We start from the raw sequence: 72,089 nt of genomic DNA on the forward strand, positions 1-72,089 counted from the left end.
CTGCCCTTTGCATGATGGAAGTGGCCCAATGTAATCAACCGCCACCAGGTAGCTGGCTGATCCCCCTAGCTACCTGGAGGAATGGTACCGTATCAGGGGCTTAGGGTAGGTTTCTTCTGCTGGAATATTGAACATTCATTGGTGGCCATACCCATGTTAGCCTTGGTCAGTGGAGGTCCATGTTGCTGAGCCCATGCAAATCCTCCATCCTTGTCACCATGGCCACTTTGTTCAAGAGTCCATAGGGTGATAACAAGGATGACTGAGGAAAGAGACTGATATCCATAGAACAGATCATCTTATTCACTTAATTATTAAAACCCTTCTCTGCTGAGGTCAACCTTTAGCAAACATCCACCTGTGACACAAATACTTTCATGCTTTTTATCTACTCACGGAGGTCTATCCACATACTTCTTTCCCAAATTTCTTTGTCACCGATTTCCCAATCATGTTTCTTGGGAGTCTGATTATTCAACCAAACCATTGGCTTGTTTTGGTATGTAATTGCATATCTGGCCATTTCTTCTTCTAAATGAAGTACGAAACCAGGTGCACCGCCTGAAGTTCTGCCCACTGAAAGGAGTTCCCTTTACCAATGTCCTTTATGGGTATCCCAGAGAGGGGCTGTAGTGCTGCAGCTGTCCACTTTTGAGTGGTGCCTGCATACCATGCAGAACCATCTGAAATCAAGAACCAAGTCTCCTATTCCTATGCCGAGTGATTGTAGGGAACTTTTCATGAGGTCGTATGTGCAGGGTTGTAGAGAGAGGGCAGCATAGCCGGAGTGGGGACCGTGGGCATTGGAGCCACTTCTTCATGTAACTTACTTGTGCCTCAGAGTCTGCTCAAGCCATGTCACATGTATACCACTTTCATTTAAGGATAGTGTTTCTGTGCACATTCAACCTTAGGGCTTTGTGGGTCAGATAACACCCAATTCATGATGAACACCTCAGGCTGCTGTATGAGAACTTGGTGACCCATGTGTCAAGCATTCAGGTTGTACTAAGGCCCAGTAGCAAGCCCAGATAATGGCGGGGCTTTTCTTCAACATCCTAAAAGCTTGAACTGTGATTCACCTACAGGAGCCTGACATAGGCTTCATATAGCATTCCTATCTGCTACTGACACCTCAGGCACCATTGGATCTACTGGCTCACATAGCCCAAGTGGCAGAGCATCTTGCACAATGGCTTGGAGCTGTTACAGACCTTTCTGTTACTTTGGACTCCACTGAAAACTAGCAGCTTTTCAGGTCATTTGATTAATGGGCTGGAGTAACACACCAAAATTAGAATATATGGTGACTCCAAAATGCAAATAAAACTACTAGATGGGCATCTTTCTTGGTTTTTGGAGGGGGCCAGATGCAACACATTATTTTTCACTTTTTTTGTTTTTGTTTTTGTTTTGGAGACAGAGTCTCGCTCTGTCACCCAGGCTGGAGTGCAGTGGCACGAACTCGGCTCACTGCAACCTCCACCTCCTAGGTTCAAGCAATTCTCCTGCTTCAGCCTCCCGAGTAGCTGGGATTACAGGTGCATGCCACCATGCCTGGCTAATTTTCGTATTTTAGTAAAGACGGAAATGGTTTCACCATGTTGGCTGGGCTGGTTTCAAACTCCTGACCTCAGGTGATCCGCCCCCCTTGGCCTCCCAAAGTTCTGGGATAACAGGCGTGAGCCACCATGCCTGGTCTCTTTTTCATTTTAAAGGGATATCTGGACATGCACCACTGAACCCCTAGAAATTTCACTGAGATATAGGCTCCTGGATTATAGTCAAATGTATTTCCCTCCCTCTGACATGCAAACGTCTTACCAATAAGTCTACAATAGTCGTTACTTTTTGTTCAGTAGGTTCAGTTAACGTAAGGTCATCAATGTAATGGACTAGTGTGATATTTATGTATGTGTATATATATACATTTATACATATACATATATGTATATATATGTGTCACATTTTCTTTATCCACTCATTGATGGGCATTTAGGCTGGTTCCATATTTTTGCAATTGCAAATTGTGCTGCTATAAACATTTGTGTGAAGGTATCTTTTTTTTGTATAATGACTTCTTTTCCTCTGGATATGCACATAATAGTGGGATTGCTGGATCAAGCAGTAGATCTACTTTTAGTTCTTTAAGGACTGTCCCTACTGTTTTCCATAGTGGTTGTACTAGTTTATATTCCCAACAACAGTGTAAAAGTTCCCTTTTCATTGTATTCCTGCCAACATTAATTATTTTTTTATTTTTTTGATTACGGCCATTCTAGTAGAAATAAGATGGTATTGCAATGTGGTTTTGATTTTTATCTCCTTGATGATTAGTGATACTGAGCATTTTTCCATATGCTTGTTGGCCATTTGTCTACCTTCTTTTGAGAATTGTCTATTTATGTTCTTAGTCCACTTTTTGATGGAATTGTTTGTTTTTTTCTTGCTGATTTCAGTTCCTTGTAGATTCTCGATATTAGTCCTTTGTTGGATATATAGATTGTGAATATTTTCTACCACTCTGTGGGTTGTTTATTAGCTCTGCTATTTCTTCTGCTGTACAGAAGCTTTTCAGTTTAACTAAGTCCCATCTATTTATCTTTGTTTTTGTTGCATTTGCTTTTGGGTTCTCGGTCATGAAGTTTTTTCCGAAGCCAATGTCTAGGAGGGATTTTCCAATGTTATCTTCTAGAATCTTTATGGTTTCAGGTCTCAGATTTAAGTTTTTGAGTTTATTTTTGTATAAGGTGAGAGATGATGATCTAATTTCATTCTTCTACATGTGGCTAGCCAAGTAGCCCAGCACCATTTGTTGAAAAGGGTGTCCTTTCCCCACTTTATGTTTTGGTTTGCTTTGTTGAAGATCAGTTGACTGTGAGAATTCAGCTTTATTTCTGGGTTCTCTATTCTGTTTTACTGGTCTGTGTGCCTATTTTCATACCAGTACCATGGTGTTTTGGTGACTATGGCCTTATAGTTTGAAGTCAGGTAATGTGATGTCTCCAGATTAGTTCTTTTTGCTGAGTCTTGTGTTGGCTATGTGGGCTCCTTTTTGGTTCCATATGAATTTTAGGATTTTTTTTCTGGTTCTGTGAAGAACGATGGTGGTAATTTGATAGGAATTGCGCTGAATTTGCAGATTGCTTTTGGCAGTATGGTCATTTTCACAATTGTAATAATCACTTGTTTCTCACAGTATGATAGTCTTTTATTATCCTGGTAGATTCAGTATGCTAATATTTAGCTTATGTTACAGAGTTTGGTCTGTCGTTTTATTATTTTTAATTGCTCCCCTGTACAATGTAAATGATAGATTTAAAGAAAATAAATAGGATAATATCAAATTGTTCTGTTGTTAAAATTTATACATCAAGAAAAATCTCAGTTGTTTACATGTATATTTTTGGGAGAGAGAACTTTGCAAGTCAGTTTTTTTCAGTTTTTCACTGCTGCTTAAGTAAATTTTCCTATATATATATGTTTGTTGTTGTGATGTACAAACTATTTAGTTTAGAGGGGTATAGTTTTGTCCTAATTGAAAGTTTCACAATTTTTCTACAAACAGATGTTTTCTGTTTGTATATCTCATTTGTTAATGTATACTCTTTGTATTAAAATTATTCATATTTATGTGAATAACTCATAGATTAAATAATCTTGGTTATTTAAAAGGTATTAGTTCTTCATTTCCTTCTTTATTTATTTTTCTTCCTTTTAAATTAACTCAGGCTGCAGAGAATATTGACTAAGAGCAGGTCTTGAAGAATTAGCTTTGACATTAAAAAAAAACCTTAACCATTATCATCTTTAAACTCTGTGTTATAATACCACCGTTTGGTAGTGTTGTGGTAAGAAATAAATGAGATTTATAATCAAAGCACTTAGTTTACTGCTTTGCAAATTCAGTTCTAAATGTTGGCTATAAATACATGAATAGTAAGTGCATTTGCCATGTTCACCCAGTCTATTTTTTTTTCTGGATTTCATGGATGTCACTATATTTTATTGCACATGTGTAATTTCATCTTTTATAGAAGTCCTCATTATTAATTTTGATGTTTTATTTGAATCAGTGTTTTAATATTTTGGAAATGAATTCCCCAATTCTGTTTGCTTCTGTTGTTCTTATTCTTCACACATTACTAATAATTCCTTTATTTTCATTTTTGCCTGAAAACTTGACCTAATTTTTATTCTGGATATTTAAAAGCTAGAATTTCATTTTTTGCCTTGTAAATGTACATTTATGAATATATAATGGAAACTTGGAAAATATATACAATCATCCCTTGGTATCCTGGAGGACTGGTTGTAGGACCCCCTGTGGATGTCAAAATTTGTGATGCTCAAGTCGTTTATATGAAATGGTGTAGCATTTGCACAGCCCCTTGTATACTTTAAATCATCCCTAGATTAACTACGGAATACCTAATATGATGTGAATGTTATGTAAATAGTTGTTATACTGCTTTAATAGAATAAGTAAAGAAGTCTGTACATTTTCAGAATCTTTAAAATATTTTTGATCTGCAGTTGGTTGAATCTACAGATATGGAACTGTGTATACCAAGGGCTGAATGTATATCTTTCCTAAGACATACCGTACTATTAACAAATATTAATAATTATACCATTTACATCTTACCAGTTACTAATTTTCCCAACTTTATTTTTATCTTCTTTTCAATGACAATGAGTACTATCAACATATGTATATTTATTTTATTTTACTCAGATATTTAATGAACTTATGAAAAATATTTCCGCACTAAGTAACACAGTGAATAAAACTCATGGCTGAAGTCCTCACTTCTCTATTCATTCATTTACTTACTAACCCAAGAAATTATATCTATTGTAAATGAGGCATTATACTGGGTGTTAGGAAAATAAGCAAGAACTAATTAGGGGTATAGTTAGTCTATTTGAGTGTAGAGTCAATCTTCACTCACAATGTAATGTTAAGATAACTATTCTCAATTAAACAAATATCTGTTTGATAGAAGTTGAACAATAGACCTCATCAGTAGTAAATATTGTGTATTCATAGGGAGTTTGGGACATGTGAAGCAAATAGCAAAATACTAATTTTAGAAGCTTTCTTTACTGCTGCTGCTTCAAAATATTAGCCTTAATGCTTAAATCATATAAAATTATTGAATTACAGTGCCCAGAGAATCACTAAATTATATCAAAGTAATTAATAACTGTGGAAGGATGGTCACAAATTATTTCAGAGATTAAAATATACTCTGAATTTTTACATCTCTAAATAAAATTATTTATATATCACAATTTTTGTTAGTCAATCATACAAATACTTAGTAATATTTATCAGCAGAAAATTTTTCTCTAGGTCTAATTTAACATCTTTACATTAAAATGCATATTTATATACAATGCTTCAGAATAGAAACAACATGAGCTATTGAAGATTGGGTAATTCACTAGAGATTTTGGTAATAGTAATCATATTTAAAATGGTGACTATAGAAAACTTCTTACATTTATCAGTTTATCAGTAAATATAAGGCACACTACAAGCATTTTACATATACAAGAAGTCTTTCATAAATTTTCATTAAAAATTTATGTTTTGAAAAAAAACTATGCATAAATTTAAATTTTTTTCTGCACCAAAACAAGCTCATGCTAAGTTGTTACATATGTCTGAACAAGATCTAGTTTAAGCCATTAAGAAGGATAAGAAATCACTTTGAAAAGAATTCCTAACAGAACAACATGAATTATGCTAAAATTGAAGCAAGAACAAATATCAAATTTATAGTGAAGCTTGGATGGAAGAATGGTTAAATCATTGTCGCTTAAAAAAATAGCTTATGAGGACAATGCCCCAAAGAAATCAGTGGTTTTCAAATGGATAATTCGTTTTCAGAAGATAAGAGATGACGTGGAAGATGAAGCCCACAGTGGCAGACCATCCACATCAGTTTGCAAGGAAAGAAAAGTAATCTTGTGTGTGCTCTAATTAAAGGAGACAGACAATTAACCGCAGAAACAACAGCTAACATCGTGGACTTCTCAGCTGGCTCAGCTTAGACAATTCTAACTGAAAAATTAAAGACAGGCAAACGTCCCACTTGAGGGGTGCCAAAACTACTGCACCCACGCCAGCTGCAGACAAGAGCAGAGCTTTCAATGGAAATTTTTTAAAGGGAGATCAAGATCCTGAAGCATTTATTTGAAAAATTATAACAGGAAATAGAACATGGCTTTGCCAGCACAATCTTGAGGATAAAGCATCATCAATACAATGGCTACCAAGAGGTAGAAGTGGTCTAGTCAAAGCAAAAGCAGACTGGTCAAGAGGAAAAATCATGGCAACAGTGTTTGGGGAGGCTTAAGGCATTTTTCTTGTTGACTCTGTGGGAGGCCAAAGAATGGTAACATCTGCTTATTATGAAAGTGTTTGGGGTAAGGCGTGGTGGCTTACACCTGTAATCCCAGCACTTTGGGATGCTGGGGTGGGTGGATCACCTGAGGTCAGGAGTTCGAGGCCAGCCTGGCCAACATGGTGAAACCCCATTTCTACTAAAAATACAAAAAATTATCCAGGCGTGGTGGCACGTGGCTGTAATCCCAGCTACTCGGGAGGCTGAAGCAGGAGAATCACTTGAACCAGGAAGGTGCAGGTTGCAGTGAGCCGAGGTCATGCCACTGCACTCCAGCCTTGGGGAGAGAGTGAAATTCCGTCTCAAAACCAAAACAAAACAAATAAAAAAAAGTGTTTGGAGAATGTTAAGGCAAAACTTTAGCAGAAAAACATCCAGGAAAGTTTTACAAAAGAGTCCTTCTCCAACACAACATGCTCTCTCATTCCTCTCATCAAACGAGCAATTTGTTGAGAATTTTGATAGGAAATCTTTAGGCCTCCACCTTGTAGTCCTGACTTGGTGCCTTCTGACTTCTTCTTGTTTCCTAATCTTAAAAATATGTGTCAGGGGCACCCATTTTTCTTCAGGTAATTTCTTTTAAATCTTTGTCAAACATCAATTGATGATGTTTGTTTGGGCTTTCTGTTTTGTTCCATTGTAAGAAATATTCCAGATAAAAAACCTACTTACTCTATGATTCCATTTATTTGAAATCCTGTAAAAGGCAAAACTGTAATGATGGGAATACAGTGCAGTGGTCACCAGGGGGTTGAAGCAAGGAGCATATTTGACTAGAGGAAGAACAGGGGACATTTTAGGTCAGTGGAGCTGATGTGGCACTGGAGTATATGGCACTGTGGTGGTGGAAAGCCCAGGAAATCTATGTCTGAAAGCTCAGAAAATCTATGACTTTGTCACAATCCACTGAACTTCGCAGCATTGATAAAGACAGCTTTAATATTTGCAAATTTAAATTAGCAACTGAGAAGTCAGGGAGTACCAGGATAAAATACAGTCCATAACAACAGAGCTAATTATCTTGCAACTGTGTGGCAGAGTCCTACCAAAGCAGTCCGAGCAAAAAGGGACTGGAAAAACTAACTTTGGAAAATAGTTTTCTAATCAAAACTTTAAGGTGGAAACAAAAGGCACAGTCCATAAACACCACAGTCTAGTTGGCAAAGTCGTTTCTCACAGGGGCACAGGTAAACACGTTAATGTATAAATTCTGTGTGTATACCAGGGCTCAACAAAGGAGTAGATACACAGCATATGGACCTTCCCTACTCTCTGAAAGCAGAACAGTGGAGCCGTTGTAGAGCTTGCTTCCTTTATTTCCTGTCATTTATGAATCATTGTCTTTTACTGGGTAATGTCCAACATCTTGAAAAAATAGAGAATTGGAAAATAATAGAGAGATCAATGAAATCGAGTTGGTTTTTCAAAAAAGATCAGCAAATTGCCAAGCCATTAGCAAGACTGACTAAGAAAAAGAGAAGACTCAAATAAATAAAATCAGAAATGAAAGTGTGGAAATTATACCCATCATATAGATAGGTTAAATATTTTAATTTCTATCTCTTTCTTGTAATTTAAATGTCTTTTACCATTAATGACTTAACGCATTTTACAGTATATAATATATTATATATTTATATATTATATGTATTTCATATTTTATATGTATAAAATATGCCTTGACCCTCTTTTTTTCAATTGCCTGTGTAATAATATGTAAGGTCTTTTGTACATTAAAGAAATTTATCTCATAAATGCGTTTATGTTGCAAATCCTCCAGTTCATCATTTGATGATAATTTTGTCTTTATGGTGAATTTTTGTGAAGTCACATCTGTCACTTCTATGTCTTCTGCTTTTGGTAGAAAACTTTTTCTGCATAGAAAGACCTTCTCTATTGTAACTTTATGAAAAATAAGCTTTTAAATTTTCTTAGTGCTCATATATTTAATCAATCTGAAATAGATATTGTGCATTTCAATCTGAAATGTATATTGTTTATTTTGAGCTAGGTATGCTATTTGCATATTTCATTCTCAATGAGTAGTCAACAATCTCATTCATTTAATAAATACATCCCATCCTTATTGCTAAAACAAATTTCACTTACCATATGTGTTTGATGACTCTGTTCTTTTTCTGCAAGGCTATCTTTCTTATATTGGTGTTTTATTTATTTTTGTTTTCTGTGTATTCTTTTAGACCACACTTTATTTTTTAAAAATTACCCTCATAATCTAGAGAAAGGGGGTAAATAAGACAATCAGTTTTGGCAATACATATATCTTTTTGTACTTAAGCGCAGCAAATGAACTGTGGAATCATGGAATAGATTCAGCAACCAGCATGCTATGTGTAAAAGGTACTTATGGTTTGATCAGGTAAATTAAAAAGTTAAAGTTGACTTAGCTGAAAACAAGTTAACATATAAAATTATATCAATAGAAATACAATAGGCAGGATCGTGGAGATTGGTCTGCTAACTTTATGCAGTTTATATCAAAAGTTTAAATTTATATCCATGCTGAGTGCTCACATTTATGAGGGCTACTGTGTAGTCATTTGACAAACTGTCAAATGTTAAATTCATGTTATTAATATAATATAATTAATTATAATATAATATATTAATATGTTATATATTATATTGTTAATATGTAATATAATATAGCACATTATATTAATATGTAATGTAATATATAATATCAGCAATATTAATATATTATAATATAATACTAATAATATTAATATAATATAGCAATGACTATACAATAATATATAATATAATTATTACCATATTAATTATTACTATATTATTAATATAATTATTAATACATCATTATTACTATATTATTAATATAATTATTTTATAATATGATATAATTATTTCACTATTATTATGTTATAATATTAATATAATAGTATATAATATTAATATATTGTATATTATATTCTAACTTATATTACTATATAATGTAATTATCATATAATTCATATTACTAAAACTGGACAATGTGTCATATGGATAATTCTAAAAAATCAGTTGAGATTTGTGGTTTGTATGGGTGGTGGGAAAATGGCTTTGTATGCTAATGGAAAAGAAAATTTGTATTCATTCCGTGTGAATTACTTTGGTCCACTGCTCATTTGAAAAATATTTCCATGCAAGGAGGCACTGCCTTCCCTTAGCTCCTGTTTGGTTGCCAAGAGATTAAGTTTGTGTTCTAGTTTCTGATTTATTTCCACTCTGTGGAATGGCTCACATTAACAGCCAGGGAGATAAAGAGTGAAAAACTAAAATTTCATTTATAAGAGTTTATTTAATTTATTTTTACTATCAGATTGAATGGAAACTCTATAATACTAGAAATTAAGCCTGAGGGTTGGCTCTAGGTTAATAACGTCCTTTGTTTTCGTTCCCTTAGATTTCTCTTTTGCTACAATTATTTCATCACCACAGTTAATCCCAGCAAGTCTCCATTAATTGGATGCCGAACAGAACAGTATTCTAAACCAGCAACTCTGTACTTTCTATGGCTCAACTTTCAGAGTTTTTGTGAAGAATGGGATTTAGAAGCTTATTATTGACCAAAATATGTAAAATAGCAGACTTGGAAGTTGTTTTCTGGGATATGGCTGCACTCTCAAATCAGTCACAAATCAAGAAAGAATAACTGAGGACAAAAGAGGCAATGGTAGAATGCAGGTATTTTACTCTGACCGTTCTATATTAGAAGCAAAGAGAAGAGGTAGAAGAAATATATGAGGAACAGTTATAGATGCTATCGAAACTGGAATGAAAGTGTTAATCATTAATCCCACGACTTACTTGGAAGTTTGGATTCTGTATGTCTTTGTGATTTCAGGTCTTGAGCCATTTTTTTGTGAAACAGACTTCAGCTTATTTATCACAATAAATGACTGTTTTTTTCCCCTCTGTTGTCATATAGAAATTAACTTAAAATTTCCTGAACTAACATGACTCCAACAAGAGAAATTAGAGATAGGGGGTAGAAATTATTTTTAAAAGCAAGAGAGTTTTAACAATAAGATTTGTCATTACAAAGTAATAATAATTGATTTCCATGCCTTCGTTTATTCTCTAGGGTCATTTATAAAGGGATATTAAATTTCAAATACGAGCCAGACTATAAATAGCACTGAGAAAGATAACGCATTTAATTAAATGTGTTTAGTGAATGACTGATTACAGTTAATTTGTAAGAATATGATTTGACAATGTGACTGTTTTCATAGTTTACAGTATTCAAAAAGAAAAGGAAAACTGCATATTATGAGCGAAGAAACTAGAGTTTTATATTAACATTTTTTTAGGATTGAATTAAACCAAATTAGCACTTTTAATTAATTTTGTATGTTAAAAGTTGTAGATCACTATTCTAACATATCAACCAAAAAAATAATATGCTTGGGAAAGTTTCCTGAAGTGGAATGAGGTATTATGCAAAATGAAGATGAATGAGATTTGGTTATCAAAATGCTAACCATCAACACCTACCTGCCCATCAAAATGTATTGGTAAGTTATTTTAAATTTCGGATAAAAAATTATATATATTCTAAAGAATCCAAAATAAATATAAAAAGATAAATAGTATATCCAGAGAAATTAATTATATAAAAGAATTTTCTATCTCAGATTATACATCAAAGATATGGTCATGGCTGTTTTACTTGCTTTGTATAATATTATGTCACATATGTAAATTGATAGCTCTATTAAAACTGTAAAAAAATTAGTGAAATGTATTTCCGAATTCATACTTTGTGTGCAACATTTTTTTGCATCTATTGGACAATTCATTTAATCTGACAGCTCTAATTTTATGGAATTTTTCTTTCAAGACATATACTTGAGGTTGCTCTTTGTATCAATCTTGTACGACCTTCTTTATATTTTTCTCAACACAATCTAGACATAACCCTCATAAAATAATACACATATTTTATTGTTAGTATTGCTGCTGTCATTGCCAATATGCAGAAAAAGTTAGGATGTCATCTGTGGAGGCATTCTTTCCTTAAGCAAACATTTCAAGGGTAAATTTTGTATCTTAAATGAACACAGTCCCAGAACATTGACAAATGCCCTAAATAAGCACTTATCATTTCATATTTTCTTTTCTTTTTTTTTTTTTTTTTTTTTTTTTGAGACGGAGTCTCGCTCTGTCGCCCAGGCTGGAGTGCAGTGGCGCAATCTCGGCTCACTGCAAGCTCCGCCTCCCGGGTTCACGCCATTGTCTTGCCTCAGCCTCCCGAGTAGCTGGGACTACAGGCACCTGCCACCCTGTCCGGCTAATTTTTTGTATTTGTAGTAGAGACGGGGTTTCACCGTGTTAGCCAGGATGGTCTTGATCTCCTGACCTCGTGATCCGCCCGCCTCGGCCTCCCAAAGTGCTGAGATTACAGGCGTGAGCCACTGCGCCCGACCTCATGTCTTCTTATTCTATGACGTTCCTTATATGAACATATATGTGTATTTAAAAAAAGTAGATTTTTCTGTATAAGGAGGAATGCAGAATAATTATGTTAGTCTTGTGGTTAATATAATATGACCAACTGCTTTTTCAACAAAATTAGAAAACTGCTTCTTGGCAATCAAATAATATAGCAAAAAATGCCATTTCTCACTTTATACATGCTCTGTCAAGTTTGTGTACTCAGATCAATCTGGGATTATAGTTTTCAGTTTTTCTTTTTGTATTTTATCTAGGGTTCCCTCCTTTGTGTGTTCAGTTTGTGTAAAATTCTAAACAGTTCTTTTAAGTCTCATATTCTCCCTGAAATTGGGGTCTTTAGACAATATTAATTTTCCTTTGTTTCTGAGTCACTCTTATATTCCGCTGCATGCACTTTTTGTTGGATATTTTGTGTCTGTTCTTCATTTTCACAAATGTTGACCACAAAGAAACAAGATCATTCAAATATAGAACTAAAATGATAATTAATTTTATTTTCTAGTAAGTTTTACATCAAAGCAGGAGATATATTTATAAGGGACCCAACAAATCAATGTATTTTTCTCATATATGTGTGTGTGTATATATATATATGTATATATGTATATATATATATTTTTTAACACTGCTTTTCCTCTTGGGCCAATCATGTTGAAGTCATCCTAGAATATAGCCTACTGTTTTGCCCTTTTAAAACAATTTCCCGCAAGTATTTTCCCGGCTGATGTAGTTTTAAGACTCTGTACTATTGTTTTAAATTTTATTTATAGTCAAGAATAGGTTTTATTATCACGAAAGTGTCCTTTGTATTCTCTCAAAAAATGCAATGTGTATCTGAGGAGGTGGATGGGTATTAAAATAGGAGATGGAAATTATAATATGGTGAAGGAAGAACAGCAACATAATATAGTAGATTCTAATCTAGATGAAGTAAAAACAAAAAATAAAGTAAAATAGATACAGTAGGACAAAATTGCTTGTAGCACAGAATAATTAGATAAAATATACAAATTGTCTGTATAATGCATCAGCAAGGTGCTGATGCAATGGAGAACTAATGGGGTTTATATTGGAAAAAGGTAGGCCCTCCAAGAGGTGGGCTAACTTCTGGAACCACTTTTCCTTAGGGTGCTTACTGACTGCAAAAAGCAGGAGACTGGAGAATGCGGACTCTGCCTAGAGGACTGCTGCTGGGGCATTGGATGACCTCATGTGGCTGCAGAGACACATCTCAAGACTTGAAGCAATCCAATCATATGTAGTTGGTTTTGTCTTTAAGACATTTGCCAAATTCTGAAATTACATAGGGCTTAAGTATAAAATATAAAAGCTAGACATCTCTTTACAACCAGAGCTGAGGTCAGGAAACGATTAGTTAAGAGCTGATTGGAGGTATTAATACATGCTGCTAGAATAGTAGTGAAGGACTGAGCTTTATTAAACTTGTGATTAGCCACTACTCTACTTACCTAGCAAAGGGGGGTAAAGCACACTCTGCTGAAATAAAACTTAATCTGTAGCTTTGCATATTATACGCAATGTTCAATATGCAATAAAAAATCAGTAGGTATTCCAAGACAGAGGACCACAGACAACAGAAGCAACGCTGCATGTGGTCAGATAATGGAATTAGCAGACAAGAATTATAATTAAGGATGATTAAGGAAACACAGGGCAAAAGGGGGAAAACGAGTAGAAAGATGTCAAATTTAACTAGAGAATTGTAATCCATGAAAATTAATTAAATGGAAATTCTAGAACTGAAAAGGATGACATCTAAAAAGAAAACAAAAAAAGAAAACGGAGATGTTCTGGAAAAATCTCTGACAATTTTCCATAAAAAAGTGCCAGTTTTATTAAACAGACATACTAGATTTGATTTCATCCTCTTCTTTTACTAGCTAGATAAACTTAATTTCACCTGCTTGGGCATTAGATTCTTCATCTTTACCATTTGCACAATAATACTTATCCCTTAGAGTGGTTTTACTCAAATGAAATAATATATAACAAGAACCTAGAGTAAAACCTGCCACAAATAAACCTAAAAGATGAAAGTTTTTATTCTAATATTAACCTAAAATAATATTAGTTTAAAATAACATTTGCGATTTTTACAGGAAATAAGTGCATCAAGATTTTTTACAAAAAGAAAAGGAAGGATTATATGAAGGCTGAGAGTGTCACACGATGTTTGTAGAACTGAAAAATGAATTAAAGATAGATGAAATAGCAAGTCAAAAGGGTAACCCTAGAAGAAAAGTGCAGAGAGGTAGACAGTGAAAGCAGAAGACAAATTTGAAGCAATGTCTGCTTTGTAGATCTTGTTTTCTGGAAACTTCATTCTCACTTAAGCAATGATGGTTTCTCTCTCATCCTCATTAGAGCAAGAATAATTCATGAGATTCTGCAATTTAAGCTGGATACACACACACATACACACACACACACACACACACACACACACACAGGCTTGCTAGCCTTACGCATATTCTACTAGCTGCTGAAGATAGATATTTCTAAGTGAAAAATGCTTCATAAATAGTAAGATGTAACTGTGCTAATGGCCATGTGACAGGGTATAAATCTACAGCTAGGATCTATTCACAGATGTTCACTTAAGGTTGATTAGTTCTGGCTAGTGTTTCTTTCACTTGTCAGCAAGAGGAAATTTTATTTCAGACAGTAGGGAAAATTCAGAGACACATGTAAATAAATCATCTTAGGGAGCTTTTATATATACGTTTTTTGATAAATTACCATCTCCCTAAAACCAAAGGGAATCCAACTGCCTCAGATCCCTTACTGTTGCTCTACCTTGATAAAAGCCCTAGAATTTAAGATTGGAAACTTGTGTTTTTATTTTTATTTTAAAGTGATACATCCTCAACTGGTAAGTCAATTTTTACTTACTTTGTATGGAAATGTTATTTTCTACTTAGTCAACATAGTTTCTAGTTTCAAGAAACTAGAAAACATTATATTTTTATTTTTTTAATCTATGACAGCATAGATACTGCAAAATGTATTTTTCAGAGATGGCTGCACCAATACATATTCCAACCCCATTTCTCCATTGAGAGGGAGGATCTATGTTTCTTCCCAATGAAACTGAATGAATCTGTGTAACTGCTTTGACCAATAGAATCCAGAGAAGAGGACAGTGCATGACTTCTGAGGCGAGATCATGAAAGGCAACAAGCCAACTGGCTAGAATCTTTCTCTTGGTTCATGTGCCTTTTGGAGCCATGAGTCATCAGGTTAGAAACTCAGCTATTCTGAAGCTGCCATACTGAGAAGACCATACAGGGAAAACACATACAGATGGAGCAGCCTGAGGAATCCCGGCTATTTGAGTCTTTTCAGCCCATGCATTCAAATAGGAGTGAAAAATCCTTTGAAATGAGAGTTCATGAGAGTTCCTCAACCTGAATGGTCCTTCTGAGCCATGCCGTGTTCCTAACCCTTAGAAAGTCTGAGAGATAATACGTGATTGTTTTAAGCTATTAACACAGAAAAAGTAACTAGGATCTACGTCTTAATAGTTCAAACTTTTAATACACCTAATTGGTGTTAAATAGGATCACACTGCTAAAGTTGTAGGGTCACCATAACTATGGTGTGAAGTTGGAGTGTAAATTATTTGGTTAGTCATTTTATAAACCTTCTTTGTTTTCATTTTGTCACTGTCTCCACAGTGCTTTGAAGTTAGGTAGTTTCAAATTGAGTCTTGATTTTACCACTTATTAGTATTCTAATTTTCAGTGTTAACTCCCCTCTTGCTATTTCCTCATTTATAATAATAAAGTTGATATGACCATTGCTAAATGAGATCACATATTTGAAAGCTTCTTATACAATGTTTCAAATGGAGAAGGCACATATTCACATATATGTTGCTCTTTATGGAGCATGTATAAGGGTCATTTGGAAGTGAGGATAACCTGGATTTGAAAATTCAATTCCTCATGTATCTATTTAAAATTCTGAGCGTTACTTAAGCTTCTTGATACCATGGAATTGCTAATGACAAACTAAAATTCCTGCTGAGAATAACTGAAAAAGTTACATAAAACCACAAATTATGTGTATGAAGTTATCAGAGAACTGCTGGGAAATGGCAAATTAAAATGCTGGAGAAGGCATTTCCGTGGAGAGAGGCTAGCCAGCATTCTGCAGCCACTTTTATTTATTTTTTTAACCAAAACACAGGTAAGGGGCTGAGATGCCCATGATTTGGACAAACATGTGAAACTGAAGGTGAAAAAAGAAGCAGGGCTTTTGGTCGTTACATAAAACTAGAAAGAAAACAATAATTATAACAACGACACATTAAGAGACCAGAATTCTACTACGAAGAGTCATTAATTGAAGTTCTGGCCTGTCAGGTTGCCCCTCAAAATATTTGTCAAATTCACAAATTATTTGGGACATGAAGCTAAGAGACAAAACAAAAGTTATCTGAATAACAGCACTGAAGGCTTAGGGTCCAGGTCCCTGCAGTGGGTAACACCCTACTGATTGCACCAGCCTCCCAGTTGGACCACTTTTCCTGTTAGCTAAGTCCTAGGACTGGGGATTAATTAGAGCTAGACTAAAGCTTAGCAGACATGCAACCTTACCTCAGGTTGGGTCAATACATGATTAAATGAAAGCAATCTGTCTCTTACTCTATCTGCCTAGGAAAGGAAAGTGAAAGTAACAAAACAAAAAAAGAGAAGTAAATACATTCACAAATAAAAATGGTAGATTTTAATATAATTTTTCAGTAAATCATAGAATAAGCAAACCAAAAAATAAAAAATAATTTGAATATTTGAATTTAACATTAAGAGATTCAGCTTAATAAGAATACCCAGTAACTGCAATTATACGTGGAAACAATTTCAAAACATATGCATGAAAAGAATGTGAAAACATATTCTATAAGAGCCAGAAAGCAAACTTCAACCAATTTCAAATAATTGGACTCACACAGAGTATATTCTCTCGCCACAGATGAATTTTTGAATTCAATAACACACACACACACAAAAAAATAGAAAATGTCCAAATGTTAATTAAAGGAAACGCTTCAAAATAACTCACAGTTAAAAGTAATTTTTATAAGTTTTAAAAAATATTTAACTGAATTTAATAAAAAAGACATGCAAAATGCAGCTAGAACAGTGCTTAGGTGAAAATTATGGCCTTGAATGCAGATAGATAGGTAAATAACTAGATACATAGATGTCTAAAGGTCACTGACTTAAGCACCCACCTCCAGAAGCCATAATCAATGATTCTATTACAGCCAGAATAAAGTGAAAGAACGAAAGAATGAATAGCAGAAATCAATGAAATAGAAAGCAGATACAAAACAGAAAAAAACATAATAGACAAAATTTTCCTCTTTTATAAAATGAATAAAATTTATAATCTAAAAAATTTAATAAGGGAAAGAGAGCAAGAGAACAGGAGAAACTAAATACCAATAACAATACCAGAAAAGAAAAAGGGGCATCACTACGGTTCCCATAGTTATTAAGAAGGAAAGAAGATAATATAAGCAATTTTTTTCAATTAGACTTGAAATCTTAGGTGCAATAAGCATATTCCTTGGAAATAAAAAACGTAAAACTGACAGGAAATCTGGATACCCTTTATCTAGTCAAGAAATTAAATTTATGTCAGACTCTTTCATGAAATAAATGAATAAATGATCTCTGCCTACATGCTTCATCAATGACTTCTGAAAATTTAGAAAATATTTAATACTAATCTTATAAAATTTTCTCCAGGGAATTATAAGATGGAATACACTTTATAATTTCTTTCATGAGGCCCACAGGATTATGATACTGATACCTGTTGATAGTGATACCTGACAAGGCTTTGATGGAATAAATGTCAAGGAAATCTCTCCCATAAACATATATGTAAAACTTAAAAAGAATTAGTAAATGGAATCCAGCAATATGTAAATAGGAAAATCTAAAATGTGGAAATCTGACCAACTGTGACTGATTTCAGGACTGCAAGAAGTTCTTTAATTAACGGAATAAAGAGAAAAATGTATGTTATCCTCTCAATAAAACCAGCAAATGCACCTGAAAACAACACAACATGTCACAATTTATAGCTATTTTCAAAATACGTTTAAGTAGAAATGGATATTCTTAATCTGATAAATATTAGCTAAAAACAAGCTACAAAGCAACTTATACTTACTGATAAAATATTGAATGCTTTCCACCTGAAAAGAAGAATGAGAGAAAAAAATCCACTATTACAATTTCTATTCAAATTGGGCCAAAGCTCTACACATAACAGAAAGACAGGATTTAAAAAATAAAAGTATTAAAAGGGAAAAATTATAATATTGTTATTTCCTGTTTTAATACAGAATATTCAAAAATCTGGAAATAAATATATTAAATTGAATACATAAGTTTAATAGGTCCACTGAAAAAATGGACAAAATAAGGTCATATTAGTAAAAAGTAATTAAATATTGCAATTTAAAAAGAAACCACTGAAAATAACATCAGAAAACATCAAATACCAAGAAATACATTTACTAAAATTGTTTAAGTGACTCCGAAAAGTACCTCACAGTTCCAAGACAAATTGTTGATGATATCAATAAATGGAAGGTATAACATGTTCAAGGTTTAAATTACTCAACTTGTAAATATATCTTCATAAATCTATCTATAGAGTTAATATATTCCCAATAAATATTCCAATAAGCAGTTTTGTTGAAATTGAAAACTGATTCTACAATATTTAAACAGATAAAATTTGGAAAGCATATACTACCCGATATCAAGACTTGCTATAATGCCATAACAAGTAAAACAACTTGATGTGGGCGAAAGTAAAGATGAATCAATCAGTGGAAGAAAAATGGGTTCCTGAAACACTTAAACACATATAGTTATTTGATTTACCTAAATGTCACTGAAATACAGGGAATGAAACAATAGTCTTCCAGTAAAAGATGTTAGGTTTATTTGATACCTATAGAGAAAAACACATTAAAAACTACCTCACAAAGACAGCAGCTCCAGACAGTTTTGTCCTAAATGTGAATGGTAAACTATAAAACTGCTTAGTGATAACATGATAGATTATCTTCATGATCTTGGGGCAAAGATTTGTTGAAGGAAATGAAAGCCCACTAAGCAGACATGATGGTTTTTATAACTTCGGCTTCCTTACAATTAAGAACTTTTGTTTTCAAATAATTTTCATATATCAAACAATAGACTTGTATTCAAAATGTATGAAGAATTCCTTCAGATCCATAAGAAAAGAGGGAAAACCCTCTCAAAGAAATGGAAAATAATTGGCCAGGCATGGTGGCTCACGCCTGTAATCCCAGCACTTTGGGAGGCTGAGGCAGGTGCATGGCCTGAGGTCAGGAGTTCGAGACCAGCCTGGCCAACATGAGGAAACCCGTCTCTAGTAAAAATACAAAAACTAGCTGGGCATGGTGGTGCATGCCTGTAATCCCAGCTACTCGGGAGGCTAAGGCAGGAGAATCCCTTGAACCCAGGAGGCAGAGGTTGCAGTGAGCTGAGATTGTGCCACAGCACTCCAGCCTGGGCGATAGAGTGAGACTCTGTCTCAAAAAAAAAAAAAAAAAGAAAAAAAGGAGAAAAATGGAAAATAGTCTTGAATAGGCAGTTGACTAAAGATGATGAGAAAATACTCAAGAATCCTATGAGAAAACGCCCAATAATCCTATGAGAAAACACTCAATAACCCTATGAGAAAATTCTTGCATCATTTGTCATCAATAATTTTCAAATGAAAACCAAAATGAGATACCCATTCATACCTAATGGAATAGACTAAAAATAAATACAAAATAAATTGACACTAAATAAAAGCATCTAACTCTCAAATATTCTGAAGTACAAATTTGGGCAAAAAAAAAAAAATCACACTATTCACTCAACTGAATAAAAGCATATTCTGTGACTCGACAGTTTCACTTACTGGAATCTACCCAACAGACATGTGGCCATAAGTCATCAAAAGCCATGTACATGAATGTTTGTATCATCAAAAGCCATGTACATGAATGTTTGTATTGGCTTCCTTATTTACAACGAAGATCTGGAATTGATTAAAATGTGTATCAACACTAAAATGGAAAAATACTTTTAATATATTCATAAAATGGAATCCCATACATCAATGAAGAAGAAAACTGATACTACTGCTATTTCATCATAATACTGAGCATGTGCTTTATCTAAAGTATGTGAAGTTTAAACCGGCAAAACTATTCTATTATATATATATATACTATTCTATATAATATGAGGGCTCAGAATATTATTTACTTTTGTGTGTAAGTTAATAACTGATATCCATAAGAGAAGCTTCTGGGGTATTGATTATGTCCTATATGGTTACATGGCTTTATTTACCTTGTAAAATTTCACGAAACTCTAGATTTTTTTTTTTTTTTTTTTTGAGACGGAGTCTCACTCTGTCGCCCAGGCTGGAGTGCAGTGGCACAATCTCGGCTCACTGCAAGCTCTGCCTCCCGGGTTCACGCCATTCTCCTGCCTCAGCCTCTCCGGGTAGCTGGGACTACAGGCGCCCGCCACCACGCCCGGCTAATTTTTTGTAGTTTTAGTAGAGACGGGGTTTCACCGTGGTCTCGATCTCCTGACCTTGTGATCCGCCCGCCTCGGCCTCCCAAAGTGCTAGGATTACAAGCGTGAGCCACCGCGCCCAGCCGAAACTCTAGATTTATGATATATGCAATTTATCGTATGCATGTTATGCATCAATTTAAACAATTGAAAAATCTTCCCAGCTTGCACATATTAGCCATAATTTTGGTAGGAATACCTACGAGGGCCAGTGATGTAACATGGACCATCTAAATTAGAAATGAGGCAACCTATATGTAGCTCCAACTAAGTGCTGTCATTCAGAATTGCAAATCTAGTGTTGTCATATTAAGAAAGCTAGACATTTTAGATTTTTTGTGAAATTTTCTCATTTTAAGTGTTTCTATTTTATCCCCACTCCCAAACAGTATGTCAACATAAAAAACACAAAACGTGTTTCATCTAGGAGCAAACGTTTTGTGCTCTTTGAAATCTTGGTATGATTATTATAATCTTGATAACAGATTTATTTCCTCTGCAATTTTCTTAAACAGAGAAATGTAGACCTGTCCTTCGGTTATTGTTAGGGCAACCTCAGTGCTGGGTTAGAATTGTTTTCTATTGTGGTATCTTTCTTTTCTGCTACCTCAGCTTTCACAAGTCATTTTTATTCTTTTTTTCCAGCTCAGCTGACCATCGTGATTGTTATTCTGTACTGAATCATCAATATAGAATGGTTGCAATTCAATTAGCTGTCAGGGTATATAACCTCAAATCTACTCCCGGTCAATATTTATGAAATGCTCAGCTGAGAGGCACAATATTTATGGAAAAGTTTCTGAAAGGTAAGCAGTGCACTCATTCTCTGAATGCTCTTAATAGCTACCCATAAGTTAATCCAAGGTACAAGTGTACCGCCCACCTAGACCACAGAATTTTGCCACCTCCTAATACAACAACATTTACAGAATTGCCTTTTGGCAATATGCCATAAGCATACAATGAGAGATAGAGTAAGAAACCTCCCTAACACACTTGTTGCATTTACGCTACATACTGTTTTTCCAGTGATGAATCACCATAGAAATATCTCTTGAACCCAAGCATTAAAAAAAAAGCTACTCATAGCAATCGGATTACTTTTGTTTCATGGGCCTTCTGACCCACGTGCCTCCCTGCTTCTTGAAAGAAGGGTACCTGGAATTACATTCATATGCAGGAAACTAGAAAATCAATATGGAATATGGAGATTTTCCCTGAGAAATTAATTTCACTCAAATATTTAGAGAAACATTTTGAATTTTTATACTCTCCAAACACTTTGCCATACATGCATATAAAAAACTAATCATAAGCCATTTTCTCCATTTTGATTGATAAATAATTTTATTTTTAGTTTGTTTTGTAGATATCTTAAAAGTATAAGTTTGAAGCATAAACTTTCATGACGCCAGTGTAAGCACACAAAACATTTGAGACTGTAAAGATAAGAAATAATTAAGACTATGAAAGGCTTGGAATTGCTCCTGATGTAACTCTGAAAGACTTTGACTACAAGGAATGCAAAAGCAATATCAAAGTATACCAAGAAATTTGATAGAAAACATATTCAAACGTTTACCTTAATGTGTATTTCTTGAAATAAAAATAAATTCCAGTTCCAATTTTGCTAAAAACCCTGAAGTATGACAACCTAATTATGTCACCTTTATGTCATTCTTCAAGACTAATTATTTAGCATTTTTTTTGCCTTCTTTAGCAAAGAAATACTGAGCAAGTATATTTATTCTAATATTAGAGACTGACTTACAAAATTGTCATTTTATCATATATGATATCAAGGTTGAAATTGCACTTAGTTACTACAAAACAAAATGGTGAATGTTTGGAATGCACATAAAAGATTATCAAATTGAAGCACATCTGAGAGTTAATGAAGACAAGAGGATGCTAAAGGTTTCAAGAAGCCAAGAGCAGGATAGCTACAAGAAATTGGAATCATATTGGAATCAAACATTGCATTAACAATACTGACTGCAAAAGGATCAATATCTCAGATTTCTAAGGGCACATGATTATGAACACACAATTTCAGACCAAAGAAAAATAGGCAAAATATATACTGCTATATTATTCAAAGGTTAACCTGTTTTCCAAACTTTAAAAATATTCTCAGGGATATATTTCCTCAAAACAATAAAGAGATCCAAAATAACAGTCATATTAGATATAAGAGCCCGATAATTTCTTTCTAGAGGGGAAGAAAAATAAGCATCAAGTTGACAGTTGAGTAGCAAGGTTAGCATGCATGCAATCAATTGAAATGAGAAAAGGTCAGGGACACCTAGAACAAACATAGATTTATGTATGTTTTTTCTATTAGATAGACACTATTAGTAATCAAATGGTGTCATAGCTTAAGACAAAAAGAAAATTAGAATAACAATTGAAAACTCCAGAAAAATAAAATTTTACTTCAAATAATGCTTCAATTATACATCAAACATACTATGGTACAATTTTGGATTGATGAATGCCAGTTTAAAAAGTTCTCTCTAACTCATTTATCTGGAATAACAGATTAAATATATTTTAGCTACATCCTCTTTTCTACTCTTAATTTCACCTTTTAGGATAAATTAATATTTACAAAATATTATAATAGTGTAAATGCTATTCAGTAGTTTTCCCTTTAGAATAAACCTATAGAAAAAAGACAGAGAAAATTGAATTGCAGTTACTGATCATAATGTAAACATTATACAATTTTTCAATGCTGCTGAAGCAGTACTACAAACAGTAGCTGAGAAGTGGAGATTGCAGAGGAAGGAAAACGGTAGACATATACATTCCACTGTCATGCTTAATAGAAAATTAAAATATAATTTCTATTACTTACAGAAAGAGAAATAATTATAAAATATCTCACATAGATTAAACAATTTCAGAACATGTAAAATTTGAGAACAGTGAATGAAGAGTTGGAAATAGTTTTCATGAGTTAAATTCCTGGTCACTGAATGATAAATAAATATTATCTATAATTACAAAATGGGCATAGATGTATGCTATGTAAATTTCATCAATAGGTTTAAAATAATAGTTTTTAAAAGTGGTTACTTTTAAAGGGTCGTGATGGAGAATTGTATTGGGATACCATTTTTATTTTTATTTTTGTACCCCTCAGTTCTATTTTATTATTTTTTAATCATTCAAATATGTTACTCAATATCAAATTCTTTTTATAAAACATGATAATTTGGCTTTGCATCCATTTTTTTCTGGCTAAAAAGGAGACTTATTAATAATACAATAAGCATAAAATAAGAAAATTTATGTTATTTCCTACAAGATAGGTTATAAAAACATCTTGTTAGATAATGTTACCACAATAAAAGAAAAGCTAGTGAAACTTCAGGATATAGATATGTTAAATGTAATATTAAACAAAAAAGAGATTGAAAATTTTAAAATGCATATATTATTTTATTGAATGCTGCTATTGGAATGTTTTTAATGTATTACAAAGATATATTTAAAAACTGGTTATTAAAGAAAATAATAGATTTCAGTTTATGTAGTTTATGTTAGTGATCAGACAATTTTACAGATCCTTAAGATATATCTTATATAGATTGCTTGAATGTAAAATCAATGGTAAGCACTTTTTTACATGATTTCAATTTTCAATCAATTTAAAGATAATATGGGGATATGTCTGCAGATTGGACTAATGCTGTGAGGAAAAGTATGAATACGTTCTAACAGCATTTACAACAGCTTACCTTCAGGCATTTACTTCAGGTTTCCACAGTGTGAAAAATATCAGTGTTCTTATAAACATGATAAAGTTTTTTTTAATCAGTGATTTATACATGCATAAGTATTTGTGGAGCTTTTTATGAGGAAATGGGAAGCAACTGCTGTGACTTACTCTAATATAAAATTTATCTAAGTCTTTTTCATGATTTTGCAAATTCACTGTTAAATTGCACCTGACAACATCATAGCAATAAAAATTAAGTTTGAGTGTTAGATGGTTGATTGCTTGAGGCTCCTTTACATGTCATGAAAAGTTAAAGTTTGAGTTGTAAGATAAGTAACATCATCAGCCAACTTTCTTCACAGTGAAACTCCTTTGATGAGTATTTCACTAAGAAAAAAAAATCTAATGATTGAATCATAAAACCTTTGACTCAATCATGTGAAAGAATTGATTTGATCTCCAGTCAAGAAGATACACTTCTCGATACTTTGTTATATCTGTGAAATGACCTTCTCTTTTAAGAAATATAGCAGGAGAGTTACTCAAAGAAGCCTTTCTAGTAATAATTACCTAGAATTCTAGATAAAAATATATTTAACTGGCTGGGCGCGGTGGCTCACGCCTGTAATCCCAGCACTTTGGGAAGCCGAGGAGGGAGGATCACGAGATCGAGACCATCCTGGCTAACACGGTGAAACCCCGTCTCTACTAAAAATACAAAAAACTTAGCCGGGAGTGGTGGCGGGTGCCTGTAGTCTCAGCTACTCAGGAGGCTGAGCCAAGAGAATGGCGTGAACCCGGGAGGCAGAGCTTGCAGTGAGCCAAGATCATGCCACTGCACTCCAGCCTGGGCGACAGAATGAGACTCTGTCTAAAAAATATATATATGTGTGTGTGTGTGTGTGTGTGTGTGTGTGTGTGTGTGTATGTGTGTGTGTGTGTGTGTGTGTGTGTGTGTGTGTAACTATTTAAATGGATAATTTAACTGGTAAAGAAAAAAATAGAAGCAATTCTTAGAAACCAGAAACAGAAAGAAAGGAAGACAAGGGAAGTGGATGGGAGGAAAGAGGAGGGGTCAGGAAGGGAGGGAAGGAACAAAGAGGTAAATAGGCATAGAACCCAGGAATACTCTGATGTTACCTGTGATAACTTAGAAACCTTGATTTAAACACTAATCTGGGACACAAAAGACAAAGGCTGGTGACTAAAGAGTTGGGGCTCATATCTGAGATTCCTCTATCAAAGATCATATCCCAGAAGAGTGAAGGCCTCAGTAGGTGAACTAGAAAACACAGCAGAGGTAAACAGAATATTCTAGACTTTCCCTAAGTGTTAATTTCCCTTGGTTTCTTTGGGACATTAGCTTGCTCATGTGCATTTTGTTCTTTTTTTTAAGAGACAGAGTCTTGCTCTGTTGCCCAGGCTGGAGTTGGTGCAGTGGCACCATTTTGGCTCATTGGAGCCTCAAACTCATGGGCTCAAATGACATGCCCACTGAAGCCTCCCGAGGAGCTGGGATTACAGGTGAATGCTACTATGTACGGATAATTTATTTTTATTTTTGTGGAGACGAGTCTTGCTATGTTACCCAGGCTGGTCTCGAGTTCCTGGGCTCAAGTGACCCACCTACGTCAGCCTCCTAAATTGCCAGAATTACAGGCAAAAAGCCACCATATCGAGCTTCATGTGCATTTTGAGGTCATCTAAGAATGTGATGGAATTTTTTTACCTGATTTTGCTATACTACTGTTCAGAGACAATCCAAACTCTGTAAAATAGTTCAGAGGTTTATTCTGAGCCATTATGAGTGACCGCAGCCTGGGGAAAACGCAAACCCAAGAAGCCTTAAGTAAGTGGTCTCCGAAGTGTTTGGATTACAGCTTGGTTTTATACATTTTGCAGAGGCCAGAGTTACAGGCAAAGACATAAAGCAGTACATGGAAAGTATATATTGTTTTGGCCCAAAAAGACAGGATATCTTGAAGCAGGAATCCACAAGTTTTAGGTGGATTCAGATTCTTTAATTTGCAATTAGTTAAAGTAGTAAGACTCTGTCTAAAACTTGGAGTCATCAGACAGGAATGTTTTAAGATAACAGTGCTATGTAGCAAGATTGATGGCCAGCAGGCTTGACTTAACCTTTGCCTTGCATGGCATGGGGTCTTATTTGGAATTTGGAATTTCATTGCCATAAGGAGTGTGTTTGTCAGTGTTGTAATCTCTGTTTTACATGAGCACTGGTCAATTGTGCCTCAACTCCAGAAAGGAGAGGGTATCATGGGGCATGTCCAACCTCCCTTAAACAATCATGGCTGAAAATTTAGTTTTCAAGATTTGTGTTGGGCAAGAGGGGGTCCATTTTCAGCTAGTAGGGAGCTTAGGACTTCATTTTTAGTTTACATCAAACAGCGACTTCCTTCTTTCCAGAAATTTTTCTCTTAGTAACCAATTTCAGGAATAAGATGGCTGATTTTTGTGTCAGTTGCATCTCTCTATGGACCAAATTTGCGGAGGTCTCAAGGGAACTACCAGCTAAACAGGTGTCTTACCTAGTATATTTCCTTTCTTTTAGGGGTACATTCCTTCCAGTTCTTGCCTGCTTTTAGTCACTCTTAACTCTTCAAAAGGTTGATTTTTGTGGTTTCTCTCCAAGTTTATAATGGTTTCTGAAATGAGCCCCTTTGTCATTACAGAAAGTAGTACTCTATCTTTTTTTTTTTTTTTTTGTGGCGGAGTCTCGCTCTGTCACCCAGGCTGGAGTGCAGTGGCGCGATCTCGGGTTCACGCCATTCTCCTGCCTCAGCTTCCCAAGTAGCTGGGACTACAGGAGCCCGCCACCATGCCCGGCTAATTTTTTTTTTTTTTTGTAATTTTAGTAGAGACGCGGTTTCACCCTGTCGGCCAGGATGGTCTCGATCTCCTGACCTCGTGATCCGCCCGCCTCGGCCTGCCAAAGTGCTGGGATTACAGATGTGAGCCACCGTGTCCGGCCTATCTTTTTTTAAAGCTAAGCTGTCTTTTCTAATATAATGTAAATATATACATTGTGTTATTTTAAAGTACAATTTCATGACAGACAGAATTTCAACGACTTAAATATATGATGTCCGTGGTAAACACTATTTTGAATTGTGATAAAATACTTAAAGAAATAGTAAACATATGGTCCTGGGTCCTGAGAAAAGAATTCCTCACACAATGCACGAAATGTATCCATTTCTTAAAAATATCAAACATTTGCTTTTCCTTAGTTGTAAATAATTTTCTCTTTTGGGAGAATTGGTGATGCTGAATAAGTGATTTGTGAGGCAAAGTATCATTACAAATGGCAGCTTCCAGAAAATGGTGAGGGTAGTATGTTAAGATAAAAAAAAAAAAATTGCTGTTTCTTCAGTCACTGAAAATCATCTCCTTAATCATGCTGCTTGGGGAAAAATACATTTGCTTTCCCCGTCTAATTTTCCAAATGACATGCTGATTTTACACGGCTCTGTTGATGCATAAGTAATTGATAATTCAGAAGAATGTATAATACAATGTTCTTGAATATCTTAACATTTTGTCTCAGTTGGGTAATCATCTACTTCTTTCTTCTTACAGTCCCTTATTATAAATTAAATAAATGAATATTTTGAATGATTCTTTAATCATATACATATAGACTATTGATGAGTAAAATATATATTTTGATAAATCTTCCACTCTACTATCCAATATAAAATTTTAAAACAATGTCTTCTGTAATATAAAACACTGTATAATTAAAAATATTAATCAAACTTAGAGTTTAAGAATGTGGAATCTCCAAGCTAAACCCTTTTCTCAGTTTTTGGTTAATCTGGGATAAAGTGAAGATTAATATGATGAAGATTGCTGATATGGAAAGAGTGGAAAATAATTATTCAGACTGTGGATTTTTTTAAAGAGGCTTCCGGCTTTAATAATAGTAGGAGATGAAGAGGAATGATGTGATTTTTATTTTTTCACCTGCTTTTTAGTTTTTGTAAGCAGAGGCATCTTTACTAAACCATCTGGCTTTTATAATTACTAATCAGAGGCAAGATGCTGTAAGCTTCTTATCAGTCAGTGTTCATCATTCCTCACTGATTGCTCCAAATAGCCAGGAAAATGGAGAATCACAGTTCATATACATGTAGCCAAGAAAAACAAAAATTAAACTTTGTTCTATTCTGGAGAACTTGGCCTGTGAAAACACTGCTTGCATCTCCCTTGGCCAGGAACACCGCAGTGGTTCTGTTCACACACCTAGTGGGAGCTGCTCCAGAATTTCTGTCTCTTCCACTCATGGGAACCTGAAGTAGCTGAAGGCACCATGCAAGATGTCAAGAAGTGGCTGCCTCATTGTATAAATTCAAATTTTGGAGTAAGAACATATGATAGAAAAAGCTTAGGTCACATGATATAGATGTGATTGATAAAGCATCAAGGAATGCTGGGAAAGTGAGATTTGGTTTCTTCAACATTTACAGTGGAAGACAAGGTCCACCTTACAAAAAGGGGAATTCAGAAAATGTAAATTCAGATGCTCACTAGACAAAAGAAATGGCAAGTATCCACTATGGAATGGTCTAAAAGAATTAAAAGCACCATTGACCAAAGCTAATAGTTAATGATAACAGCCACAAACTTAAAGGTAATTAAAAAATTCCAATTACACCTAATTTTGTTTTTTTAAGCCCATTAAAATATTTTTTAATGAAATACTGTTCAGATTTTCAGGAAATTCTTGAAAGTTGTAATACATTTGGTATGCAAGTGGAAAAAAATCTGTTATCCAAAGGGAAGTATCTGTGAGTTTATAGACAATAGTCCCCCTCCAAATGGTGATTGTTTTTTTCTTCTTGCAGGCACATCTGCAATTTTATGTTTGTAGTCTGAAGAATTTTGTTTTTAGCTTAGCTTGTTTTTATTATCTGTTAGTTCTTCAAGACAATCATAAGTATACATTGATTGTAAGACTATACAGTAGGCTTCCCTATGTTGAACTGCTTATATTTAATCATTCCATTTAATCAGGACACTATCTGAAATCTGAAATTTCAACTATGCTTATGCAGATCTTGTGTATATAAATTCCGACTTCCCCCAGCACTTTGGAAAGCCCAGGCAGGCGGATCACGAGGTAAAGAGATTAAGACCATCCTGGCCAACATCCTGTCTTTACTAAAAATACAACAATTAGCTGGGCATGGTAGCACACACATGTAGTCCCAGCTACTCAGGAGGCTGAGGCAGGAGAATCTTTCGAACTCGGGAGGCGGAAGTTGCAGTGAGCCAAGCCTGTTGGATAATGGTTATTTTTCTTTGGTTCTTTAATGGCACTGTTAATTATCTAAAAAATTACCAGAAAGTAACCTAAGAAGATGCAAGTCTAGCACCGATCGTGGAAAGTCAGTCAAGTACAAAAGAGAAAATTTTATGGTTATTTTAAAATGAGCAGAATCAAGCTTCTATGGATTTCTTAAGCACTTCAATTTCTTTTGCAGTTTCTCATATTGATTTTATGTGAGTATAATTATTCTAAAGTAACAGTAGATATACCTCTATTTAAAACAATATAAATATTACTTTATGCAAGAAAATAAGAATTAGTAAAAAAGGAGGCAATATTACCCAATAGAGATGTAGAAGACATAAGCTCTAAAAATTCACCCACTAATATGTTCTAGGAAGATCTGTGACTAATTTTCCCCAATATATAATGACATTTGCTCAAACATGTCCTAAAGCTTTCTTCATTGAATGCCACCCTCACAGTTCTGGCCCTTTTCCTTTAAGCTTAATCAATATTTGTAGTCCTATTTTTTAAAATTCCTAATGCTTACTCCAATCTCTTAAATTTTGGATCCCATCAACTTCACATTCTAATGATGAAGATTCCCTTGAAAGCAACATAAAAATGTGCTATAGGATGCACCCTCTGAAACGCTGACCGCATTTATGCTAGTGAAATAACCAGCTCACGATATATTTAAAAGGAAAGTGTTCACAATTCTCAGGTTTGTTCCAGAAACTCTTTTTTTTTTTTTTTTTATGAAGGTGTTTTGTTTTTCTTTATGAAGGTGGCTGAAAACACTGCATCAACTATGCCCAAGCCACTTTATTTAGGGGAAGAAAAGAATCAGAGCTATGTGCTAAGTGCCAGGTTAGGGGTTAAAAAGTTTAGAGTGACAACACATGTACCAGAATCTTGGCATGTAGGAATAGGGGAACTTTAAGACAAATTCTTAAATACTGGCGTAAGAAGAGCAGGACAAAATTAATCAACGATGTACTATTTGCCTAAATTGCCACTATTGTTCCTTGTAGGTTTGTTTTATTTTCCAACTAGACCATAAGCTCTTAGACTTTTCACTCTATATAATTCTTATCACTATACTGAGAATATAGTAAACAGAATGTTTGCTTACTAATTATCTAATTTATTAAGATACGGGAAACAGCAAGAGCTTTTTATTTATTTATTTTTCAATATCCCCTAAAACCATAGGTTGAGCTGATTCAGTTAGGAAGCTTCGGTTATCGTACCGTAAACCTTGGATTTACGTACACTTTGGCCTAATCCTAGTCTTACCATTTCTAGAAGGGAAGCCTTGCACACATTATTTAACTTCCATGAACTCCAATTGCTTTATTCATAAAATGAGGATTAACTTTTTTTCTTACAACATAAACTGGAAGATACATTGAGGTGGCATGTTCTCTGATAATAATATTAGTGTTATTTATTCTGTTACTATTATTATGTATTATGCTGTGGCATAAAAACAGCATTTTGGGGTTGAGTTAATAACATGCTTATTATTTACTGTTTTCTGAAAAAGGACACATAGTGTGGGCTAATACTAAATTCTCTAAACTTTATGTTTTCATTATAGTGTAGGGTTGCATTCTTCCTGTCTCAGTAAAACCTCTTTAAAGGAAAAAGGTGTGGACTTTTCTATGTTTTTAGTAGATCTGGGTAAGATAGTCTGTTAGCTTGCAAAGATGGCCACAATTTCTTATCTCTCCCTGTATCTGTATTTTTGCCAGACTATTCTATAGTTCTTCTAAAGGGATCGAGTCTATTTCCTTACTTTTTAAATATGGATGGGTTTTGTGGCTTTCTTTAGTTAATAGACTCGGTGGAAGTGATGATATGTAGTTCTGACTTAAGACATCTGTGGGATGTTTCTGCTTCCTCTGTGGCTCTCTTGCAAGCTACTTCTGGCATGTGCTTGTGGTAATGGGAGAGTTGCAAGAAAGCAGCCATCTGCCATCCAGCCTTCAAATCTGTAAGCCAGATCAACAAAGAAGATTCACTTAGCCAATTGTCAGCTGACTCAACTGTGTGCCCAATACACACTGCTTGTTAAATGCCACATGGTTTGATTTAGTTTGTTAAAAGGAATTGTTGACTCAAAAGACAACTGATACAGACTCCAAAACTGTGTGCTAACTCATGATGGCATGTTAAAAATGGAATGTTTCCAGCCATATAAAAATTTTTTGGCTGGGCACACTGGTTCACATCTGCAATCTCAGCACTTTGGGTGACTGAGGTGGGAGGATTGCTTGAACTCAGGAGTTCCAGACTACTCTAGGCAGCAAGGTGAATCTCTGTCTCTACAAAAAATACAAAAAAATTAGCTGGGCATGGTGGTGCATACCTCTAGACCCAGCTGCTTGGGAAACTGAGGTAGGAGGATAACTTAGGCCCACGAGGTTGAGGCTACTGTGAGCTGAGATCATACCACTGCACTCCCAGCCTAGGTGGCAGAGTGAGACCCTGTCTCAAAAAATTTAAAAAAAAATTTAAAAATCGTGATTATGTGTGGAGGGTTAACATGTTATTTCATTTGTTTTCCAACTTTTAATTGTGATTAAAAAATGACACCCACAGAAAGTTACAAGTCTAGAACGAAGAATATATATATATATCTCCCTCATTTAGATATGCAAATTTCACCACACTGATTTCTTTTTGTATTCATCTGTATGATTCTTTTCTGGTGAATCTACTGAAAGTAAATTAAAGATAGCATTATCTTTCATCATTAAATTTTGTCTAGCCAAGGTAAATGACTGCTAGTCACCCATTTATTGTAAGACAAAGCTTCCATTTAGCAGGACTCCATCCATGGAAGTCGTTTGAAAGGCCGATGCATATTGGATACGGCCGATGTCCTTGCGGTAATGGGAGAGGTGCAACACATTGGGAGAGGCCAATGCCTTGGCCATATCCAATATGTGCTGGCCTTTCAAAAGGCTTCCATGGATGCACTCCCGCTGAATTGAAGCTGTGTCTGATAAGAAGTTTCATATAAGATATCCTTAAGAATCATATTTATGAGTAAATTGAAATTTAACATAAAAAATAAATTACAAATAGATATGTAAATATGAGACACCAGTTTTTTTCCTACTTATAGGAAAAAAAATGTTAACTAGATACATTATGTCTGTAAAGCATTTATTAGAACTTCGCAACAATTAGGTTTGACAATGAACCTTAATACTTTCATTTGCTTCAACAGATTTGGAAATGTGGTTATGGTAAAATATTATGCTTACTTTATAGTAAGCATCTCCTTGCTCTCAGAAGAACTAGAGAGTTAATTCTGCTGGTAAGTAATAATGTATGTAATTTTTTTTTCTTTCAATACCTTTTTGTGTTCCTTTAAAATACAAAATCACACTGTGGAAGTAGATGAATACACTGGGCTTTGTTTTTATTATTTTTTCTCTATTATGTACAAGAAAATTTCTTCTCTGATAATAAATGGATATATGTATTAATTTTTCATTTATGAATTAGGTCTTTTTTGTTTGCTGAAAGAATTTTATCTAAACATCATTGTCACCTGTACTAACTTGAAGTGTTGGGGATAAAAATTGCTTTCTATCTTTTTATTTCAATCACCAGAATGTGTAGAATTAGCATTTTGTAAACTTGTGAGCAAGGCATCAACAAAACCAAACCCAAACTTCCTGGGTTGGACCTCGGTGTTTTTCCCATGAAAATTAATTCTTAAAGAAGGTATCACTTAGAAAAATTATCTGCACATAGGAACCACATAATCTCGCAAAGAAAAAACCTTTCAAGTTCCTAGACACCACCCAAAATCAACTGAAACAAAGTTTCATGAATTAAGGTCCAGTAACTTGAATTTATCAATAGTTCTTCCCATAACTGTGGCATGTTCTTCCTTTTCTTGTAAAGGACTTTGCTTGCTGAGTGATCAACCTACCCATCTCTTCTTTATCTTCCAAAAATGTACAGGTAATATAAAGAGAAGTTACAAACCAAAGATTCAATAACACTGGTCTTACATTTATCTCTGTATTTAACTTTATCATAATTCTTTATTTTTTCATATGGCTTCAAATTGCTATCTAGTTTTTTGTTTGTTCGTTTTCATTTCTTCCTAAACGATCCCCTTTATCATTTCTTCTTGGGAAAGTCTGATAGTGCAGACTCCCTCAGCTTTTGTTTATCTGGAATGTCTTACTTTTACTTCATGTTTGTCCTTTCTCTGTCCCCCCTCTTTCTGAGCTTCCTTTTATGTGTATGTTGCTTTATGTGTATGGTGCTCCAGAGGTCTCCTAGACTCTTATTGATTTTTCTTCATTCTTTTTAGCCTCAGACTATATAATTTCAACTGACCTATCTTCAAATTCATGGATTCTTTCTTCAATGTATGCAAATCTACTTTGGAAAACTTCTAGTGAGTTTTTCATTTTAGTTCTTGTACTTTCAACTCCAGATTTTTTATTTAGTTTCTTTTTATATTTTCTATCTCTTTAATGAAATTCTTAGTTCATGCCTCATTTTCCTAATTTTCTTTAACTCTTCACCCATGACTTCCTTCAGTCATTCAGTGTATATTTGACTTGAAATGTTTGACTAGTAAGTCCAATGTCTGTTTTTCTAGGGACAGTCTCTGTTTTTTTTTTTTTAATGAGCTGTATTTCTATACTTTTTGTTTCTTCACATGCTTCCTCATTTTTTGTTGAAAAATAGACATTTTGAATATTATAATGTGGTAATTCTGGAAAGCAGATAATTTGTTATCCCCACAGTCTGTCTTATTTCTTGTTTTGCTCTGTGCCTGTTTCTAAACTATTTTTGTAAGTCTGTATTCTTTGTCATGTGTAGTCTCTGAATTCTCTGTTCCTTAACTTATATGAAGTTAAGTGGTTCAAAATCTAAGCTGTTGAAATTTAAGTTATTTTGAGCCTCAAAGGAATGTGAATACAGAGCCTGAGTCAACCATAGGCAGCTGTAACCTAAGCAACTGTAACCTTTATTTCTCTGATTATAGATTAGCCTTCTTCCTTACCTGCGTTGTTTTATAAAATGTTTCAAATGACTGAAAAGTGCCAGGGAAGACATCTTTCCTATTGACAATTGATCTTCATTATAGATTAACTTTTCTGTTGCCTTTCTCACACAGACTGTGCATGGCTATCATATTATTTTCAGATGGAATAATAAGTTAAGACTTTTAAATAGAAAAGGAAATGAAAAACTACTGTAAAGAAGAGAAAATAAGCTGTACAGGAAATACAAACTGTAATTAATTAGTTGTTCCTCTTAAACTAGCTTTGTATAGAAAATGTCATAATCCTGTGAGATGTATTTGTTTTCTCCCTATACAAGCAAGAAATTAACTTTGAATTTGGGAACACTGACCCTATTTCTCTGGATTCTCTGTCTCCAAAATGGCTATTTAACAGTATCTTAACAACTGCCTTTTAGAAGGGTTAGGGATCAATTAAAATAAGATAAGAAAGTGTTTAAGCCTTCAAAGTCTGCCTGAGAGGATGAAATGTTTATAATTGAGCGTTAATTGCCGTAAACCATCTTCAGCATTATATCTAAATGTAATCTAGTATTTGAATAATTTAAAAGTGCTCAAACATCAGGTGAATAAATTGGGAATAGGACTATAAATAGCGAGGTACTCAGAGTTCTGTGGAAAAATAGGACAGAACAAAACAGACTCATTTGAGTAAATTTATAATCAAGAGGACTGAATAAACTTTTAAAATGAGTGATTCATTTTCTCTGCTTTCTGATGAACAGTTTGGAAACTTTTGTTTTGCAGTAAATCATAAAATAGAATGCAATTGTGATAGCTGCCTGAGTATTAAAAAAAAAAAAAAGAAAGAAAGTCTCTGGAAATAACCAGAGTTTTAGAATACATGCATATTATATTAAGAAATTAATTAAATACATATATTTACTGTTAAGATCATTACAGTTGGATTAATTATTAATGAAGATAATAGAAAATATCCTTTTATTAGCTTCCATGAGTATCTTTTCAAAATTTCATTATTTCTTCAGCATTTAATATAAAATTTGTGCCTTTTTAATATATATTTCATAGTAAAATATAACCTTATTATACAATTATTTTTAAGTATGCCAATACAGTCCAATTGTTTAGCTCATTTATGTGTCCAATTTTATTAAATTTAAATGTTTCTGGGTCAAAAATGAAAATAATGTAGCTATAAACAGTAATCATGACTATAATAATTATGACAGTTCTATTTGCCATTAAGAGTATCCTTTAATCATTAACTATCATCCACTGTTTTAGGCAAATCATGTTTTCTAATTTATTTTATTTCATCATCATAAATGTACTCACAAGGAAACCTCAGATTTTTAACATTATTAAAATACTCTTGTTTTAAATAATACTTGAATTGCCATTTTTTTACAACTAAAGTATTATTTAAAACAAGAGTTACATTAATAAGGATGCATAATTATTTCATAGTTGAAATAATTCTGCAATAACAAATAGAAACCTGTATAAATACATTAAAAATAAAAATGTAATTGAGATTCAGGAGAATGTTGAGACCTAATCCAAGAAAGTAAGCGTCACAATAAAACAATGCAGGAGCTGACAAACAAATAAGCCAGTATAGAAAAGAACATAATCGGCCGGGCGCGGTGGCTTACGCCTGTAATCCCAGCACTTTGGGCGGCCAAGGCGGGTGGATCATGAGGTCAGGAGATCGAGACCATCCTAGCTAACACAGTGAAACCCCATCTCTACTAAAAAAAATACAAAATAATTAGCTGGGCGTGGTAGCGGGCACCTGTAGTCCCAGCTACTTGGGAGGCTGAGGCAGGAGAATGGCGTGAACCCGGGAGGCAGAGCTTGCAGTGAGCGGAGATCGCGCCACTGCACTCCAGCCTGGGCGACAGAGAGAGACTCCGTAACCCCCACCACAAAAAAAAATAAATAAAATAAAAATAAATAAATAAATAAATAAAAAATAAATAAAATAGAAAAGTACATAATCGACCTGGTAGAGTTAAAAAAAAACACACTACTAGAATTTGATAATGCAATTGCAAGTATTAAGAGCAGATGGACCAAGCTGATGAAAGAAACTCAGAGGTTGAAGACTGGCTTTCTATAATATGACAGAAACAGTCAGACAAGAATAATGAAAAAAGAAAAAACCTTTGAGAAATGTGGGATTACATAAAGAGAACAAATCTATGAATCACTCATGACCCTGAAAAAGATGGGAGGAAATGAAGCAACTTGGAAAACATGTTTCAGGATATCATTCATGAGGACTTCCCCAACCTAGCTAGAGAGGCCATCATTCAAATTCAGGAAATGCAGAGAACCCCCTCAAGATACTTAACAAGACGATGACCCCTAAGACGCCTAATCATCAGATTCTCCAAGGTTGAAATGAAAGAAAAAATGTTAAAGACAGCTAGAGAAAAAGGATAGGTTGCCTACAAAAGAAAGCCCATCAGACTAACAGTGGGCCTCTCAGAAGAAACCCTGCAATCCAGAAGAGATTGGGGGCCTATATTCAACATTCTTAAAGAAAAGAAATTCCAACAAAGAATTTTACATCTGGCCAACTAAGTTTCACAAGCAAAAGAGAAATAAGGTTCATTTCAGAGAAGGCAATGCCAAGGGAATTCATGACCACCAGACCTGCCTTACAAGAGCTCCTGAAGGAAGCTTTTAATATGGACAGACCATTAGCAGTCATTACAAAAACACACTTAAGTACACATACCAGTGTCACTATAAAGCAACCACACAAATAAGACAGCATAATAACCAGCTAGCAATATGATGACAAGATCAAATCCACACATATCAATAATAACCTTGAATGTAAAAAAGCTAAATGCCCCAATTAAAAGGCACAGAGTAAGGCCAGGCACAGTGGCTCATGCCTGTAATCTCAGCACTTTGGGAGGCCATAGGCTCAAAATAAAGGGATTGAGAAAAACTTACCAAGCAAATGGAATACAGAAAAGAAGCAGAGGTTGCAACCTTAATTTCAGGTGAAACAAACTTTAAAAAACAAAGATGAGAAGATAAAGAAAGGCATTACAAAATGGTAAAGCGTTCAAGAAGACCAACCTATCTTAAATCTATATGCACTGAACCCGGGTACACTCAGATTCAGAAAGCAAGTTCTTAGAGATAGATACACAAAGAGACTTAGATTCACACACCATAATAGTGAAAGACTTCACCCCACTTACGGTATTAGATCATCAAGGCAGAAAATTACAAAGAGATTTGGGAGTTCAACTCAACACGTTGCCAAATGGATCTGAGAGAAATCTACGGAAATTTCTACTCCAACAGAATATACCTTCTTTTCATTGCCACATGGTACATACTCCAAAATTAACCATGCAATTGGACATAAGACAATCCTCAGCAAACCCCCCAAAACCGAAATAATACCTAAACCACCCTCTTGGACCACAATGCAATAAAAATAGAAATCAAGGCCAAATAAATTGCTCCAAACCATAAAATTACATGGAAATTAAGCAACCTGCTCCTGAACAGCTGTTGAGTAAATCACAAAATTAAGGCAGAAGTAAAAAAGTTCTTTAAAACTGATGAGAAGAAAAATACAACATAACAGAATCTCTAGGACATAGCTAAGACAGTGTTAAGAGGGAAATTTATAGCACTCAAGACCAACATCAAAAAGTTAGCAAGATCTCAAATTTATAACCTAAGATCACAACTAGGAGGGCTAGAGAAACAACAACAAACCAACTCCAAAGCCGACAGAGGACAAGAAATAAGCAAAATCAGAGCTGAACTTAAGGAGACAGAGACATGAAAAGCCATAGAAAAGATTTAAAAATACAAGAATTGGTTTTTTGAAAAAATTAATAAAATTGTCTGCTAGCTAGACTAATAAAGAAGACAGAAGATCCAAGTGAACACAATTCAAATTGATAAAGGGGATGTTATAACTGATGCCAGAGAATTACAAATAACTGTCAGAGACTACTATGAACACCTCTGTGTGCTGCACATGAACTGGAAAAACCTAGGAGAAATGGATAAACTCCTGTACATTCATATACAGTCTCCCAAAACTGAAGCAGGAAGAAATTGAATCCCTGAACAGACAATAGCAAGCCCTGAAATTGAATCAGTAAGAAGTAGCTTACCAACTGAAAAATGCCCAGGACCAGAGAGATTCACAACTGAATTTTACCAGATGTACAAAGAAGAGCTGGCACCATTCTTACTGAAGCTATGGAATACTATGCATGGAATACTATGCATACACCATGGAATACTATGCAACCATAAAAAAGAATGAGATAATGTCCTTTGTAGGAACATGAATGGAACTGGTGGCCTTTATTCTTAGCAAAACTAATGCAGAGACGGAAAGCCAAATATACATGTTCTCACTTATAAGTGGGAGATAAATAATGAGAAAACATGGACAGAAAGAGAGGAACAACAGACACTGGGGCCTACTTGAGGAAGGAGAGTGGGAAGAGACAGAGGTTCAGAAACAAAAACAAAAACAAAAAAACTTTCAGGTAGTATGTTTAGTAACCAGGTGACAAAATAATGTGCACACCAAACCTCTGAGTCACAAGTTTCCCTATATAACAAACGTTCACATGCACTCCTGAACCTAAAAGTTAAAATATTTTTTTAAAAAGGAAATGTAGCAGTACCAAACCTCTTAGAAAATTTGATCAATAGTCCTTTGTATCTGAATTGCTTCTTCACTGTAGAAAGTGCATCTCCTTAAGCTTAAGTAATGGAAGGTTTTCACCAGCTTCCAGCAATAATTAATCCAATTTTAACTTTAAATTCAAAGTGATATTTTTTCATTTTATCTATAACTTACTGTATTCCCAGATATCTTTTTATTGGAGTATGATTGACATGCAAAAAGTGTGTTTATTTAATGTATACATCTCGATGAGTGTGAAGATAAGTATACACCCATGCAATCATCACCATAAACAATGCCATAAACATAGTTACCACATCTAAAAGTTTCCTTCCTTCCTCTTTCTATTTGTTTGTTATAAGAACACTTAATACAATAGCTACCCTGTTAGATGTTTAAGTATATATAAGTATTGTTCAGCTCTCTGTCCTAAGCTGTACAGTAGATCTGCAGGACTTATTCATCGTTCATAACTGAAATTATGTATGCTTTGAACAATATATTTACCTTTTTGTACCCAAAAATGTTCTCAAATGTAAAATGATATAGGAAATGTTCGCCCTTCCTTGTTAATACTTAAACAGGAACTTATTACTTCAATAGTCACCTTTTCACTTATTTGCCTTGTGTGAGGCATTCTGCTTGGCAATGTGCAGGATAAAATACTGTGCTAACGTCTTTGTCATTACAGTTTAAAAGAAAAGAAGTAAGTGTAGCCAAATGTTACCAACTGAACATACAAAGTGATTGTTATCACTGGTAAGACAGAAATTCTACCTCAGTAAAGAAATAATTAAACATGGAAACAATTTAATCAACATCTAATATTAAATGAGATACAGAACAATTCACTTAATCCCAAAATGCTACTATGCGTAATTGGACACTTTTGGATTTATGAGCAATTAGGGGCCCTGGAATCACCTAAATTTATCATAATAAACATCAATTATTATTAAGCCACGTGAATATAAGAGTGAGCTTTGGAATTACTAAAATGCAGCTATGATTTTGCTTTATTTGTCAACTATGTGAGTGGTTGCAGGCAAATCCTTTTAAAGATCAATTTCGTAAAACTAAAATGTTCAATGTGTAATTTATAGTAGTTTTGAGAATTAAAGGAAATAATGTCTGTAAGTCACTTATACTTCCTGGGCCAGGGTAACCACTCAAAAAACTGTGATCTATTGTTATTACTATTTTTGTTAGTGAAAATTAAGCATAATGAGCTTTCAAGTCATAGAACTCTGGAGAAGAGGAAGATCGATGCATGGCTCAAGGTATAAGAATGTCAATATTTCTATTAATGTGGATTAAATAATTACGTTGCAGATGCATTTTAATGGGCAACACAAATAACTTTTATATGTTCCATAAAATACATTATTCATCTTCTGAAACATAGTGATTGCTGTCAATATCACTTTCTATTTTGAAATATTGGCATGCCAACTTTAAATTTGCCTATTTTGTATATTCCGAGAACTACCTCATAACATTCTGTGGATATTTACATCTCTTATATTGGAAAAAATTAACTAATTTACATTCTTATATTCTGCCGTTATATCTGTTATATTTTATGTTCTGCCTATATATGCTTTTTATATTAAAAAAACTACTTTTACAAAACTGATACAGTTAGTTAGTGGTCAAGTAAAATCAAATATAGCTCTATGACACTCTCTTCCTCACAACTTTCTTTTCTCCTGAAAGATTTCATTGAGCATATAAAAGTATTTTTAAACACTCAGATTTTTAGTTTTTCATATTTCTGGGAAGGAGAACATTTCTGCTGGTGGTAAATAGATCTTTCTCTATGAGATCTGCTGCAGGTTAAGCATCTCTGGATTTCCTCGACAAAAGTGATGAGAGAAACAACAAAGAGAATCAGGGATAGAGGAGAGTGGCTACTGATCACTGCCCTTAACCTTCTTTTCCCCCTAGAACATAAACAAACACTCATATTATTCTTTAATTAATTGCAATGTCACTAAGAGGTAATCCACTTCTTCTATAAATTATAATAAATAGTATCTTCTGGCAAAATGCTTTATTCCAAAGAATATTTGTATTTAATTATCCCTCCAGATCTGTTAATATAACAAGTTCCTTTCTGTCTTGCTCTTTGCTTTTTTTTTTTTTTCAGATTTGTCTCTTTTCCTTTATCCTCTTTTAAAGACGATTGAAGTTGTTCTAGAAGCCACATAGGCCTTCAGGCCAATCAAATCAAACTTGCCGTAGAGTTTGGCTAACTGCTGTACCACACCATATGTATGCCCCCAAGAGACTGCCTAGTATTATAGCTCAGATAAATCCCTTGTTAATAAAACAGTCTGAGTGAAAATTTTGCAGTCATATCATTTTAAGGTTAATAAAAAGATTATTTTTCCTTCAATTCATCATGACTTCTAGTCACATAAAAATTTCTGAAAAAAAGTAAAATCCACTGTTATTGGACTTTTGATAAAATGATCCAAGTATTGAATGCTATATTTGGAAAGGTCAATAACAGTAGTCTTCTAGAAAGAACAAATCATTAATGTAGCAAAGCATGCTTTCCTTCCTTTTGTCATTTTCCTATAACCGCTCGAAAGAGTCCTTTCGTTTTCAGCTATTGAGTGAGAAATTTCTTAAAGAAATGGCATATCTTTTGTCCTCTCAGTCAAAAATAGGACATTTTTTCTCAATAACAATGTTTTCAGAAGCATGTTTATTAAATTCAGAAGGCATAGCAGGTGAAGTATACATTCTGTAATTTAAGAAAACTCAGGAATGTGTGGCTAAATACTCTGAGTCTAAGTTATGAAACACATTTAAGATAGCAATATATTATTTTTCTTACAAATTCAAAAATGTTTACTGAGTACATATTACTGACTGATATGTTAAGATCAAGTTGTTATGTAAACGAAATAGACACAGCTGAATCTTCAAGGGGCTGACAGGCTGAAAAGGTGAGACAAATATGAAAATAAAGAATTCAAAGTGTTATAGGTGCTATGATGAAAGTACCTAGAAAGTACTATATCTAATGCAACTGTTCGAATGCTTGCTTCTTCCTAGATAAATAGAATGATTGTTTTATGAAAAGCTTCATGGAAAAAAATGAGCTGAGCTAGGTCAAAAACTTTTAGAGCTGAAATAGACAATAAACATGTAGATAGAAGGAAAAAGAAAGAAGGTGTGAAAAGCAGGCCTTTCTGAGGAACTGAAAGCAGTTCAGTGTGGCTAAAAAATCAAAAGCCATGGCTTGAATGTGGAGAAAACAGGCTACAGGCTACAGAAGCCCATCAAGACGGTATCATGGGGGCCTTTGAAGGAGCTAGCAAAGATTTAACTTTACCATATGAGCAAGTCGCAGTATAAAGTGACCTGAACAAAATCTGTATTTCAGAAATATCTGTGTAGCAAAAATTTGGGAGGACAATGGCAAAGGTAGAAGAGAGGAGGTCATGAGTCCAGTGGCAAGACTTTCTATAATCCACACAAAAATAAAATGAAACAACAGTGGAAGAGCAAATAGATGGGGAAAAAAGCAAAAAGAAATTAGATTCTTCCAGGGTTATTAGATGTTGGATTGCTAGATGCTTTTAATGTAGCCATTAAATAAAAAGAATAAAATCATGTTCTTTGCAGCAACGCGAATGCAGCTAGAGGCCATTATCCTAAGTGAATTAGCACAGGAACAGAAAACCAAACACTGCATGTTCTTCATTTATTAGCAGAAGCTAAGTAAACATTGTGTACTCACAGACATACGATGGCAACAATAGACACTGGGGACTACTAGAGGGGGAAGGGAGGGAGGGGGCATAGGGTTGAAAAACTAACTGTTGGTCACTATGCTTAGTACCTAGGTGACCAGATTATTCATATTCCAAATCTTAGCATCTGCACTATATACCCATGTATCTAACCTGCACTTGTATCCTTTGAGTTTAAAATAAATGTTGAAATTACAAAAATTAAATCAATAAATAAATATCTTACTGTAATAAGAAATAAAATTAAAAATTAAAAAATGAACTGAGACTTCCAGTTTCAGCTCTGGCATGTAAAGAGCCTAGGAGTCATCATCCCAACCTTTCAAAAGCAAAAGACTGATAAACTAAAAATCCACAACTTTTCTTAGACTCAACAGAGAACTGAGGTTACAGGGCAAGTGCCACCTCAAAATCTGGAGACAGTGGCACATTGATAGATACAGAGCTGAGACTTGCCTACTGAAAGCAGAAACTGCTGGAATCCATAAACTGGTAGGGAGAATGGAATGGATATTTTGGCAAATTGCTGAAGGGTGACAGTGGACTAGCATGATAGTGGGAAACTCTGAAACGCCACATTCATGGTGATTTTATTATGGGAATCCTATAGGAGTCTCACAGTGAGATCTGAGAAAGATCCTTTCATGACCCTGGCTGGGGCAGGGAAAGGGCGGTCATCTTGAAACCCGCTCAGACTCTTCTCACTAAAAAAGATCTAGTTTCCAGAGGAAAGAAACTAAACAGAAAGGAATTCAGAATGTTTTCCCCGATGGGGCAAGGTAATTCCTCGGCACCCCCACCACTCCCCCACCCCAGCTCTTATCTCACTTATCTCTTTATGGGAAAAACAAAGACACAAGTGAAATCCGCAGTGGAGTGGGCTTCAGAGAAACAAGTTGGGAATACCGCAGCCAGAGAAGAAAGTAGAGGCAGGGGGAATAAACTAAACTCCAGGATGAGAGTCTGAGAGATTCGTGAAGGCCACGCCCTAGAGACACAGTACCACTAAGGACTGACTGAAGCAAATTATAGGACAGCCCCTTTCCCACATGCTACCAGGACACCAACAAACCTCTGATATCATACTACTGAGGGAAATTTAAAAAGATCTAAAACGTACAGACCGTCTCTCTGTCTGGAGTAGTAAAAATAAAACAAGAGGAGAGACTAAAGCAAGAAGACTAGAAGAATTTGAAGTCTCTGGTTCCCAAGTGTACAACATCAAACACAGCCAAATTCCAAGCCAGATTAATATAAACGATCATATTAAAGATCTATTTACCTCGTTACCTATTACTTGATAAAATACATCCTGCTTTCAAAAATAAAAATAAAAAAGGAAGAAGAAACAAAACATACATCAGAGAAAACACACACATCACAGATTTTGGAATTATCAGGCAGGGAATTTGAAATAAATACAATTAATATGTTCAGAGATCTAATGGCAAAAACAGACAGCATAGAAAAGATAAGTAATGTAAACAAATAGAAGCTCTAACAAAGATTTGAAAGGAAATGTTAAAAATTAAAACATAATAACAAAGTTGAAGAATGACTTTGACAGGCTCAGCAATAGACTAAAAGTCCAAGGAAAGAGTCAGTGAACAGCAAGATAGTTCAACAGAAATTTCCTGAATTAAAATCCAAACAGAGGGGGTAAAAAACCCATAGTGTCCAATAACTGAGATGATTTCAAAAGATATCACATACAGACAATAGAATTCTATGTCAGAATGAGAAGAAAAAAGGAAAATGGAGTCGGAATAAAAATCAGTGGAATTAAAAAAAAGTTTGTAGTGATGACAACCAAGAACTTTCCAAATGGAAGAACAGATTTCAAACCACAGATCCCAGAAGTCCAGAGAACTGAATAAGGATAAAGTAATATCATACTCAGTAGTGAAAAACTAAAATCTTTTCCTCTAAGATCAGAAACAAGACAAGGATGTCCACTCATGTCACTTCTATACTCCATGTTCATGTTTTGGAAGACTTAGTATTGTTAACTGTTCATACAACCCAAAACAATCTGCAGATTCAATACAGTCCCTACCAAAATACCAATGTTATTTTTACAGAAATAAAAAAATAAAATTTTAAAATTCGTGTGATGAAAAAAAGGACCCTGAATAGGCAAAACAATATTGAGAAAGAAAAATATGCCTGGAGGTATCACACTTTGTTATTTTAAAATATTGTACAAAGCTACAGTAATTAAAACAGAATACAGACAGATATATAGACCAATGGGATACAACAAAGAGCCTAGAAATAAATGTGCACATATAGGGTCAACTCATGTTCAGCAAGAGTGGCAAAAATACACAATGGGGACAGGACAGTTTCTTCAACAAACGGTGTCGGAAAAAACTGAATATTCACCTTCGAAAGAATCAGACTGTACTCTTACCTTCGGCTATACACAATAAACAACGCAAAATAGATTAAAGACTTAAATATGAGGCCTGAAACTATGAAATTCCTAGAAAAAATGGGGAAAAATCTTCACGACATTGGTCTTGATAATAATTTTATAGAAATGATATGGCTTTCATAGATAAGCTAAGGCAACATAAGCCAAGACAGACAAATTGCAGTACATCAGTGTAAAAATCTTCACAGCAAATCTGCACAGGTTTGCAAACCACATATTTAGGAAGAGGTTAATTTCCAAATGTATAAGAAACTCCTATAACTCAATATCTACAAAAAACAACCCAGTTAAAAATGGACTAAGTATTTTAATAGATATTTCTTCAAATAAAACCTACAAATGGCAAACAGGTACATGAAAAGATGCTCACGTTCACTAACCATCAGGGAAATGCAAAGCAAAACCACAATGAAATATCACCTCACATGGCTATTATTAACAACAACACAAAAAGAAAAAGAAAAGACAAATATTGGTGATGATGTAGACAAATCGGGGCCCTTGTACACTGCTGTGGAGAATGCAAAATGCAGCAGCTGCAAACAACTGTCTGGAGCTTTTGTTTAACTTTAAAGGTAGAAATACCATATGATCTGGCAATCCCACTTTTGGATATTTATACAAAAATCAGGATCTTGAAGAGATATTAGCATCCCCATGTCCACTGAAGCACTCACTAGTCACAATAGCCAATAAATTGGAAAAAATCTAAATGTTCATCAGCAGATGAATGGCTGAATAAAACATGGTATATGTCCACAATGCAATATTATTCAGCCTTAGAAACGAAGGAAATCTTGCAACATGCAACAACATGGATGAAGCTGGAGGATATCATGCTAAGTGAAATAAGCCAATCACAGTAGGACAAATACTGTATGATTCTACTTATGTAAGCTATTTAAAACAGTCAATCTCACAGAAGCAGAGAATGGAATGGGGGTTCCCAGGGCCTTGAAGGGGAATGAGGAATTGTTAATCTAAAGGTATAAGATTTCAATTATACAAGGTGAATAAATTCTAGAATGGTGTACAACATTGCACCTGTAGTTAACAAACTGTATTGTACACTTAAAAATCCGTTATATGGGTAAATCTCACTTATGTAATTCGGGTGATGGATACCCCAAAAGCCCTGATTTCACCACTATGTGATCTATGCATAAAACAAAATTACACTTGTACTCCATGAATGTATACAAATAAAAAAAACACACCAAATATCAGCAAGTAAATAAAAATTTTACCATGTGAATACTGTAGGTAAACATGAGGGAATTCCATTATAATCTGGTAGTGCATACTTTTTATGACAATGAAATAAATATCTAGGACAATAAGGGTAAACATTGATAGATAAATCTTAAGAATTAAAAATTTGCATAGTGGTAAGTGAAATAAAGGGCAAATGATAAACTGGGGAATGTGATTTTGAAACTTCTCATAGAAAAGGGCTAACGTATCTAACAGAGAGAAATTCTGCTAGTTATTAAGTTATCATCTCTTTACCCCAAATCTACTATTTATAGTATTCTTTAGGCTAGTGCTAAGATTCTACAAATGTTTTTCCTGACTTTTCCAGGTGTCTTTCTAGTAGGTCGGGTCAACAGAGCAAGAGATGGAGATAGAAGAGAGGAACAAGAAAGAAGGAACTCGCTCTTTCATATTTACCATGCTTCTGCAAGTGTTGCCCCAGCAGGGGCGATTAGTTCCAGATAGGATCAGAGCACTCCCAGAAACACTTTCACCCTCAAAAGTACCAAGAGAAGACTGACTGCACCTGTCAACGGACTCATAGGTCTGAATTGTCAGCGGAGGTCTGAATTGCTGCTCTACATTGCCTTTCCTCAAAACCTCTGGCTTCTCATAGTTCCAAACTGTTGCTTTTGTTTTCCCAGCCCTAGTGGTGGCAATTAGTTGTTGTAGTTGCCATCTGTAGTACCTTAGTATAACTATTTGCTGCATTACATCAGTATCTGTTTAGGTATCTCTTTATACTTAATTCCCTTTGTGGCAATATCTACTGTCATTTATACTTTTCTGAGTGCCCTAATAGATTTTCTAAAAATTGAGAAGAAAAAAAGCACCAGCCCCCAAAAAATATATAGAAAAAAGATACGAAACAAGTCACAGAAAAAGAAATACAAATGATGCTGAAACATGGGAAAATACGCTTAGCCACATTCATAGTAAGGCATATGCAAGTTAAAACTGCCATTCCTTACTTTGGAGTATTAAAAATCTGACATTTTGAAAATATATACTGTTGGTGAGGCTATGGATAAATAGCATCCTTATATATCTCTGGTAAGCATGCAACATGTAAAAACTCCTTCGAAGGAGTTTAGTCATTTCTAGAAGAATTATCTATCAATTTTTCCTTTTGACAAAAAATCCATTTCTAGTTATCTATTGCAAAATTACTGGCATAATATGAAATGAAGAAGGCACAAAGATATTCTCTGCAATACAGCTGGTAATAGCAAAAGTCTTGAAACATGTCACATGCCCATAGGAAAACAATGGAATAGACTATGATACTTCTGAGTAATACAGTAGTCCCCACTTATCCACAGTTTATCTTTCTGTGATTTTAGTTACATGCAGTCTGAAAATATTAAATGGAAAATTCCAGAAATAAACAATTCATAGGTTTTCGGTGTTGTGCCTCTTTGAGTAGCATGATGAAATCTGGAGCATCCTGCTTTGTCTCACCCAGGACCTACATTATTCCTTTATCTAGCATTTCAAAGCTGTAGATGCTACCACCCATTAATCACTTAATAGCAATCCAGGTTATCAGACCGGCTGTTTTAGTATTCCAGGGCTTATGCTGGAGTCACCCTTATTTTCCTTAATAGCAGCCAAAGCAAAAGAGTAGTGATACAGGCATATTGTTATAATTGTTCTATTTTATTACATTTGACCCTTGAGCAATACAGGGGTTAGGGTCGCCAACCTCCTGCACAGTCAAAAATCCACATATAAGTTTTGATTTTCCAAAACCTTAACTACTAATAGCCTACTCTTGACTGGAACCCTTACCAAAATAAACAGTTGATTAACACATATTTTGTATGTTATATGCATTATATACTGTGTTCTTACATAAATAAGCGAGAGAAAAGAAAATATTATTAAAAATCATAAGGAAGAGAAATACATTTCTAATAATGCACTGTATTTATTGATATCATAAGTTTACTTCATGTGTTTACAAAATGGATCATCTGTCTGAAATGACAACTAACCATAGCCTCAGACCTTAATCTATGGTACATATCAGGCAATTCAACTTTTTCTCATAATGTCATGACTTTTCTCTGTTTCTTGGGAGCGCTTCCAGCAACACTAGTGGCACTTCACATGGATCCCATGGTGTTATTCAGGGATTATTGCACTAAGCACTATTGCACTAAGCGCTGTGACAGAAATGCAAATACTGTGAGAGATCACTTTTTACCTAATACACAATTTACTGGAGAGATGAACTGCTCACGCACAGATGATTTTTTAAAATTTATTTTACTTTAAGTTCTGGAATATATGTGCAGAACGTGCAGGTTTATTACATAGGTATACACGTGCTATACTTGTTTGCTGCACCCATCAACCCAACATCTAGGCTTCAAGCCCCGCATGCATTAGGTATTTGTCTTAATACTCTCCCTCCCCTTACCCCCATCCCCCAACAGGCCTCGGTATGTGATATTCCCCTCCCTCTATCCATGTGTTCTCACTGTTCAACTCCCACTTATGAGTGAGAACATGTGGTGTTTGGTTTTCTGTTCCTGTGTTAGTTTGCTGAGAATGATGGTTTCCAGCTTCATCCATGTCCCTGCAAAGGACATGAACTCATTCTTTTTATAGCTGCATGGTATTCCATGGTGTATATGTGCCACATTTTCTGTATCCAGTCTATCATTGATAGATATTTGTGTTGGTTCCAAGTCTTTGTTATTGAAAATAGTGCTGCATACACAGATGATTAATGGCACATGCAGATATTTGCAACACTTGAGCAAAATTATTACAGTAGTACAGTATGTAGCACAGTTACTCTTTTTGCAGTTATAATACTGTATCTTTACTTTTGTTTACATTTCTCCCTACTGTCAATGGGGTCATGTGTAGTCAGTATTTGTGTGCCTATGTTTTGATACATTTTAACTTTTTAAAATAGGTTTGTATATATTTTATGGTAATAAGTGATTAAACAATTATATACGTATATTTTATGCATTCATGATGCACCTAAAATTTCTTTTTTTTTTTTTTTTTTTTTTTTTGAGATGCAGTCTCGCTGTCGCCCAGGCTGGAGTGCAGTGGCACGATCTCGGCTCACTGCAGGCTCTGTCCCCTGGGGTTCACACCATTCTCCTGCCTCAGCCTCCCGAGTAGCTGGGACTACAGGTGCTCACCATCATGCCCGGCTAATTTTTTGTATTTTTCATAGAGACGGGGTTTCACTGTGTTAGCCAGGATGGTCTCGATCTCCTGACCTTGTGATCCACCCGCCTCGGCCTCCCAAAGTGCTGGGATTACAGGCGTGAGCCACCACGCCCGGCAAAATTTCTTATTTTTTAAATATTTCTAGGCTGCATGCTTTAGGTGTAAGTTTTTTCAAATTAGCACAAATCTCCAAAATGTTTTAAATATATTTGTTGAAAAAAGTCCATGTGTAAATAGACCCACGCAGTTCAAACCCATGTTGTTATTCACGGGCCAACTAGATTAGTTATTGTTGTTAATCTCTTATTGTGCCTGATTTATGAATAAATTACTATATATTATCATTTGTAAAGAAATTACTATATAATTACTAAATTACTATATAAATTACTATATATATTATGTAAACTTATTATAAAGAAAAAATTTGCTTTTAAGCTATGAAATAGATCAGTTATTCCCATTGAGTAACAAAGTTAGTACAACGATTGGCAAAATTTTTTTCTGATTGACCAGTTTGATTGAATTAACTGACTTCTACGTGTGCTAACATGTTATTTTGTAGTATGCAAATAAAACTTTCAATATTTATTATATAATCTTTTTTTTTTTTTTTTTTCTGAGACAGAGTCTCACTCTGTTGCCCAGGCTGGAGAGCAGTGGTGTGATCTGGGCTCACTGTAAAATCCACCTCCCAGGTTCATGCAATTCTGCCTCAGCCTACCAAATAGCTGGGACTACAGACACAAGCCACCACGCACAGCTAATTTTCGTATTTTAATTTTTTTTGTAAAGACAGGGTTTTGCCATGTTGGTCAGGCTGGTCTCAAACTCCTGACCTCAAGTGATCTGCCCGCCTTGGCCTCCCAAAGTGCTGAGATTACAGGTGTGAGCCACAGCACCCGGCCTATTTATCACATAGTCTTTATTGTTCTTTACTGTTCTTGGAAAATAAAGAATTTGAACATGGAAAAGCTTACAAAACAGATTATTTGCAACATCATAGTGTATGTGAAAATTTAACTATACTGGATGTATTAACGCAGTATTGTGTCCGGAATTGGTGGGTTCTTGGTCTCACTGACTTCAAGAATGAAACCGCGGACCCTCGCGGTGAGTGTTACAGCTTTAAGGTGGCACATCTGGAGTTTGTTCCTTCTGATGTTCGGAGTTTCTTCCTTCTGGTGGGTTCGTGGTCTCACTGGCTCAGGAGTGAAGCTGCAGACCTTCTCGGTGAGTGTTACAGCTCTTGAAGGCAGTGTGGACCCAAAGGGTGAGCAGTAGCAAGATTTATTGCAAAGAGCGAAAGAACAAAGCTTCCACAGTGTGGAAGGGGACCCAAGCGGCTTGCCACTTCTGGCTTGGGCAGCCTGCTTTTATTCTCTTATCTGCCCCCCACCCCCCAAATCCTGTTGATTGGTAGAGCGGGGTGGTCTGTTTTGACAGGGCGCTGATTGGTGCGTTTACAATCCCTGAGCTAGACACAAAATTCTCCACCTCCCCACCAGAGTAGCTAGATACAGAGTGTAGACACAAAGCTTCTCCACCTCCCCACCAGAGTAGCTAGATACAGTGTCCACTGGTGCATTCATAAACCCTGAGCTAGACACAGGGTGCTGACTGGTGTGTTTACAAACCTTGAGCTAGATACAGAGTGCCGACTGGTGTATTTACAATCCCTGAGCTAGACATAAAGGTTCTCCATGTCCCCACCAGACTCAGGAGCCCAGCTGGCTTCACCCAGTGGATCCCGCACCAGGGCTGCAGGCGGAGCTGCCTGCCGGTCCCGCAGGTGGAGCTGCCTGCCGGTCCCGCAGGTGGAGCTGCCTGCCGGTCCCGCAGGTGGAGCTGCCTGCCGGTCCCGCAGGTGGAGCTGCCTGCCGATCCCATGCCGTGCGCCCGCACTCCTCAGCCCTTGGGTGGTTGATGAGACTGGGCGCCGCCGTGGAGCAGGGGGCGGTGCTCGTTGGGGAGGCTCAGGCCGCACAGGAGCCCACGGAGGGGTGGGGGAGGCTCAGGCATGGCGGGCTGCAGGTCCCGAGCCCTGCACCGCCGCCGGGAAGGCAGCTAAGGCCCCGCGAGAAATTGAGCACAGCAGGTGCTGGCCCAGGTGCTAAGCCCCTCACTGCCCAGAGCCTGCGGGCCGACTTGCCGCTCCCAGTGCGGGGCCTGCCGAGCCCACGCCCACCCGGAACTCGCGCTGGCCCGCAAGCGCCGCGCGCAGCCTCGGTTCCCGCCAGCGCCTCTCCCTCCACACCTCCCGGCAAGCTGAGGGAGCCGGCTCCGGCCTTGGCCAGTCCAGAAACGGGCTCCCACAGTGCAGTGGCGGGCTGAAGGGCTCCTCAAGTGCCGCCCAAGTGGGAGCCCAGGCAGAGGAGGCGCCGAGAACGAGCGAAGGCTGTGAGGACTGCCAGCAAGCTGTCACCTCTCAGTATCTGCTTTAGGTAGGTTAATTACAATCAAGCAAAATACCGACGTTTACCAGGCTTTCCCCAAACCAGTTAGGAAAGCTCCTGCTTTAAAGCCTTTTATATGCGTTATATTTTGCAGCTAGAAAAACCTTTCTTCAGCTACTGGTAAGTCTGATATCCTTCATGTTGCATAAGCCTTACATCTGTTCAAACATCACTTTATCTAAGGGGCCATCATAATATCAGATATGTAGCCCATGTCACTCCTTATCTTTCAAGAGCACTTCTCACAAACTCATATTGTAGTAGACTTTGTATCTATTCGTATTTCTATTATCTTTTCACACATGCAAAAAGAATGTTTCATGAAGGCAAAGGCTTTGTCTCTTTCATTTGCTAATATATTTAGCACTTAGAACAGTTCTTGGTGCATGGTAAATGCCACCAAAGTATTTGGTGAATGAATGAATGTTTTTTACCCTGTCATCTCAGAACCCTCCAGCCAGTGAGTTAGTAACCAAAACTGCTGGGCAAGTTATGCCAATCCAGTTCACTTAAAACAACTGAAAGTAAACCAAGAAGGAAATGCCCAACTGGGTACCAACTAGAAAATAATTCAAACGAAATTAAAAAAATAAATGAGCAAAAACCCCTTTGGTTCATACTAAATATTGTGTAAAGTTCTAATATATAAACAACCAAAATGGAGCTGTCCTGGTTGTAATAAGGTAGTGAAGCCAGGAACCTCCATGACTGTCTCTCCTTCAATATCTGTGTTAGTCGGGGTACATCGCTAGCAACTGGAGAAATGAAATCTGAAAACGATAGTTTGAATATGTGCCTCAAATGTCATCTGCTGGAAATTTAATCCCCAATGCAACAATGCTGAGAGGTAGGATTTTTAGGAGGTGATTATGTCATGAAGGCTCTGACGTCATGAAAGGATTAATGCTGTGACCGTGGGAGCAGGTTGTTTATTCCCAGAGCGAGTTCCTTAAAAAGGAGGAGTTTGGCTCCCCCTTACAGTCTTTTATGCCTGCCCTTGCCCTCCCAACTTCTGCCATGGGATGATGCAGCAACAAAGCCCTTGCCAGTTGCCAGCACTTTGATCTTGGAATTCTCAGCCTCCGGAACCATGAACAACACCTTTCTCTTTATTATAAATTACGCAGTCTGTGATATTTTCTTAGAGTAGCACAAAACAGAAGGCACCATGCTTCATCATTCTACTGAGTAAGCAAAATTCTGGCATAGAGTTGTTAAATTCCTAATTCAATAACAATCTCTCTCTCTTACACACACACACACACACACACACACACACACACACACAGACACACATGATCTTCTTAACATTCAAGATCTATTCAACCGTTAGAAAACACTCTTCAAAAATTTTTCTGTTAAATATGATTTGTAACTATACTTGGTTGACTGTATATTGGTTTTCAAAAATAGTGTATGGAATTAACAAAAATTAAACACTTTTCTACTATACTCATTAACCCACCACTTAGAGATGGCTACTCTTCCTGTCCCCAGAATACAGCATGCAACCTTTTCAAATATTATTTGTTGTGCTGACACATTTCAGTTAAACTGTACGTGTGTGTGTATATATATATATATATATACATATATAGTCTATATATGTATATATATACATATATATACATATATATATAAAACAATTGTAGAATTGTATGCTACATGTATGATATAATCTATTCAGGACAGAGGAACGCTATAATTTCCAGAAATTATTAAGATACTGTAATTTTCTAAATAAACCCTCAAACTTCCAAAGTTTCAGAAAAATAAAAAATGTTCAGCATACTCTAATTTGCAATAAAAGGAACATAATGCTTGTGATCAGTGATTTAAAAAATTATAATCAATACTTCATTTGGTTTGTATGTCAATTAATATTTTTAGAAATGTTAAACTTCTCAAAAATAATGACATTAAAAATAATATATTGTGAGTAATTTTACTAGACCTGTGAAATACGTCAAAGAGCTTTGTACATTCGCCTTTGACTTGAAGATCAATATTTCTGAAATTGTGCTGATTAGGCACAGGAATTTATATTCCAGGGAACACAATCAATCAATAGCCTCAGTCACATCAAATAGAGAAAGCCATTCTCCTTAATGACATAATCATCAAACATAATTTATTAAAGGCTCTTCTGTGTTAAATGCTGATGAAGTCAGTAGACAGGTGTGATCTTTCCAATGCAGGAGATCATAAATTGAGATTCAAATCATTGATCCCAAAATAAGATAATGTAGTGTATTGTGACATGAACTAATAAACACTGTTGAGGCTTAAAAGTTATTCCATTATTAGGTACAGCTGAAATTAAAATAACAATTAGAAATAATTATTGCCATATACATCTCAAAAATTGGTGAAATGAGCAAATTTATAGGGAAAAAACAAAACAGACTCATTAAGAATGATATTTAAAAATTAGTTGTGCCAAAATAGAATAAACAATTTTATTTTGAGTAAAATGAAAGTATTCATGCTGGTTTTCAGGTTGTATTTTTCAATTACTAGAGTTTATTTCTAAACCTCTCCACAAAATTCTTTCTCTCTCTGTATCTCTCTTTTTATTTGCATCTCTCATATAAAATTTATTTTTTCTAAATTACCATATAATAAACTGAAACCATGAAGCCTATATATGCTAAATGCTTCACTGGGTATTTACTAAGAATAAGTCATTCCCTTCTGCAAAGAAATTACAATTATCAAAATCTAACGATGAATATTGGTAATGTATTATTACCGAATCTATGAAGTTTACTCAGATTTGTCCAGTTTTCCCAGGAATGTTCCTTAGAGTAAAAAGAAAATACAAGTTCATACATTGCATACACTTGTAATCTCTCTTTATTCTCTTCAATCAGAAATGGTTCCAGTCTTTGTGTTTCATGACACTGAAATTATTGAACAGCACTGGTTATTTTATAAAATGACCTTCCATGTGAATTTTTCTGATCTTTTCTTATGATTAAATTCACCTTATCCACTTTTTGCAAGCATGCCAGAGAAGATGCTAAGTATTTCTCAGTGCATCAGATCAGAAGGCACATGTTTTCTATTGTCCACTTACCTGCAGTGTTAACTTTGATCACTTATTTAAGGTTATTAGCTGTATGCCAGGCTTCTCCACTGTGAAATTACTGTATATATTTGGATTTTATTTGTAAGGAATATTTTTCCCTTCTTTGTTTATTCATTGATTTGTGTTATTATTGACTCTATTTCATTTTTTGTGATATAATTCAATACAATATTTATTTTGTTACTCAAATTCTTTAGTTTTAGCCATGAGAATCCCTTTTCTGTTGGATCCTGTATCTTCTGAAATTCTCCATTCATTTGTTTTTGAGCACTTCTGTATTTCCTAGCACTATAAAATTATCCAGCCTCATCTCGTTTTTCCTTTTCCCAGCTCTAGAATCAGTCCTTTTCCCAGGGATTCCGGTTTGTTTCCTCTATGAATGGTGTTTAGAAACCAATATATAGCAAAAAAAATAAGGCCAGTACTCAAATGCCCAAAATACAGCAATATACACCTGCATCATTTTTCTATATCACACTGCCCATTTTATAGCTCACTTCTAACACCCAACACCCTTCCCACCATACAAGCTCCAACCAGATCTCTTATAGCTGGCTGATTTCTGGTCCATTCTTAAAGACATGATCATTAGCTTCAATAATAGTAACAACAATAGCAAATACTGTACTACCAACAAAATAACATGTTGTTTTATTGCTTTTAAATATTAAAATAGAAGTTAGTGTATCTTCCTGTAAAAAATAGATATTATAATATAAATATTATAGAAAAAAATAAATCAACATCTAGACTCTGCATATGCTTGAGGCCACCTAGATGGCTCAGCTTTTAGGCACTCTAGCAGACAGAGAGAGAAAATATATGCACTAGCCCATTCAGACACACACTTCTATATTTTGTAAAGTGGTTTGACCATGGCTAATGTATATCCTTATGAGAAACAAATTTGCCAAGCTGAGCGTAATGTTAAAATGAAGTTCAGTTCTCTTTGTTTTTAGCATTACTATATCTAGTCACAACACTATTTTTCAGATTTACTTATTTCAGTTCTTGTTCCCTCCACTCCTTCAGTGAGGTTATGTCATACCCTTGTAATACAGTTAGACTCATTAGACACAGTTGTATTGCATCCTGGGATTCCCTGACATCCTGCTTTGGTTGTTGGTCTGTTTGCATACGGTAAAATCAGCCCTTGGAAGTTTTGAGTGTTAAAGGGTTGAAAAATGCATAATTGTGCATCCATAATCTTTATCTCTTTTCATATCTTACCAAATATCTTAACCATTCTATAAGATATGCTTTCATTTCTGATATGATTTGGCTATGTCCCCACCCAAATCTCATCTTGAATTGTAGTTGCCATAATCCCCACATGTTGTAGGAGGGACCCAGTGGGAAGTAGTTGAATCATGGGGATGGTTTCCCCTATGCTATTCTCGGGATAGTGAATAAATTCTCACAAGATCTGATGGTTTGGCCGAGCGTGGTTGCTCGCGCCTGTAATCCCAGCACTTTGGGAGGCCAAGGCAGGTGGATCATTTGAGGCCAGGAGTTCAGGACCAGCCTGGCCAACATGGTGAAACCCCATCTCTACTAAAAATACAAAAATTAGCCGGACATGGTGGTGCATGCCTGTAATTTCAGCTACCTGGGAGGGTGAGGCAGGAGAGTCACTTGAACCTGGGAGGTAGAGGTTGCAGTGAGCCAAGATCATGCTGCTGCACTCCAGCCTGGGCGACAGAGTGAGATTCTGTCAAAAAAAAAAAAAATCTAATGGTTTTATAAGGGGCTTCCCTTTTGCTTGGCTCTGTGCTTCTCCTTCCTGCCCCCCTGTGAAGAAGGATGTGTTTGCTTCCACTTCCGCCATGATTGTAAGTTTCCTGAGGCCTCCCTAGCCATGCTGAACTGTGAGTCAATTAAATCTCTTTCCTTTATAAACTACCCATTCTCAGGTTTGTCCTTATAGCAGCATGAGAACAGACTAATACAATATCTTACCAATGGTTCTTTTGTGTGGCAGCTTTATACTAAGTCTCTCCCGTATCTTTCAAACTCTAGCAAATACTCATCTCTTTTCCATCACTATATTTTGTCTTTTTCAAAATGTCATATAAAGGGGATTGTGTAATATAGCTCTTTTCAGTCTCATTTCTTTAACTTATCAAATATGCATTTAAGATTCATATGTGTTGCTGTGTGAGGCAAGAGCTTCCTCTTTTTAAAAATTTATGAGTAGTATTCCATTGCATGGATATTTCACAGTTTATTTGTGTCCACTCATTCACTGAAGGACTTTGGGGTTGTTTTTTATCTTGATGATGAATAAAGCTGCTATAAACATTCAAATATTGATCCTTGTATGAACATAAATTTTTAGTCCTCATGGATAAAACTCAAGAATTAATTTGCTAGGTTGATTGAAAATTTTGTGGTTAGCATTATAAAAACTGCCAAAGTGTCCGCTGGAGTGGCTATATCATTTGGCATTTTCACCATCAGAGAAAGAATTTCCACTATGCCTTGTCCTCAGGAGCATTTGGTATTTTAATGCACCTCCAACCAGAGTCTGATAAGTGTGTAGTGGGGTCTTATTTGAGGCTTTATATGAATTTCCCTAATGCCTAATAAAGTTGAGAATCATTTAATAAATGTGTTGGAATCTGCGTATCTTCTCTTATGAAGTATCTATCTTTTGCCTATTTTTATTGGGTTGTTTGTTTTTGTTTATTGTTCAGTTTTAAGAATTTTTATGCAATCTGGATATAAGGCTTTTATCAGGTATAATTTGAAGATATTTCTCCACATCTGTTGATTGTGCACTTATTCTCTTAACAGAGTCTTTTGCAGGGCAGAAGATGTCATTGTTTATAAATCCTATTTATCAATTTTTGTTTCTTTCATGGATGGTATATTGGTGTCATAATTAAAACCTTGTTGCTAAATCTAAAGTCATGTAGATTTTCTCTTTCAGAAGTTTTATATTTTATATTTCACAATTTCATCTATGATCCATTTTCAGATTTTCTTTTTTTGTGTAAAATATATGCCATGGATTTTTTTTCCTAGTACTGTTGTTCAAAAGCTTGTCCATTCTCTGTTTAGTTATCTTTGTGTCTTTGTAAAAAACCAGTAGACCGTATTTCCTCAGATCTATTTCTAGCCTTATATTATCTATAGATCTATCTTTCCACCAGTACTATGCCTTCTTGATTACTGTAGCTTTATGTTAAGTCTTGAAATGAAGAAAGGAGAATCCTCCATCTTCATTTTTCCATTTTCAAATTATTTAGCTTTTCTAGTTCACTTACTTTTTCATACAAATTTTAAAATATAGTTGTCAATATCTACAAAAAGCATGATGGAATTTTCATTTGGGTTGTGCAGAATCTTGATGAAATTGGAGAGCGTAATTAACAATGATTAGCCTTTGAATACATGAATATGTGTCTTCTTTTAGTAATTTTTAATGATTTCTTTCAATTGTCTTTTTTTTTTTTTTTTTTTTTTTTTTTGAGACTGAGTCTGGCTCTGTCACCCAGGCCGGAGTGCAGTGGTGCGATCTCGGCTCACTGCAAGCTCTGCCTCCCGGGTTCATGCCATTCTCCTGCCTCAGCCTCCGGAGTAGCTGGGACTACAGGTGCCCGCTACCGCGCCCGGCTAATTTTTTGTAATTTTAGTAGAGACGGGGTTTCACCATGTTAGCCAGGATGGTTTCGATCTCCTGACCTCATGATCCGCCCACCTCGGCCTCCCAAAGTGCTGGGATTACAGGCGTAAGCCACCGTGCCCGGCCGATTTCTTTCAATTTTCTATGATTTCTAATTTTCTATGATTTCTATGTTTATAGTCTAATCATAAATGTCCTATATGTATTTTGGGTTTATGTGGCAAGGCCAGGAGAAAAATGACAATGGTCATGGAATTAGTGATTATAAATTGAAAGTGTTATTATACTAAAATAGCTTCCTTTCATGAGTAATGTTTCCCCATACTCATATTACTCAAAACTGGTTATTCCATAATCAAAACATATCCTAATATAAAAGGGAAATTTTGAGGAGCTAGGTCAAACAATTTGGACACCTCGAATGTTTAATATATGCCTAATGTTTGACAATATTTTTTGAACCAATAATGACATTAAGATTTAGGTCAGATCTGTAATTCACATAATTCCATGTTGACAAGTAAACCCTTTGTGTAAGCCCGATTTCCTATTCAACTTAATGAGACCACAATACCAAAACATGACAAATAAATAACAAGTAAAAATCTAAGCTTGTCTCTTTCAAAAACATTAATGCAAAGTCTTTCACAAAATATTAGCAAAAATTCAGAAATATATGAAAAATAATAATACATTATAACTAATTTGAATTTATTTCACTAGGACAAACTGGGTTTGGAATATAAGAATCCTTCAAAGTAAATCACTAGAGTGGAAAAATGGAGTATAAAAATTTATGATTATGTCAGTAAGATTTTTATAAAGAATTTGGTGAAATTCGATATCCATTTAAGTCCAGAACTCTTTATAAAAATTAAGAATATAGGGAGAGAGGAAATAATTAATAGGCTTTCCACGACCTTTTCCTCTAGATTCAGAGAATTCCTCCATCAAAAGTAACTTAAGGAATGGGTTGGATGGAAATTAAATGAAGGTCCTGTTGAGTTTGCTGTGCATTGACTGAAATTGTTTTTTGAGTACCCCGTAATTAATGAGATGCAACTGCACAGAAAACAGAAACAAGTAACATATCTATGTGTGTGCTCTCTGTTTAGTAATGGAAAAAAGCTAAAGAGCCTGCAGATCCAATGCATTTCCTGAGCTGTGGTGATCTACACCCCCTTAGTGTCATCTGTGTGGGCACAACAGTCCGTAGATATGAAAGAATTTGGGACATCAGAAACTTCACATGGGAATCAAGTGCTCTACTATATAATTACTATGCATTGTGTGTTGCCTCTTCTTACTGTTTGTTAAAGGTATTTAAGCTTGATAATGAGTGAAGTCTATAGTGTCCCATGAGTCTGAGAATAAATCCAAATCCATCTTCACTGATAGTTCAAGCTGTTGAGAATTAATAAAGGAAATATCTTTAGTTCAGTAGAGGTCATTGCAAAAAGAACAAAGTAAATAGTGTATCTGCTCTTTAAAAAATAAAAAAGTTTTCCCTCTGAGTTCAAGACTAAGATAATGAAGGACGTTACTACCATATGTATTGAATATTGACATTAGGTGTCTGCCAATGCAATGAAAAACAAAAGAAAAAACTTAAGAATGAAAAGGAATCATTAATATTATCATTTTCATGGATAATGTAGTTATATACATAGAAAAGTCAAAATAATGTTATAGAAACTATTAAGTGTAAAAAATGGATTTAGCAAGTTTGCTGAAACCAAGCTATATAACCGAAAATAAATATATTAATATTCACCATTGGGAAACAATTACAAAATATATTTTTTTTAAAAAAGTTAATTACAAACACAAGAGCTGTACAAGAATAAACATAACAAAAACATAAACAATTTTGAAAAAAATAAAGAAAACCTAGATAAAGCAATGAATCATGTATCTGAATTAGATGTTTCAATATTATAGAGGTATTGGTTTTCTCAAAATGATCTATGAATTCAGTATGATCCTCATCACAACCCTAGCAAAATTTGTAAAATATGTAAACATTTTGTTATTAAAATTCAAAGGACCATATACAGCCAAAACAACCTTGAAGAAAATTTTAAAAGTTGAAGATGTTTTCTACCAGATGTTATCAATTACAATGATATCAATTAGTATGGTCTGGTATTGTCACAAATAGATAAATCAAACTATAGGAATTAGAAGACAGAGCAGCATGTATACAAACTCTAGATTTGACTTCTGAAAATATGAGAGTAAAAAGCAGAAGGAAAATGGCAGTCCTTTCAGTAAATATTGCTAGGTCAATTGGATGACAATTGGGAAAAATAAATAAGTCTTAACTTGGGAATAACACCAGCTTCCAGTTTTAGGATTGGCAAATATTTTCTTACCTGTTAAGAGAATAAGTGTTTTATGTTTTGGGTCAAGATACAAAACCATGGACCTTACATAGGTACTTACACAGCCATTCAAATGTAGACATTTAAAAATGTAAAAAACGTTGTTAACTCACTGGACATTAAGAAAAGCCAACAACAAGAGCAACAACAACAATAACCAAGCAGCTGGACTAAGAAAGACAGACAACTTAATACAAAAATGGGCAAAGACTTGAACAGACACTTCAGAAAAGATAATACTCATTTGCTCAATTTCTTGAATAATCAGAGAAATGAAAATTAAGCCAAAACAAATTACGTTACACACTCCTAAAACAGGCACAATTTAAAATTACCAACAATGTCACATTTTGGCAAGGATGAGGACACAGTTAACATTTTTTTGCTCTGGTAGGAGAAATGCAAATTAATACACTTTTGGAACTTGTTTTACATATTTATTTAATTCAAATATGCTCATAACAAAATACATAACAACTTTACTTTTAAGCATGAATCCAAAAGGTTGACACATACATATTTGATTCAACATGCATGTATAAGGATGTTTACAGCATTATTTAAATTGGTATAATCTACGAACAGTTGAAGTGTCTACCTAAAATAGAAAGGGTGAATAATATAAGTGGATGGTGGACTATAGTAGGTCATCCAATAACGTCATTTCATCCATTATCTTTTTATTGTAACACTGATGAGGAGAAAAAATAATTTCTGGCTGGGATCATTGTCTGTGTGGAGTTTGAAGGTTCTCCCCATGTCTTTCTGGGTTTTCCTGGGTATCCTGCTTTCCTCCTACATCCCCAAAAGGTGCACGTGAGGTTAATAAGTGTGTCTACATGGTAACAGCCTGAGTGAGAGTGGGTGTGTATGAGTGCACCTTCTGATGGAGTGACATCCTGTCCAGGGCTAGTTCCCATTTGGTGCCCTGAGCTGCCAAATGGGCTCTGACATTTATTTCATATAGCTGACATTTATTTCAATGTGAATTTCTCTGATGTTTCCTCATGATTAAATTCACATTAGGCACTATTTGCAAGCATGCCAAAGAGGATGCCAAGTATGTTTGGTCTTTATTTAGAAGTTTGACAATGTATTTGTGACCAGAAATATGATGTAGGAACTTAACTCAATTTATATCAATGAGTCTAGATAAAATTGCTTTCATTACACAACACTTTGCTTACAGTTATAGTTTCCAAGATCCTATCGACTATCTTAATTGAGGACTTGCTATATTATAGAGCAGTGGAAATGAAACTACTGCTGCATTCAAATAGGAATTTCACAAACATTATGTTGAGTAAATCAGCATAAAATAATATGTACTTCTTAATTCAATTTTTATAAATTAATAAGAAAAACAAGCAAAATCAATCTGTGGTGTTTGGTATTAGAATAGTTGTTACTTTTGTGGAGGAGGAAAGGAGAAATAATTTAGAGAAGGTAACTCTAGGGTATGGCAATATGCAAATTTTTGATGTGTGTGGCAGTGTGAGTGGACTACTCTGTCATAATTAATTATGGTGTATATTTATATTGTGTGAATTTTTAGTTAAATGAATATACTTCAACAAGAACATTTTTCAAAATCAAATAAAATTTTCCCCAAGATAATATTTATCAGGAAAAATAAGTATCACATTTTTTTGCTAATGTCTCCTGGATTTTCAAAGGTTAATTCAGTAGTTCTTTTCTTTATGCAACCTTCCTTGATTACTCTCTCCTTAGAAAATAAAATCTTTGATGAAGCAGTAGGTGCAAAATTTCTTATAGATATTAAACAATATTGAACACATAGAAGTACTACTTACAGGAAATAGTCCTGGATTTAATATCGAAATGTCTGAGTTGCAGCAAGCTCTTGAAGAAGACACTAAATCACTTAATGTAATCAGGCCCCTGATCACAACTGCCTCCTAGCCTCCAAATCTGGAATTGCCTGCTAACTAATGGAAGAACCTCATAGCCATTATTTCATTGAATGAACTCTTCCTTTATGTTATAGGCTTCCATACATTACTTTCCTATTACCAGTAGTAATTCCCTTCTGGTTTCTGTAAATAACTCATTTCCTTGTTTCTTTCTTGGTGATATTTTCATGATCTTATCTGGGCGTTTTCAGTATCTGATATGCTATGTTAAAGAGCACCAAACTCATTTGACTTTTATTATGTGGATATTGACTTGCATTTCTCAGGCCCAGAGATTTTGAGAAGTGTGGTGAAAGAGATGCTTGATTCTCATCACTTACTCTTCCTAACCTGGATGCATTATCTCTGGGTAGGCAATTGATTTTGAAAACACGAGCTGGCTATCTATCACTGCAAATGTCTAGGTCCTATTATATTAAACTCCTTCACAGCATTCACCTCCTAGAGGAGAACTCTGCATCATGTATGTCTACTTCAAGCATTGCTTAAATAAAATTAATTATATTTTGTCACCAAGATACTGATTGATTTGAATCCAATATTTTAGACCTTGCTATAATACTATTTTTTAAAAATCTTATGGGTAAATAAGTAAGCATAAGAAATGAAAATCTCAGCAAACTGATGCAAGGGAGATAAGCTTGCTGTAAAGTTTTCCAAGGGGGTCAAATTAAGAAAAGTGGGTAATAATGCTTTCAAAAATTATCAGTAAACAGTGATTTATTATAAATAGGGTATCACTGTTAAGGCTACCACCCCAAGCTACTTCCTATGAAACTGATTAGAAATCATTGCAATTTGACCATTAGTTAATTTTTAAAAGCTTACCATATCATATTGAGGGAAGTGGAAAGATACAAGGGTCATAAAAAATGTACCCTTGCAAGGCTCAAATGTTGGAATAGGTATGAGCTGTTCATTTTTAATAGTTTAATAATGGAAAAACAGAATAATAGCTAAAAACAAAATTTAAAACATATTTTCATATTGGCAAAATATAACTGACTTGTATGATGTCTGAATGAAGGCTAATTTTGTGTTTCTATAATTATATCCAAACAATAAATTGCATGATTGCTGAAAGATAACAATATTAAAGCAAGTGTGCAATGTTCTGCCCTCTCATTCATATTCAAATAGCAATTGCAGTGTGAAAAAGAAAAGTTTAACTTCAGTTCTAACTCATAGACTTTTAGGGATTTGAGATAGATGTCTCTTAATTTTAGGTCACCTAAATACTAACTCTAAAAAAGGGATTTAATTGCATGGAAACATATTTGGTAGATTATCCCAGAAAACACTTTCAGTCAGGAAAGAGAAAGAAGCCAGTAAAGGGTGTGTTACTAAGACAGTCACAACCCTGGGCGACTGGAGCTCAGTGAAGCTGGTCAGCTCTGGGAGACAGTGTGGAACATGCTTTGCAGCATCCCCAACCAAGGGATGAAAAGACTGGCACATTGATGCAGCAAATCCCTTTTTATCCATGGTTTAAGACCGCTTCTGGGAGCACTAAATTGTTGGCACTTTCAGGTTGCCCTATGCAGTTACAAAGTATCTCCATGCAGCTGGATAAAATTCTTGCAGCAGTGAATCACAAATGATTCTAAGAAGCAGCCTTTCACATGTAGGGACAGTGAAAGACATAGCAGGACCACTGATGGTGTCAGCTACGATTCTCCCCATACACCACCCAGTTCATTCAAGCCCCACGTTAGGGATATTCTGTCCTGTCATTGATTTTCCAAGGTGTGTTGGGTAACAATTAAAAATAATTAATAGCAATAGTAAGATGAGTGGAAGAAGCTACTGCCCTACTATTAAAGGTGATCATAAGTAATGTTTATTATTACCCTTCCTCTACAATGTATTCTGTATCCTCCTTGTCATTGGCATATATGCTGGTGTAAGTTACTTGTTTAATGCGGTAACCTAGATCTTCTTCCCTGGTGGTTTATGCCCTTTGTTATCCTGCCTTGTAGTACCTTGGTAGCTGCTATTTTCTGTTCAAGTTGTAGAAACACTCATTTGCACCCTATACTGATGGTATACTCTACCTTGATAGGGTTGTAACAACAACAATTTATTATAACAACTCTATCAAGGTAGAGTATACCATCAGTATAGAAACTGCTTTTTTGCCTATTGTCCTACAGCCATGAGGAGCACAAAATAACTACATGAGAAGCACACTTTAGACATAACAGTCTCCTTAGCCTGTCCATTGGCAAATGACCCATTTGGGAAACAGCAGAACCTAAAATTATAGATTTGTAAAGAACAAATTCCCCAAATGATTCACTGGGAGTGTTAATGAGAAGAGCCCATTCTTACTTCCACCTCTTGGATTCAAGACCCATGAATTTTAGCTAATGGTCATTGATATGATGTATAAACCACTTCTTGAAAAGCAGTATCCTAAATCTACAGGATGTCATTCCAAAACTGGTATCTTAAATGAACTTTCTAGTATTATATTAAGTTGGCTGTCTGTTAGGTGAAACCAGAAAATTCTGTGTATATTCATTGAATATACGTCGAATGATAAGAAGTAGGATACTTGGGTAATTGCACTGACTGAGCCACTGTAAGTAAAAAAAGCAAATATTATACGTACTAAGGATAGAAAAAATAATCCAAGAAAAGATGAATTGTTTCCATGTTTAAAATAAATATTTTCGGCCGGGCACAGTGGCTCATGCCTGTAATCCCAGCACTTTGGGAGGCCGAGGTGCGCAGATCATGAGGTCAGGAATTCGAGACCAGCCTGGCTGACATGGTGAAACCCCATCTCTACTAAAAATACAAAAATTAATTGGACATGTTGGTGTGTGCCTGTAGTCCAAGCTACTCGGGAGGCTGAGGCAGGAGAATTGCTTGAACCCAGGAGGTGGAGGTTGTGGTGAGCTGAGATGGCATCTCTGCACTCCACCCTGGGCAACAGAGCGAGACTCCGCCTCAAAAAAAAAAAAGTAATGAAAATTTTCCAATGCAATCAACTTTTAATTGATTGGTTCATTAGACTCTTTCTGCTATTTTAAGGGCTCAGCATTGGTCTCTGCTGCTGACAGCTTGACCCTGCATGGATGTAGCTATTTCAGTCATGGGGCCGTTACACAAGGCCTAGGGTGGCCATAAGCAGAGGTGTGGTAACATGCACTAGATGAATTATTCTATCAACCTAGTTGTTCTGGGAATTCTCTCTTGTGGATGGTCTCTGGTAATCATGGACATGAGACTCAATGCGTCATATATATTTCCTCACTTCTGTAGGTAAATCCACCTGATTCTTGCCCCTGATTTCATAGTCACCAATAATTCAGTATTCTTTTTTCCAGGCCCATGATTAAACAGAAAGCTATTGACCACTATCCAGAGTTCATAAATATCTTTAACTCACTCACTTTTCCCTCCACAACAAGTTGACAACCAGAATTTCCATAAAGTAGCTCATGACATGGCAGGTAACAAGAGCTCTAAGAGAGAGAGAGAGCAACAGAGGGAGAGCAGGTTGGAAGTCAGAGGTGGTTTGTAAACTAATCTTGAACGAAAGACCTCCTATCAAACTTTTCATATTCTGTTCCTTGGATCCAGACCAAGCTCAAGGGGATTATACGAGGTGCTGACTATCAGGAGCTGGATATCCCTGGGTACCATTCTAGAAGCCACCTACCACAACAAACTTTATCTTTTAGTTCTATCTTTTCAATCTGATAACCTTCAATATCTAACCATGATTACTGACTATTATTATAACAAAAATCGCTATAGTCATAGTTATTCTTATAAATTTTTCACAAATGAAGAATAAAGCTAGCACCTTTGACATCAGAAAAAAGACAAAAATGCCCCTTACCAATTCTATTCATCATTGTACTGGAAGTTCTAAACATGAAGTAAAAAGAGAAAAAAAGTAAGAAACAAAACTGTCTGTACATATGAATGTGTCTGTAGAAAATACAAAAGAATACACATATAAAGCATTAGATTTAACAAGAGAGTTTGAAAAAGTTGCTGGAAATTTTATTAATTTACAAAATCAATTGCATATATGAGACAATTACAATTTAAAAATTAAGTTTTGAAAGATTATCATTTAAAATAGCATCAACTCAGAACAAAATCAGAAATAAAACAAGGGGCATTGCTATTAACATTATAGAATTTTTAAAAACTGCTATGAACAACTGTATGCCAAAGAATTAAATAGCCTAGATAAAAAGTACAAATTCCAAGGAAAACACAAAATATTGAACCTGACCCAAGAAGAAATAGAAAATCTACATATACCTATAAGTAAAGAGAACGAATTAGGTATTTTTAAATTCTCACAAAAAAACAAAAGATAAAGAAAATACAAGACCAGATCGCATCAACGGTGGATTATACCAAAGGTTTAAAGATAACACCAATCATTCTCCAACTCTTCAAAAACTAGAAGAGGAGATAATATTGTCCAACTTTTTCTATAAGGCCAGTGTTACTCTGCTATCAAAACCAGACATTAAAAAAGAAAAAACTGTAGAGTAATATTCTATAGAAGGAAATTATTTTAATCTTTTGTCTTCCTGTATCAGTTTTTCCCAATTACATTTTAAAGTGCAGATATATTTTTTCACTTACTTTATGAAAATTTCTTCTAAATTTTATGTGCTTTAATATATACATTATCCTTTTGATCCCGCATATTCTTGCAATAATTTGTATACCTTTATAATTTATAACTGAGTTTCATTTGGTTTACAGTTATGTTTATTCTTTGTGCTTCTAAAATGACTTACATTTGGTTTTTAAAATTTCTCTTAGAATTATTTTCCAGTCATTGTTTGTAAGTCATTTTAAAGCACAAAGAAAAAGCATAATTGTATACAGAGTTAGGGACTAATTGACACATACAAGAAACTCAAAACAAAATTGCAAAGTGTAATGGTATATAACCAACAATCACCAAAAAAATAAATATAGGAGAAATTCATGCCATATAGAAAGTCTGTGATATCTCTTACATAAAGACAATATGACATTTTAATTAATAAGTACAATGGTAGGAAATGTAAATTGTGCTATAACAATTGCCAGATGTGGATTTAATTTTTACACAAAATGCCTGAATATTTCTAATTACCATAAATATATGGTTATACGTATCTATTAACATAAGAATATGAGAGTTCCACGAAAATAATATAACTATATTTTTTGAAATTTTCTTATTTTAGTATATAACTAATTATATTTTTTGAAATTTTCTTATTTTAATATATCAATGTTGGACAGTAGATACTACAGATATATTGAAGCAAGACTTTAGGAACAATTACTTTGAGTAATTATGACCAGCATACAAATACTGTTCTGTACCTACACCAAATCTGGGAATTTCCTTCAATGCAGTTAAATACTCAGGTCACTGTTAAAAAGAACTGGTGCCTCTTAACAACCTAAGAGAAATAAGGTCATGCTGTTCAAAGTGTGGTCCTTAAAATGATGTGAGTCCACAGGGTTTTTTTTCTTTCTTTCTTTCTTTCCTTTTCTACAAAAGGAAGAGTTAAAAAATTGAGAGGAAACATTTAGAAACTCTTATAATAGTGTAGCAGAATAATTTATGTCTGTTGGGTCTCATAAAAATTAGGAAAATAAATTATATCAGAAGGATACGTATACATGTATGTTTATCACAACACTATTTACAATAGCAGATATGTAGTATCAACCGGAGTGTCCATCAGTGTATGATTGGATAAATAATATGATACAATGGAATACTAATCAGCCATAAAGAAGTCATTAGTATTTCAATAAAGTCTGGAAAGCTCTCATTTTAAAATACCAGTTTCTGTAACTAGGCAGTAAGATTGTCTAAAATAAAATTTCCCAGCATTCTTCTGAGAATGTTGAATATAAAATACAATCCTGTTTTTTATTTATTTTATTTTGCATTTTTTTGAGATGCAGTTGCACTCTGTCACCCAGGCTGGAATGCAGTGGCACGATCTCGGCTCACTGCAACCTCTGCCTCCCTGGTTCCAGTGATTCTCCTGCTTCAGCCTCCTGAGTAGCTAGGATTACAGGTGTATGCCACCATGCCTGGCTAATTTTTGTATTTTTAAAAGAGACGGGGTTTTGCCATGTTGGCCAGGCTGGTCTCGAACTCTTGACCTCAAGTGTTCTGCCCACCTAGGCCTCCCAAAGTGCTGGGATTACAGGTATGAGCCACTGTGCCTGTCACTCCTATTGTTTTAATACCATAATAGATGACTCACAGACTTATAGTGAGGTTTTGGGAAAGCCAGTGATGAGCTGAGCAGGAGCCTTCATACAGGAAAGGGAAATGAGATCTGCGAGAGTTTGGGCAGAAATCTGTGCCACAGATGATAAGCTGCTTTCTGCCACAGGTGAGGTGAGGCCAAGGGGTCACCTCGGATTACTGTTTTGGCTTAACAAATTGTTGGTCAACATTTTTAATAAAACCAACTTTTAAAACAAAATCATGTGTGAAGCATTCAATTATATATTTTAAATATATAAAAGATCTAGTTTAGTAGCCTTGGAAGTTTATTATTAAATAAGAACTATACATTTTGTTTGTATAAAGAAAAATAAAACTTGAAAATGAAAAGGATCTCAAGAGGTTCTAAGGGGCCAACTTATGTTGAAATTCAATATTTTGCTTGGGAAATTTTGTGATTTTTGCATATACCCTAGCTTCTTGTGCAATTAGGTAGAAGAATGACACAAAATTGAGGTCCCAAAGTTGTAGTACAGATGTAAGGGAAAAGAGTATGTATAATCAATAAGGAAACAAGCATATCTGTTAGAGAAATATAGAACAGACTATTGATTTTGCCCATCAGAAATGTTGACAGAGCAAAAACTTATTATAGAATAATTCTTCTTTATTTCCTTCATTTCTCCTTCCTTCCTCTCCCTCTCACTCCTTCCCTCCTTCCTCCCTTCCTTCCTTTCTTAATTTTTCCATTGAAAAGGCCTATATCTGATTATTTTTAAGAAAAATGGAAGACATGAATTAGTAGCCTGTTTATTTTTACTGAGTTTCATTAGAAATATATAAAAAGAATAATATATAAACATAGAATCTGGTTAAAGGATTATAAAAACAGAACATCACAAGGATTTATTCTCTCTAATTTCTTGCCTAAAAATGTTTTTGTTTTAGACAGGTTAGTGTTTATATATATTTTTGAAACCTTCATAGTTTTTTTTAAATATGTGCAATAAATTGGCACCAGAGCTACAATTTTCTTATATATATTGAGAGAGAATTTTAATAGGGCCAGAGAAACTACCCATTTTTCTGCTTGACAAGTGTATGTTTTCAAGTGAGTTGAAGGGAGGGGACATGACTTTTTTGTGTCATCAATGAGTATAAGTTCCTTTTGGTTTCTTATGATCAGAACATCTTGCTGAACCTAATGCTAAATCTACTGTTTAATAATTAGATTTAATAATTCTACACTGTATATGTACTTCAAAACATTGGTTTTTACACTGCTGAAAAAGACACACCTGAGACTGGGTAAATTATATGGAAAAGAGGTTTAATGGACTCACAGTTCCATGTGACTGGGGAGGCCTCACAATCACGGTGGAAGGCAAAAGGATGCGGGTCACCAAGTCCAAGTCGCTCCAGCTATGGCTAAAAGGGGCCAATGTAGAGTTCAGGCCATTACTTCAAAGGATGCAAGCCCCAAGCCTTGGCAGCTTCCAAGGGGTATTGAGCCTGTGGGTGCATGGAAGTCAAGAATTGAGGTTTGGGAACCTCTGCCTAGATTTCAGAGGGTGTATGAAAATGTCTGGATGCCCAGGCAGAAGTCTGCTGCACTGGTGGAGTTCTCACGGAGAACCTCTGTTTGGGCAGTGTGGAAGGGAAATATGGGGTCAAAGCCCCCACACAGAGTCCCCACTAGGGCACTGCCTAGTGGAACTGTGAGAAGAGGGCCACTGTCCTCCAGACCCCAGAAAGGTAGATCCACTGACAGCTTGCACTGTGCACCTGGAAAAGCTGCAGACACTCAATGCCAGCTTGTGAAAGCAGCCAGGAGGGAGGCTGTACCCTGCAAAGCCACAGGGGTGGATCTGCCTAAGACCATGGGAACCCACCTCTTGCATCAGCGTAACCTGGATGTGAGACATGTAGTCAAAGGAGATCATTTTGGAGCTTTAAGATTTGACTGCCCTGCTGGATTTCAGACTTGCATGGGCCTATAGCCCCTTTGTTTTGGCCAATTTCTCCCATTTGGAATGGCTGTATTTACCCAATACGTGTACCCCCATTGTATCTAGAAAGTAACTAACTTGCTTGTGATTTTACGGGCTTATAACCAGAAGGGACTGGCCGTGTCTCAGATGAGATTTTGGACTTGGACTTTTGAGTTAATGCTTAAAATGAGTTAAGACTTTGGGGGACTGTTGGGAAGGCATGATTGCTTTTGAAATATAAGGAAGGCATGATTGCTTTTGAAATATAAGGACATGACATTTGGAGGGGTCAGGGGCGGAATGATATGGTTTGACTGTGTCTCCACCCAAATCTCATCTTGAATTGTAGCTCCCATTAATTCCTATATGTTGTATGAGGAACCCAGGGAGAGATAATTGAATCATAGTGGCGGTTTCCCCGATACCGTTCTTG

At 35.2% G+C, this 72,089-nt stretch overlaps 1 long non-coding RNA gene across 1 annotated transcript; it reads left to right on the forward strand.

The window, feature by feature from the left end:
- The first annotated feature begins 21,304 nt into the window (after positions 1-21,304).
- On the forward strand, positions 21,305-47,129 carry LOC131381832 (uncharacterized). Its single transcript, XR_009210792.1, has 3 exons — positions 21,305-21,354; positions 32,813-32,902; positions 47,077-47,129. It is a non-coding gene; the product is annotated as an uncharacterized LOC131381832 (long non-coding RNA).
- The last annotated feature ends 24,960 nt before the right edge of the window (positions 47,130-72,089 follow it).

Source organism: Hylobates moloch, unplaced genomic scaffold (genome assembly GCF_009828535.3).
Source record: "Hylobates moloch isolate HMO894 unplaced genomic scaffold, HMol_V3 SCAFFOLD_18, whole genome shotgun sequence".
NCBI lineage: Eukaryota > Metazoa > Chordata > Mammalia > Primates > Hylobatidae > Hylobates > Hylobates moloch.